Source organism: Amia ocellicauda, chromosome 1, assembly GCF_036373705.1.
Source record: "Amia ocellicauda isolate fAmiCal2 chromosome 1, fAmiCal2.hap1, whole genome shotgun sequence".
NCBI lineage: Eukaryota > Metazoa > Chordata > Actinopteri > Amiiformes > Amiidae > Amia > Amia ocellicauda.
This window is the reverse complement of record NC_089850.1, coordinates 57298697-57366913: the sequence shown is the minus strand read 5'-3', so window position 1 is coordinate 57366913 and position 68217 is coordinate 57298697. Positions and strand designations below refer to the sequence as shown.

Sequence of the window (68217 nt, the reverse complement as noted above, 5' to 3'; positions counted from 1 at the left end):
ACCAGAAACCCAGTCTTATTCATTTGTACTTGGCAAAGTCTCTGAACAAACTTCACAGAAACTCGAACAGAGAACAATAACAGGCCAACATCACCACCTTGTGGCAGAGTCTGGAAGTGCAGTGTCTTCTTAAGCAGAGGCAAATCTGAATGAGATGAACACTGAAAATGCAGGGGGAGCGACAGGCCAGTTTCTGCATCTGGTTTAATAAATAAGCTGCCACAGAAACATCACACAATCACTAAAAATACTTTCCACCCTATGTTCAAGACTCCATATCAGCTCTGGCTCTGAAACGGGTGGTTTGCCACTTGTTCAGACCCACAGAACCAGACTGTTGGACACTAAGCAGCATTGGAACAGAACACAATGGGCGAGTGCATGTGCGGGAAGTGAAGAAGCTGAGGGCGAGGTGTAGACCAGGATGTGAAAGTGTGGGGAAGCCAGAGAGAGCAGACAGGACACCAGGCACTGTACCTGCTGGGAGACGGGCTGCTTGGCATCTAAAGGAAAATAAACACAACACGGATAAATATATGATACATAGATGTAGATTTAGATGTATGAATTAAGAGTTTCTCACAGTTCTATACACAGGATGGGTCTGATCTAAAGAGGTGAAAGACAAACAGGATGATGTTTTTTTTGTTTGTTTGTTTTACTCATCAAACCATTTCAGTTCCTCATATTTTACTAATCCCTGCAGTTTTGGTGCTTTGACCCCAATCCAGATATAATGGATGACGTTAAAGAGGCACAAGAGGTATATTCAGTGTCCAGCTTACGGGGTTTGAAAATGCTCTGAAAGATCGCATTATATCATTTTTTTTCCGTCCCATTCAAAGCTACAGTTTTCTCGCTGTCAATGGCTTATTTTTCAGTTTCATTTCCTTGTGGTTTTCATATCCCGTTTTATGTATCTGGAGTAATTCCTTGGTAGTTTTAAATTAGTTTGTTCTTTCATTTACGATAAAATGTAACTATTCTAGCAAAACCAGCTTCTGGGAAGAGCGGCGACTGGAAGTGTGGTGGGGACCTTGATCTGGGGAGCACAGACTTCAGTGTGCAACATCTTGGCCATGTTTTTTGTATTATTATTATTATTATTATTATCTGTAACTAATAACCCATCTCACCCTTCGAAATACATCTTTTATAATTGAATGTCATCGTCGTATTATTTAATGATGTGATCATTTTGAATGAAGACAGGTCAGTAATTCAGAAACATATTCTATGGCAGGGTGGCCCCTCCTGTCCCCCCCTCCACAGGCACTCACAGGCTAGATGCCATAAATATTATATTTGCATCATTATTGCAGCAAGACTGTGTAACCCCTGTATGAATTTCAGCTTTGTGTATCATTGTGGAGAGGCCAGCTGCAGTAGTTCTGTGTAGCTGAATGTTTTTATACAAATATTTTCATCCAAGGCCACAGAGAGAACAGAAGACAGAGCAGACGTGTGTGATAAAGTTTAGGGTCCCTCACTGACGTCAAGTAGTTGCCCGGCACCCAAAGGGAGTCATCTTTTATACGACAGTATGTTCCTTAGAAAAGTGTTAGACTTGTCTTCACGACTGGCCATCTCCAGAGCTCTTGGTTAGAGCGGAATAAACTATTTTGGTATTATTCTAAATAAATCGGGGGTAAATAAATAGAGGGAGTAAATTTCTCCCTATAAAATACAAAAACAAACAAATACATAAATGTAAATATTCTTACCTTTTTTTGGATTGAATTTCTTTGAAGGCTTCACTGCCTTCCTAAACCAGAACAGAAAGTTTCAATTATTATTATTATTATAATAATAATAATAATAATAATAATAATAATAATAATAATAATTAGTGGTGGTAGTATTTTCATGATTTAAAAGTGTTACACTATTGTAGTTCCTCGATATTCTGGACACTAATTACTGACAATTATTAATGAAAGTAAAAAAAAAAACACACATTCAAAGTGCAACACAGCAGACTCTTGATTCACTTGTACTCCTTCAGTTGTGTTTCAGATGTGTTTGTTTGACAGACAAAAAGAGCAGATTGCTGTTCATCTTCCCTGGCTGTGGAGGAGACAGTGCGGCTGACTTACGTCTCCGCTAAAGGGAGCTTCGTCAGAGTATCTCCTGCTAATTACAGTAATTACAGCAAAGTGGCAGGCAGGTTTTTTTTTTTAATGTTATACCGACTGTAATCAAAACTGAACACCAGAGCTGACTGGACGAGCCACAGCTGCTGTTACCCTCCGAGGGACCCACAGAACTGCAGTCCACATCCATAAACTGGGACTAGCTGTGTGGGGGCAGCTGAGGTCAGCAAAACACACCTCAACTTAAGAAAGAAAAACAGAATTGAATTGGGAATGACTGTGTTTCAGGATTCAGGTTATTCAGCAAAATTGAATCACTACCTTCATCATATTTACTGCGATATGCCCCAGATTAAATACAATGCTCCAATTGGGCAACCAGTAATCCTATTCTTGCTCCAGGCTTTTTGTCTGCCAGATGCTTTTAAAGAGTTTGTAATTTGCTGCTGCAGTGGCAAAATTCAAACTAAACCCACCCTAAAACACACACATAACTTTTATATTTTGTTCTCTTCTTTCTAAAAGTTAAAGCCCAGAACCAGGATCTTGACGTTGAATACAAACAAAAAGTCCCTCACTGCAACTGTGGGCTGAAGTCGATTATAAATCCCAGTGCCATTGATTTAATTGGTTGCATATTAACAGTGCTTATGTTACCATTGCGGGAGGGGAAGGATAAAACAAAACACAAGAGACCTGGAGGGAGATAACAGCTGCCATTCACCCATGCATGCTTTGCAGACTAGCCTATAGAGCTGCTGAAAGGAGTGCCTGGCGAGACCTGAAATCTGAGGCATCCTATAATGAACCTATACTAAAACTGTTGTATGGGTCCCTAGCTATTCCAATGTCACAATATTCCCGATTCCTTGTCAAGAGATCCATAAAGTCGTATTTTTTAGTATTACATGAACAACAACCCTCCTGCGACTTCTTACACACGATGTATGCGTTTGTTAATTGTGTTTGTCTGTTGATCAATCCGTAAAGCGATCTGCGCCAGCCGTGCGAAAGGCGCTATACTAAATAAAAAGTGATAAAAACAGAAGAGCAAGATATTTTGGTATTTGTGCTGTCAGACAGTATCCCGTACCTGTCCACAGCTGTGCTTTGTTTCTTGCGCTTTCCTTGAAGCACTGGTGCTCAGAAATCATTACCATCTGAGCCAGAATACATTTAATTATTAAACACCAACACCAGACATTATTAGGAATCATTTCCAGTTTGAGCTTACTGGTATTTCTACAGCTGATCAAATGGACACTACTGTCACGGCCAAAATACGACTTACTGTGAAGTTAATAGTTCAATAATGGCTGAAATAATCTTATTCTCCTTCTTCTTTAATTCATGCGTACTTGGGTTATGTGCCACATTGTGAGAAACCGCGCAAGTTCACCGTTCAGAAAAGCTATTCAATGGTCAGTTTTGTTACTCCTAATACGTTTGTCCATTTAGTTAGTTAAGCTAAAGTCGGTATAGTGTTGCTGGCGTCTGAAGAGAAATGCCATAAAGCAGTCAAGCACCATCATCTACAAGGAAACAGCGCACATTTCATTTAAACCCTGAGCGCAAAACAGATGCAACTGGCCAGGTAAGCTCAATTTGTAACAATGAAACTACATACGATAAAATGTGCGTAAACGCTCACTTACTTATCGGCGCCCTTGTTTAAGGTGTTTCCCATGGCATTTCATATTTGTCAGCTGTGTTTCTCTGGACGCACCAAACCAAACCTCTCATTTCCTTGTTCCTAGCTTTTTGTTTTTTTGTTTCAATGCTGCCAATGGTGACAAAACTCAACTCCTACAGGTAACGTGCTTCTGGGAAGGGACTTTCTTTTCAGAGAAACAGTGCCTCCCCATACTGCGTTTAGGAGTGGAAATGCATATTGTTTGATACTCCCATATATACTCTCCATGCCAAAATGACAAATACACAGAGAAAATAATAAATCAATCAATCAACCAATAAATGTTGAAATAAATACATATATACATGGACATTTGTCTATATATTTATTTAAACATTTATTTATTTCTCTGTGTATTTATTTTTCATTTTGGCATGGATAGTCCTCCATACTCCATAACAATGTATATCAAATGATGATATATTTAATTTGAAAGACTCTCTTGTACTGTCAATGAGACAGAAGTAGACCTATGGTCACTCATTATCTGAAAATGGTATTTAGCATGATGGGTGTCATAAAATAAGAGATAAGGAACAGAGACTTCTACTCCTGACCAGTGGTAACTAGGCCAATGGGCAGTTAGTATGTGACCCGAAGCGGTAAATGACAGCCGCTGTGTGCTGATAGAGGTCTACTCCGCTTTCTCTCTCAATGATGTTGGGCAGCCATGAGGGAAAGTCCAGTTGGGGAAGTGTGATTTTAAATATAAATGTATGGTTCTCAAGGTCAATTTCAACGGCAAAAAGACAGACCTCTTAGGAAAAGGATAAGTATTACAGCGGTGCTAAGGGATACTGCAGTGACTGAATTTGAATGTAATGGTGTTCCTTCAACACATTTAAGAGACTTACCACCTGAAGAGACTCTGAAAGCGTTTATTGATTCCCTCCGCCATTGCCTTTCAGGGTGTTCTGCACTGCTGCCAGTGGAAGAATAGTTAGAGCCTGGCCTTTTGAGTATCAAATAAAGACCTTGAACTTGCCTGTAGCTACATGGTGGCTCCTGTCCTGGTTCATGATCAGAAATCATTTAGAGTCAGTGGCCAGGAAACATTTACACCCATGTGTGGCAAAGGTGAACTCAAGTCAGTATCATGCAATTGGCCACTGCATTTAGCTCCTACATGGAAGATTTAAACGTGTCAGGAGAAGGTTGGTCTTCATCATAGTTGTGGCCTGAACAGCAGAGAGAACATACAGGGCACTTTGGAGTGTGCTATGTTTGCCCTTTTGATTCACTGTGCTTTGCGGTGGCTTCCCATCATGAGGAACCAGGTTGGTTTACCCTACCTCTTCATGTGTAACCACAATCTCACTGTGGTGTGCACCACTGACTGAAGTGTTGTGTGACCATGGTATACCACAATCAGTTTCCTTAAGGAGGGAAGCCATGTTCCAACATTCCCAGGTCACCATTCCTCTGCCAGGGGTTCGGAGAGGGAGTTACTGAACCTTATGCTGCTGTTTTCATAAGAAAAACACCCAGACTATCTCTCCTGTCTGTTGATCTTTCAGTGCCTCAGTTTTCTCACAACTGAAGAAAGACAGGATCTGTGAATTCAGGTGTTTTGTCCATGGAAATCTAGATTCCCTTTTTAAATGTGAATACATAGCGCTTTTGCCTGCCAAGTACAGTAAGAAAGAAGGAGGTAAGCCTGAGGTATGTGTAGGGCTGAACTAAAGTGAAACATTAAACCCTTTGTGTTCTGTGTGTTAGACTTCACTGCTTCAGACCCAAACATTAAAGATGCAGGACCTGTTGTAAATAAGGCCAGTTTAATTTAATTATTTTAGCTCCGGGCAGAAGTCCTTTGAGTAGAGTTGCGTGTCATGGTTGGGGTAGATCTCCAAAAATACCGCTGTGGGACAGCTGCAGGATGGTTTGAAGGCCTTCTCTGAGTCCTCAAACACACAAAACTGGGGTGGCCTGTCTGGAAAGAGTGTTGGTGAATATTCCAGTAGAAATTACATCGCTGGCCAGAACAGGTTCCTGTGGCTTCTGGATACAGTCCATCATGGCAGAGCAGAGTCCGGGGTCCTGTGATTGGGTCTTTGGAGGTCAAAGCAAACCTTCCTATCTGAATAGCTCTGCTTGGGAAAGTGGTATGGAAACTGTTTTAATCATGACATATTTCACTCACTCAGTGACTGGGTTTCAGGTCCCTTCTCCTGCTTATTTCCCGATTCGCTAACATATTATTTTCAGTTCAGCAGATATGTGTTTTTTTGGGCAGGTGATTCAGACGCTGTTCCTGCCCTAGTCCACACTCTAATGCATATATTTACAGGATATATACAGATGCACACACACATTTTCCTAATTTGTTGGGAGCAAAGGTCTATTAAGGTAAATATGTCAGAGATGCTTCAGAAACGATCTGGAAATGAGCCTGTCAGTCGAAGGGGATCCCAGTCTGCGGGCCAGCACTCCCGTCAGGGCATTCCCCCCCGATCCCTTACCCAAGTCTTGCCAAACTCCTGTCAGCACCTCATGAAACCCAGCCTGCCACACACTCGGCCTTCATCCACTCCTTCAGCTGCTCCACGGTGGCCCATTAACTTCTGACAGATATCTATCATCTTTCATTGCCTTTCTAGACGTTTCCCTTGTTGACAAAATGGCACATCAGGCAAAAAACGAAACAAAACCAACAACTTTTTGGACTCCAGATTAACTATTTCTTTCCCATCGTTCGCACTTGATACCCAATTTTAAGGCTTCATACTGTCAACACTTGATGAAATATCCAGATTTGCACGGTTTGCGATTCCAAAGATGAGAAACTCATCTTGTTCGAGGATTCTGTCAGTCAGACCAGTGAGGGGAAGAGACAGATGGGGGGGATATGCTTTACCTTCTGTTTTAGCTTCTTACAATAAACATAGCTTGAATTACTACATATTTGTAAATGCTTTCCATTTCATATTCACAACATTTTGAAGTACACAATTACAGGATAGGCATGTAACTGTGGTTGGCCTGGCCACACCCAGCACACCTGCTCAGAGGAAAGCAAGTTGATTGAACTGAACTCTGGCAGGGGAAGAAAAAAAGTGTAGGGAAGGGAGGTAGGACAAAAAGAGCAAGCTGAATTGCAAGGGGTGGCTGCCATCTTGCAACAGTAACAGTAGCCATGGGAAAAAACTCAACCGAACTGGTTTCATGGCAAGAGTACAAACAAGTATTTACAAAAAAACACTTACTGGCACTAGATATCATTTAGCACACTGGGTGCATGTGGCATAAGCAAACAGAATTCACTTTGTCCCATATCTGGTAGTGCTGACGGCGGGGTGGGACTGACTGATAAACCTACAAATATGGCTCAGATTGTGCTGGACTTAATTGTTACAGTGTATGCTGCCTTGTGGTACTCAGAACTTTCTGTTCTTCCTGATACAAAATGTAGCTGACACGTTTTGACATCCCTCTGTAACCAATTGGAGGAAAAGTTATTGCACGACTGGTACAGATACTTTATTTAGCTTTTTAGAACCTGTAATGCAGCCATAACATTATGACCACTAACAGGTGAAGTGAATAACACTGATAATCTCGTTATCATGGCACCTGTCAGTGGGTGGGATATATTAGGCAGCAAGTGAACATTTTGTCCTCAAAGTTGATGTGTTAGAAGCAGGAAAAATGGGAAAGCGTAAGGATCTGAGCGACTTTGACAAGGGCCACATTGTGATGGCTAGACGACTGGGTCAGAGCATCTCCAAAACTGCAGCTCTTGTGGGGGGTTCCCGGTCTGCAGTGGTCAGTACCTATCAAAAGTGCTCCAAGGAAGGAAAAGCAGTGAACCGGCGACAGGGTCATGGGCGGCCAAGGCTCATTGATGCACGTGGGGAGCGAAGGCTGGCCCGTGTGGTCCGATCCAACAGACGAGCTACTGTAGCTCAAATTGCTGAAAAAGTGAATGCTGGTTCTGATAGAAAGGTGTCAGAACACACAGTGCATCGCAGTTTGTTGCGTATGGGGCTGCGTGGCCGCAGACCAGTCAGGGTGCCCATGCTGACCCCTGTCCACTGCCGAAAGCACCTACAATGGGCACGTGAGCATCAGAACTGGACCACGGAGCAATGGAGGAAGGTGGCCTGGTCTGATGAATCACGAGTTCAAGGTGTTGACTTGGCCTCCAAATTCCCCAGATCTCAATCCAATCAAACATCTGTGGGATGTGCTGGACAAACAAGTCCGATCCATGGAGGCCCCACCTCGCAACTTACAGGACTTAAAGGATCTGCTGCCAACGTCTTGGTGCCAGATACCACAGCACACCTTCAGAGGACTAGTGGAGTCCATGCCTCGACGGGTCAGGGCTGTTTTGGTGGCAAAGGGGGACCTACACAATATTAGGCAGGTGGTCATAATGTTATGGCTGATCGGTGTATTACTTCAGTCATTACCTGGTTGAAAAAATAAGCAATAGACGCAAATATATATAAACAAACAAACACACACATTTTAATTATAAAAATAAAAATAAAAAGTGAGAAAATACATTGTGAATGACAAAACTCTTACCCTGACTCACCAGCTCTAGATCAGACCAGATCTCTTTCTTTCTCTTTCCTTCTTTCTTTCTATTTCTTATTCTAATTATTTGTATTTATGTAGCTGGCACCTTTAACCAAAGAAAAGATTGTTCTTTGGTGATTCGTTTAGTTCAAGAAAAGATGGAGACCGTGGTCAGTGTAAAGATTTGCCGGCCACTCCATGTAAATCAATTCCAGACTTAATTCAGTTAACTGACTTAACTGGACTATTGATCAGTGTCAGAAATTGTGAGGAAAGAAAAGTTGAGTTTCATGATCAACTAAATTGAACACGGAACAGCTTGACTACAAGTGAAGGGTGTTAATACTTTGGAGTACAAGTGTGACATGTGGAGGTGCATTCCTGTTTTCCATTGCGGCGGATTTTGAAAACCGTGTCCTAACATGAGACGCGATTCTTCAGTTGATATGGGTAATTATTATTTATTGTTTGTTTGTTTCATCCTGTGATTTGCAAACCGGAGGTAATTATAGATGCTATATGTAAATTCTCTCAGGACAACTTTCACTGTGAGAAGGAGAGTAAAGGAAATAGGCCAGTAAAAGCAGGGTTTTACATTAAAGACTTTGATCTTATCATATACTCCATTACAGATCACATTTGCACATAGAAGGTCAAAATGTATGGCTTTCACCCAGGTAATAATATATTCAAATTTTCCTGTAACAGGTTGTGTGCTGTATTTGTCCCTGCGAGAAGGACAACAAACAAATTGAGGATGTTGCCGTATCTAATTATATGTCTGGAAATACACAATTTTATTAGGAATTATAATGCCCTGCTGTGTGGTTTTTTCTGGGTTGATTGAATTAATTGTTAAAAAAGGAAAAGAAAGAGAAATACCCACACACTCACTACAGCTCCAATGCACAAATAAAAAGTATTTATTTAGCCCATGCTTCACAGGTTTTTAGCACAAACAACGTTTTGATCTACACGAGCTCTTCATCAGGATATAATTGAATTAATTACCTACAATGAATTAATGGTAATTAGTTTTGTTGACAATATGACCTTGTAAAGCCTGTTGAGAATGTGCCTAATAAAATAAAAAAATGACACAAATGAGCAAACAAGTCATTGATTGAATGTTGCTGCCACTACTTTTGAATTGTTACTTCTCCCTGGATGAGTAGGACTTAAAGGACAATAACACTGAACTGTCATTTTTACAAGGGTCTGATTGTGGTTTGAATTCAAACAGGGGTCTCTGTCATGTATGTAGCCTCTTTAGATACGTTGTTTATGCCTGATGACAGTGGTATCCACAGTTGTACCCACAGCGACCGCAGGGGATGATGATTTTGTGATATGAAATGCCGCATTTATATTTCGTTGACTTTTCATTCATCTTACAGTTACTGGCCCACTCACCCACTGTCACGACCAAGATAAAATCTACCATTGCTCAATTTCAAGCCACAAAAACTGATCTGTGTGCAATTGTTACGGGGCGAAAGCAGTAACTTGTGTACAAGTTTCCTGACACAAATGAGAAAAGCAACACAAGGGTGAGCTCTTTGTTAGGACTTTTAAAAGCCCCAGTCAAGGGCTTATGAAACAAAACCAAACAAGTGACAAACCAGAATCATTCAATGGCTATTCAGCTGTGTGCGTCGATTCAGACAGAAGGAAACATACTGTACAGGGCCTGACTTGGGGGGGTGGGAATGTCTTGGAGGAGACCCCGTTCACGAGCTCTTCTTCGCCGCCTCTCCCAGCTTCTCCTTCTCTTCCACCCGGATCTTCAGCTCGTTGACGCTGGGCTTGACGTCGGCGCTTTTCCGGGGGGCCTCCACGCAGAGCACGGCATCGTGGGAGAGGGAGACTTGCATCAGCAGTGGATCCACGCCCATGGGCAGGATGTAGGTGCGGGTGAAGTCGCGACTGATGAAGCCGTGCTGGTCCAGCCGCTGGGCGTGGTGGCCGCTGACCTCCAGCAGGTTGTCGACGGTGCGCACCGACAGCTCGTCCGGCGTGAACTGGCACACGTCCAGCAGCACGCGGAACCAGTCGTCGCAGCTGTCCACCTCCGAGAAGCCGCGCTCCAGCTGCTTGTTGATCCGCGGCCGGATGTAGTAGCCGTGGTACAGTGTGGGGGCCAGCATGTCCTGAGGAGACAGGCCTGGGGAAGAGTGGGGGGGGGGATAGACAGCAGTAATGAAGTCATGGTGTCAGAGAGTAGTAAACCCATTGAAGACCCATTGAAACCATTGTAAACCTCAGTAAAACTGTTCCACAATCACAGTAAAACCATGTGGAAAGTGCACCCTGGTAAATTGACCAGGGTGAAATTGCATCATGGACAGCATGAGCAAAAAGTTTTTTTTCGTTGTTGTTGTCATGGAGGTCCTTCTTTATAGGGGCTGGATGGTCCGTGAGCCACATAGCTGCCTGCGCTGCCTGAAATCTGGGACACCAGCAGCTTGCCAAAAGATGTCATCACCCACTGACGAGAGTTCAGAATGGGCTCACGTGACGAGTGCAAAAACACACTCGAAAAATCGTTCAAATATTTGGGAGTTATCACCTCCCCCCTGATCCGTTCCAGTCTGACAGAAGCGCAGGTCCACCATGAGTTACTCCGTTTTCCACGGAGAACATCAATGACCTGCTAAATACAATCCTCTGTCATCTTACAAATAGCATCTCCCAGACTGTAACAGCAGTGTGATGGTCCGAGTGATAAAAGCAACTTGCAGCAACAATAAACACAAGACTTGCTTTCAAATCTGTACCTGTGCATTTTGGTTTTACAGAGATGCAGTAAAATAACCTTAAAAGCCTTTACCATAATACGTTTCCAATGTAACCTCACACTTTTTCCCTTGCATATACTATGTTGTGCCATTTTTTCCCCTATGCCTGAATAAGCCTCCCCACACTGGCACTGTGTCGGGACCATCAGGCACTGGGCCAAAGCACACAGTACCTTCTCCGAAGTTCTGGTCGTAGATGCGGCGGGGCGATGACATCTCGTACTCCACACTCATGGGGTATGCGTGCGGCACTGTGCGCTCGGCCATCCTGAGAAGCAACGGCAGTGAGATGAACGAGGGAGAGAAAATGGAAGGAGGAAAAAGGGCTAGGCTATCAAGAACGGCAGCTTAATGGCTTCTGAGATCGACAGGCGCTGATTGCAGAGTGAGACTCCAAAAAGAGTTGAGGAAAGAGAGAGAGAGAGCGAGAGAGAGAGAGGGAGAGAGAGAAGGGGCTGTGGGGTGATAAAATGAGACCAGAAATAGCCTGTAACAGACACTCCAATGAAGACCTCACGAGTGCAGCTATAGCTAGAGCCAGAAACGCCACAGTGCGCTGGGTCATCCCAGGCCTGGGCTTGCACAGACGAAGAGAGTTGGCATTGGGCCCCTGGGACAGGACAGGTCCGTTCAGGCAGACGCTGGCTGCTGTCTCTGCTTCATGGGCATGCCTTACAACCGCACAGGAGCAGCCCAGACCAAACTGCTTACACCCACGAGAGTCTGACTGCGTTGTGTAAATATAACGTCATACTTGCCTCACACGAAAGCAGGTGAGCGGTGCTACTGGGACGTTGTTTCATGCAGCATCCCAGGGTGGGCAGACCTCGTGGGCACCATAGGCGAGTTCCCCCTGCCGACAAGATAACCAGCTGACACTTCAGACAGGGCTTAGATTTGAAGAGGGGGATAAAGACTGAGGCGGAGGGAGTTACAGGCCGGCTGTGGAATGGAAAAGCAGATTCCATCCCCAGTAGAGTCCGGCTTGTGAAGACAAAATAAAAATAATAGCCTCTAAGGATATCAGCATGCCCTAAGAATAACACCAGCGTTAATGGGCTCTGGCGACAGCCTGATTAAACTGATTCCAGGCTCATTGGAAATGAATACGCTCTCTCTGTCCCCCTGAGAATAAGCAAACACGACATGTGATGGGAGCAGGACTCCAACCCTGTCTGTAAATCGGCCCCCAGCGATGTCTCCAGTCCTCCCTGCCTGGCTCTGTTTACAAGGGCTGGACAGAGATGTGAGTGAAAGGCAGTCTGCTGGGTCGCCCCGGAGGCCCAAGTACTGAACAATGAACAGTGGACACTGCTGGAGTGTACAGGCAGGCCAGAGCCACATTTCTTGGTGACGTGCAGAAACAGACACTTCGTGGAGAACAAATAAGACTCCTGATTATTAGTATTCATGAGTATTCTAACCACGTGCCCTTGCCCAGGATGGCTTCCAGTCGTCGCAAGACAGGCATCTTTCACAAAGCACAAGCACACACGACAACAAGCACACACATAAATATAATGCAAGTCCTGAGGAAAATTATCTAAATCATGGTCAACACCCAGGGCAAGCGAGGGAACAGTTACAGGAGAATTGTGTGCAGGGGGGTCATAGCCGGTATAATGAGGAAAAGTGCAGAAGCAGTTGCAGTAAGGCGCTTTAGGGCAAGGAAAATAACAGAGGACCCCAAGGTGGGGAGTAGATCAGTGCAGGTTCGTTAGAGTTAGAGTTTGGATTTGAACCTCCAGAACCAGCTACGTTGATGATCTGAACGTCTTCAGTGCCAGAGGGGCTGAGGGCTGGCTCTCACTATTTCCCTGTTGTTCATCAGACAGGGCAAAGGGGAAACTACTCAGCAGATAGTGGACCATAGTCCTAAAACTTTATTTTCGCTGTCCTTATTTGCACTGAGATGAAAATCTGGCCTCAGCAAAATTCATACAAAAATTTTGATTCTCTTTTTAACTCTGAAATTGACTTCCTGAAGGATGAGTGTGACACGTCCCCACTTCTTTGTGTTAACATAAAACAACAGGCAGTTTCATGAATATGACCCAGTGTGTTGACTAAGCTTTACACACACCCTCTTCTACACAATACTCAGCTCATTGATCCATATGAGGTTAAAAAGGCTGCAGGTCCCAACAAAAGTCGGCAACAGGTAGCAGATATTTCAGCTGATCATGCCGAACTACAGAACAGTATTTTGCTTTGTTGATAAACTGTAACTATTACTCACTTTTTTTTTCTGTTTTCTTCATTTAATTACATTTTAGTTCACAGGTTTTGCAGAGAGCCTGGTTAATTTTAGAGAGCAGTGTTTCTCAGCTCTGGTCTCTTGAGTTTGTTGAAGGTTAAAATTAGATTAACTAAACAAATTTAAGAACTAAAATGGCTTAACCAGAAGTTATTTTTAAAATTGTTATCTGTTAAACAGCTGTAAACATGTTGTTGATTATTGCTTTTCAGTAACAGATCAGGAACTGAAACCAGAAGACACACAGAGACGCTAGTCCAGGACCCCAGGGAAACAAATGAAAGAGTGAGTGGGTCAAGCTGTGTGCATCAGAGAGCACTTGGTTTTCACCTTCAGAGAAAGAAAGTGTAAAGAAACACAGACCCAGTGCAGTGAGACTGACGAAAGTGCGCCACCTATTGGAAGTATTATAATAATGATTATTTAAAAATACATATACAGATATACACCAATCAGCCATAACATTATGACCACATGCCTAAAATTGTGTAGGTCCCGTTTTGCCGGCAAAACAGCCCTGACCCGTCGAGGCATGGACTCCACTAGACCTCTGAAGGTGTGCTGTGGTATCTGGCACCAAGACGTCAGCAGCACATCCTTTAAGTCCTCTAAGTTGCGAGGTGGGGCCTCCATGGATCGGGCTTGTTTGTCCAGCTCATCCCACAGATGTTCGATTGGATTGAGATCTGGGGAATTTGGAGGCCAAGTCAACACCTTGCACTCGTGATTCATCAGACCAGGCCACCTTCTTTCATTGCTCCGTGGTCCAGTTCTGATGCTCACGTGCCCATTGTAGGCGTTTTCGGGAGTGGACAGGGGTCAGCATGGGCACCCTGACTGGTCTGCGGCTACGCAGCCCCATACGCAACAAACTGCGATGCACTATTTGTACTGACACCTTTCTATCAGAACCAGCATTAACTTTTTCAGCAATTTGAGCTACAATAGCTCGTCTGTTGGATCGGACCACACGGGCCAGCCTTCGTTCCCCACCTGCATCAATGAGCCTTGGCCGCCCATGACCCTGTTGCCGGTTCACCGCTTTTCCTTCCTTGGACCACTTTTGATAGGTACTGACCACTGCAGACCGGGAACACCCCACAAGAGCTGCAGTTTTGGAGATGCTCTGACCTAGTCGTCTAGCCATCACAATTTGGCCCTTGTCAAAGTTGCTCATATCCTTACGCTTTCCCATTTTTCCTGCTTCTAACACATCAACTTTGAGGACAAAATGTTCACTTGCTGCCTAATATATCCCACCCACTGACAGGTGCCATGATAACGAGATTATCAGTGTTATTCACTTCACCTGTCAGTGGTCATAATGTTATGGCATGTTAATGTTTGCCTATTCCTGCAAGAATGCAATCTGTCTCTCTCAGCACAGTACTATAAATTCATAATGAAAATGATATGACATAATATAACTAATTACTAACTCTGTAGGTCATGGTCATATTGAGGAAACACAACATAGCATTGATAACTATGATGGGCGCTCTTGATCTCCTCGAAGCGTGTGACTTCACCTGCTCCCTCACTCAGAGTGCTCCAGAGGTCCTGCAAGAGTTTGACTATTCCCAGGGATGACATATTTGTGTCAGAACCCAGAATTCATTAGGTCTCGAAGGAAAGCATGTACATATGGAGGGTGATCGGTGCCAAAAATTAGATGAACGTGATTATGAACATGAACATGATTATGAACATTGGATTAGCCAATAAACTTGCTGGATACTGACCACTAGCTGTGATTGACAGAGGGGTTTTTGTCACAATGTAAAAGAAATACAAGAGAGGCTTCGAAATTTAAAAGCTCACTGAGAAATGTAAATAGCAAAGATAAAGATAAAATAAATGCAATCAAGTAATATGTAGTACTTCATTTAACATCTCCCTTTATGTATAGGGACCGTGTGAGTGAGCAGATTGTTCTTATTTTCCCAAATAAGAAGGTACAAAATACAATATGGAAACTATTACATTTTAAGTTTCCTTGAAACACATCTGTCCGCCATTGCTCTGAGTGGAACCGCCTGACTTCTGACCAGCTTACATGGCAACATTATAAAAGCGGACGGTCTGCATCTTCATGTTCATAATCATGTTTATAATCATATTCATCTTAATTTGGGCACTGATCACCCCCCATATGTACATAAGACAGGGCTGAGCTGAAAGAGGTCTTCACTGATGATGATGATTCCGTTTCATTCATATGTTATGAATTCAGATTTCCTGGTTTACCATCACAGTGGTTATTTGTTGTAGTGTGAAGCAGGTGAACTAATGCAGATCTGTGACTGGGCAGTGTTGGCTATGGATGACAACTGAGGTTGATTAGGTTCTCCAAAGCACAGGGAAAAGCTCTCCTGTAGATAAAATACAACACAGTAGCAGAGTGTAACACCTTCAGATGCATTTTATTTATTGGTATTTCAACATGTATTCCAGTTCAAGTTCCTTTCATAAAGTGGATACATAGAAAATATATAATAAGATAGAAAGGTGTGTCATAACATAAAAATGATTCTTTACATCCTCCCTGAATAAAGGATGACAGGGCTGTGGTGCTACAGAATCTTTTCACATGGATTGGTTTGGTATGCTGGTATGGGAGTGATGGGGGGGGTGCCATGTTGTGCCCAGCTAGTGACCGCCACAGGACACTTTGCTTTGTTGGCCTGTGATGCCTGCAGCACAAAGAGCGGGCAGGACAGGCCGGTGAAGGGGGTGTTGGAGCGCGACAAAATAATCCCCCTGGCATGCAGGGGCGGCCGTGGTACAGTGCCAAGTCTGGCCGGTCGGGGCCAAAAATCCCGAGGCAGGCCGACAGACCCACTGGGTTCTATAACGGCTCAGACACCCACACACACACACTCACACAAATAAATTGATGAAAAAATCTTTCCAGTGATGTGAGCACGAGGCATCAGCATTATTCAAATCCCTAAATATAATCCCGGGGCCCTCTGCCTGAATGAAAGTGAATACCAGTTTAAATAAATACAGAGGGAGAGCGAGGGAGGGAGGGAGAGGGAAGGAAAGAGAGAGAGACAGACAGAAAGGGTTTACATCACCGTTCGAGAAAGTTCAAGAGGAGGGTGGCTGACTGGCACAGGCTGGCAGGGGCGGCTATATAAAGGAGCCAGGGGCAGGTGCAAGAAGCCTGTTTTGTTATTTCCACGGGACGGCAAGTGCAGCAGCAGCAGCAGCAGGAACACCAGTGTCTGTCATGTCAGCAAACATGGACATCGCCATCCAGCACCCCTGGTTCCGCCGGCCTTTCTTCTCCTCCTTCTTCCCCTGCCGGATCTTTGACCAGAACTTCGGCGAGCACATATCCGAGGGCGACGTGTTCTCACCCTTCCCCCCGCTGTACTGGCCCCGGTCCTCTTTCTTCCGCATGCCCACCTGGGTGGACAGCGGGCTCTCAGAGGTGAGGACCCTGCACCGGCTAACCAACCGCTTCATTCCCCAGCTGGTTTAGTAGTTGTTTTCTTGTTTGTCGGGTGTAGGATGGGCCGTCAAGAACGTAGGAAGTCATTTAAAGGAATCTTGCATGTGAGGTAAAGAAACGGAATGAAAATAACCAGAACTAAACTTCCCTTTTAACCTACTGGCTTTTTAAACATATGTGCTTATATGTTCTTATATACAGAGCCTGTTAGATCACAGCAGGAATGAAGAGAATCCCACAGGCCCAATTGGTAAAGGGTTTATACGGGAGTAGGAGACATGTGTACCTGTAGAACTGTAACAGACTTTTCATTTTCCTCAAAGTGATTGAAAAAAACTCTGGAAATGATCAGAATTTGAGAAAGTGCAAAGGATATTGTACTGACTTTCAAAATACTGGTCTTACTTGTGAGTAAATAACTTACCCACTTTGGAAACTCTGGCCATATGTTGTCATTTTTTCAGACTTCCTGATCTTTCAAGGTAACTGTCCGTGTCGCGTGGAGAATAATTCAGGCACAGCAACATTCACATTGACAAAAGCCAAAGGACATCTGTTTTTATATCTGCTTTTGTAATTCTGTAATTTCTGGAATATTAAAATTGGTTATTGCCCTTTCTGGTTGTGGATAAAGCTCCTACAACATTTTAGTTTATGTTGTTATATTTTGTATGCACTTCCTTAAAACTGATTGACCCCTCAGCCATCAGGTACAGAATGGCACCTAATTCTTATGATAATAAAATCGTACTGCTAGACCAGTTTAAGGAGAAGGGGGTAGTTTGAAAGACCAGCATGAGTAGAGTTAATAACTGGTAATGAATCAGCTTTTGGATTAACGTGTTAATGGGTTAACCCGACTCTTTGTTATCCCCAAGAGAGCCAAGGCAGGTCAAAATTGCTCACGGTGAGACCAATCCTTTCCGACACAGCAGGTCGACAATGTCTTAGAAAGGAGATATGAGTCAGTGTCTTAGTGTTAGAGGCCAATGAGGGAATTACACACTGAGGTGAAAAATAGCAGAATGACAACCTGCAAACTACTTCTGCTCTGCCTTTTCAGGATAAGGGTTGGGGACATGGGCTGGGTTTGGGTTCCAGGTAAGGCTAGGATTGGGTTGGGTTGGGTTTGTCCTGCTGCCTACATTTGCGTGTACAGGATTTGCAGTCATGCCTTGATGTGTTCGGAATCGAGAACATGCGTCTGCAGCTACTAATCTAAGTCAAAATGATGAGAATGAAAAACCCCACCCAAGGGAAATTCAAACGTAAGACTTGAAATAACTGTTCAATAGATACAAGGCAAGCGGCTTCTTTAAGGGTGACAGTGTGTGTGTATGTGTGTGTGTGTGTGTGTGTGTACTAGCTGACTTCTGCATGTGTTGGTTTGACTGTCAGACCTGGCCCGCCGCCACAGCCCACCGCAGCATCAGTTTTCAGCGGGAAGTGTCACAATGTAACCCAGGGCAGGAATTCTGGGAGCAGAATGCAATCCGCCCACTCCCTGGCTCAGCCGAAGCATGGCCAGAGTGGCTTGAGTTCCTATAAAGAAAACATTAGTTTAGCAGGCCCCAGATGTCTCATCCATCACTTCAACCAACATTCCTCAAGAAGAAGTCATATGAGGAAACGATATCCGAGTCAATTCAACAGTTAATTTTGTTTAAGTGAAAGCATACTGCTTATATGGGAAAAAATAAATACTAAATACAATAAAAAATGTAAGTGACACCACCTTGCTACCGGAAAGGTTTTATGTGACATCTTTTTAATTCAACAGCAACAAAATATGTCTGTATCACGACAGAGATGTTTTTTTCTCAGCGCACCCTCCTGTCTCCACAGATGCGCCTGGACAAGGACCGGTTCATGATCAACCTGGATGTGAAGCACTTCTCCCCAGAGGAGCTGTGCGTCAAGGTGACCGGCGACTTCATCGAGATCCATGGGAAACACGAGGATCGCCAGGTAACCTCCCCGCACCTGCTCCCCCACTCTCCCGCCTCCTCTGTCCAACATCTGCATCTCTGTCCTCTCCACATCCCGCCTTTCTCGTCTTCTGTCTCATGGGGCCTCTGAGCTCTCTCCCTTCCTCCCTTCCTCTGTTCCCTTTGTCTGCGTTATTTCTTCTGTGCAGAACACACCTCACGGGGCTACAAGTGGGGATTAAGTGCTCTTAATGTTGTGAGCCTCAGGCTGCTTTTCCAGGCCGGTCTTCAGCCTGCGTGTTGTTGTTGCCCTGGCAGGACGAGCACGGCTACGTGTCCCGGGAGTTCCACAGGAAGTACAAGATCCCAGCGGGCGTAGAGCCCACCGCCGTCACCTCTTCCCTGTCTTCAGATGGCGTACTGACGATCAGCGCCCCCCGCAAGCTGGCCGACGTGCCCGAGCGCACCATCTCCATCACCCGCGACGACAAGCCTGCTATGCCAGCCCCGCAGAAGAAGTAGAGCCACCCACCCCGACCTGCCCCCTCACCCCATCTCCCTGCTGCAGCCCCCGCCATTCTCCCCTGACCGAGACACCTCGCCCCACTGCTCTCCCCCCCCCATGGTCCCACCACCAACTGACCGCTCATGAGCAAATACAAGCTCGCCCCCCTGCACCTTGAGTGCGCAATGCTGCCTTATGAATGTGCCCCCGCCCCACCGGCTCGGCCTAGGATTCAGACAGAGTGACAGCAGTCTCCGCTTCTCATTCGGCGTCTGTCTACTTCTGCGCCTGAGAAAAATACCACCCAGCTGACTGATTGAGAGGTTGGGCCCGTTTGTTATTATCAGCTGAATTGTGGCCAGTTTTGCTGTATAATTTGCTGCTTCACAAGATATTACAATCCTCCATGTATTGTCTTCACTTTGCAGCCTCAAAGCAACGACTACGTAGCGTAGGTCTGAAGGGGGTTTCGTTAATGCATCTCCAGTGTACATTTGTTAACTAAAAGGGCTGAGAAGAGTTTAGAGTAAAAGTAAGACTCTGCACAAAGCTATAGTTGATTCTGTGCAGTTTCTGATACCTCATACATCAGTACTATAGCCCTGGCCATATTTGCTGCAGGAAGAAAAGCTGTTTGAAGACATATCAGTTGACTGTAGAGGGTAATGGAAATTAAAAAAAAACAGGCCCTTTCGGTTTACACCCAATTAGCTTTGAAGCATGGCTCAGTGCTTCTGAAAGCATCTTTGTGACAGAAAGTGCGTGCATTGCTCTCGATCATGCCTGCAAGACTCAATCAAAGTTCAACAGAGACAAATCTCAAAACTACAGCTACACATCACAACACAGTAACCTCCGACATTATTGTAGCTCAACAATACACCATTGGTCAAAGTGATGACTTGAGGAAAACAATCCGATACTGTCACACGCCCACTTCACGTGAACAAGCACATCTCCAGCCCTATAGAGCACAGATCTATTCAGAATTGCTTGCATCCAAGATATAGACCCTGTACATCTCGCCACTGTTAACGCTTGCCTTTAGAGGACACAGCAGGAAAACAGGCCGCTTCCAATGTTTCTCCTCCTGCCTTCATTCAGGGAAACACCTTGAAGAAGACTGGAGCCAACACCTTTTGCAAAAGAAGCTGCGTGTTTTTCTGTCTGTCTGTCCGTGTGGAGATTTCGTGTTTAACAGATCCGGTGACCGAGTGTGTTCCTTTGCCGTGGAAGGACGGCTCATGGCTGGTCTGCTTCTCTACCGCGCTGCGTCCTATCCTTGCTTCAGGTCCCAGGACTGGCAAAAACTAAGACACAGAGAGAGGCACAGAGAGAATCTACCTCTTAGGATAACCTGGGTGTTAAACAAGGGGGAATGGCCAGCGATACTTTATTTTGACAGCATTATTAAGAGTCATACTGGCACCCCCCTCACCCTCACTGAACACAGCTGAGGGAAAGTGCAGTTAATGTCCACATCGCTCTCCAAAAACAGAAACACTCCTTTGATAGCTTGTCTCACATCTGATCTGTGGGATCTGGTGCCGGCCCGTTGCTATCCTTAGTTTCTCTCAGGATGGGGATGTCTGGGGGGTAAGAAGCAGGGCAGCAACCTCAGCAATCTCCACCATGCCATGTGTGTAATGGGGCAGCAGAGGGAGGCTGGGTGTCTGTAGACTATTAGCTTCCCACTGGCAGGTGATTGCCAGGGGACTGACACCCTCTTGTGCTGGGACGAATTTGCCCTTGTGTCCCATAGACCAGCTTCTCCTCTATATAAGGAAGGAGAGAAGGTGGATAAGGTATAGGAGAGCTTGATTATTTTCCCCTGGTGGAACATCGGGAGGAGATTATTCTTTGAACTGAGTCTTTCAGTTATCTTGTGAAAGATCCTGAACAAAGTAGCAGTAGCAGTAGACTCCGGCCGAGATCTGAGGGGAGCTCTGGGAAGGTTTCTCGCTCCAGGTCAGCAATTGCTCTACCTTTTTTTTTTCTCAAAAGGTAAAAAATGTGTAACTTGGCGGGAGACTGGAAAAAAAAAAGGAGAGCAAATCTTGCACTGGCACCAGAGGCTTTGAGTTCAAATTAGTGTGCAGAGTGAGGAGACGGGGACAGCGAGACTTAGTGCTCTGGGATACGGGCAAGGCAGGAGGGGGACTGGGCCGCAGTGTGGGGGTGATAGGCCCACATGGTGATGGAGACCGGTACACAAGCACTGTTAAGGAGCCTGAATAATGTCGGACACTGTCCATGAGTAGCTGAGAGAAAAACATCTGGGGCTTATTCTTTACAAACGCCATGTTATTCAAAGGATAAAGACCCACAGATAACATGTCATGAGTGAATTTCCCAGGACAGGTGTGCGTCTCACTGCCCTTGTGAGTTTGGTTGGTGTCTGACTGTCCGTCCCTGGGGTTGAGACTCGTGAGTCGTTTGGCCATTTTGAACACGAGGATTGACGGGCGGCATTCACACAAACACACAGGCCACAGAGTTTAAGAAACATCCTTTTCCTGGACTGTAAGTGTTTAAAAAGAAGTGCACAGTTAAGCACACTGTAGGCATACTTTGATACACTATAAGTACTCTGGGTGCACTGCAGTGTAAGTAACTGTACTTCTTCTTCATATGTAGAGGGACTGGGCACAGCTATGTATGCCTTCAATGCCTCTCTCTGAGGTCAGGATAGGTCTCAGATTTTGGATGCACGCAGTCATTGAGGCCACCAGGGCTGTAACTATGATGCTAAATAGAAGTCATATGTGTTTTTGATGCAGTGGGATCCTGGGGTGCATTCTCTACCTGAACAGGCTTGGAGGCATTGCATTATTGAAGTCAACAGAAGCCAAAATTGAATACAGAAACACAGTTGCAAGGAAAAATACTAACTCAACAGTATCTACTGTTGGATCAAACTCAAATGAAAATGCAATCGAAACCTGACATAATTTTAGGAGTACTTTATCATAGGTAGATTAACTGGATCCCCAGTGTGCGGGGGAGTGAATTTCAAGTTTAATAACCAGTCATTCCAGTTCTCCATGTTTGGGGAAAGGGGGGGGTGCAGTGGAAAGCCATTCTGAGTCCCTGCTTCCTCTATTTCTGTCTTTGTTATCAGCGCTGCATAACTATACATTCCTGACATTGCAAAGCTATCAGCTCTATATTAACAAACTAGTTTCTTCAATGTATAATAATAAGAACAATAGTCTTAATGCCTAGGAGAAGAAAAATAAAATAATAATAATAATAATCCTAATCAAACCAATCATAATAATAAAGTGATTCAATGATAAAAGCAGACTGTGTGGTTCTTTCATGACTTTTCCTTTTTGGTTTGTGTTTTTCTGTGTGTCTGTTATCGTTCAACGACAATTGAAGTTAACGACAATGGCTGTGTCTGTACTTCCTGATTGTTTGTAAGCTACTTTTAAAAACTGCAGGACCAGGATTGCAGGCTCTCTTGCAAAATAAAAAATGAATCACCTCACCCTTACTGGCTGCTTAATGCAAACTGTCCTCCTGACTCAAGGACCAAAACCAGGCCGTTCTCCCGACACCCAGGTTTTCCAAAACAAACACAATGCAGATGAGATTGGTCTTTAGTGTCTGCTGAGCTGAAACCTGGCAAAGGAGAGCTGAGAACCCAGGCCACTCCAGCCGAGAGCCACTGTGGCCTAAAAAAGCTCTCTGGTGCCATTTCTAATTGTTATGCTTTGCACCTTGGATGTGTACAGCTTATCTTGTTACCTGTTACATGAAGGTGGTGAGAGTGTTTGAATCATTCGCAACAGCTCTTATCTGTCTGTCTTGTTCGCCACATACAGATCGACATTTAGACCGTTGTGTTTTTATTTGTAAAACCATGGCTTTCATCTGATCTGATAAAAGACTCAACAACAACAACACAATCTCTGCAATGCTGAAGGCTGTGCTGTGGAAAGGTAAAGCTCTGCTCTGGTTGATTTCAGTCCCCTATTCCTATGCAACGGGAACCACATAAAAACCCTTCCCAGCAATGTCCCGTAAACTGCAACTGGAGACCAGGCATGCAGGGATAAGTGGATGACAAACGAGTATTGTGTGCAACTAAGTCCTGCCCTCATCTTCTGCTCATCAGGCATGGAGCTGTCCAACTGAAAGGCCAGACCAGTGAGGGTGGGTTGGGAAGGGGTGGTTGGCAGGCTTGGAGTCTGGCACGACCAGCCTGTGTTGTTTTTGCTCGTCAGTTGTGGAAGCAGAAAACCCTCCGAGGCAAGAACAGAAAGATATGAGGCGCATCAAAGAGAAACAAAATCAGAAGAAGAAGAAGAAAAATAAGTCCTTCTGGACCCTTTGAAGATGCCACTCAGCAAAATTGTTTTCCTTGCCCTGCTTTGTTCACAGCAACACTGCTTCTTCTCCATCTAACTTGTTTTGGGGATTAACGCAATCACAACAGGATATACAACAGCACACTTTACTCATATTGGGCAAACAGGCAGTTAATGGTGCTGTGCAGGGCTTCGGCCTCCTCTGCCTGCTTCTGTGTGGGAGTGCATCTCTCTGCCACCGCCTGGACCATGCTGGGTCTCTCCCTGCCCAGGATCTCTGAAGTCTACCCGGTAACAGGAGCCCGGGACTAGCTTCGTGTGAGGGGGATCAAGTTCCGGCTGGTGACCTGGGAAGACATGGGCTTCTCTCTTCAACCCTGAAGACAGACAGAAAAAAGAAAAGAAAAAACTAAACACGAAAAAACACAAAGGTAGGGGTTCAACTTGGAGGAAACACAGACGCCTCCTCCATCACTCGAGTCCAGCGCTCTTGCACTTCTGAATAAAGGAATACCAGAACTAAATTCCGAAAGGAAATCTGAAAGCTCGCCTGATCCTTTGGCACGCCTGCACTGTCCAGCCCAAACAATGGCTGTAGTCTTAGCCTGGGCTTACTCTGTGTAGGGGATTGCGTTCGGTCAATGAGACCCAATCCTCCCCTAAAGCCACTGTTCAGACAGGGGTCCTGGAGTGTGAGTAAAAGGATTTTGTCCTACGGGGAGTCGTCATTAACCAAGTTGGACAAACAGGCTTCAAAGAGAGAGAGGGGGGTGGTCTGAGGTTGGGGGACTCACCTGGGGGACACGTTGGGGATTGCCAACTTGTGTTGAACGTGGATGCGTAGGTTGTGTCGAAGTAGTGAGCAAACTACGAACAGAGAGAAGAGAGGATTCAGTCTGTGTGTTACAAGCCAGCACAAAAACCAAGACTTTTATCTAAAACCTGAGGTCCTGGACAGCTGCTGTAATCTAGAGGGCTTTTCAACTGGCTGAACGCGTCAGATGGCAGTCTGCACCTCAATCCCAGCAGCTCTCATTGGTCACAAATGGAATCAAGAATAAATAAACAGATAGAATGAATGTAAGCATGGGATCAGTGCAGCACCTGAATAGACTTCTGCCCCTAATATCTTCAAGGTCCCCTGGACTGAATATCTGGGATCTTCACAGCCAGGTTCACTCTCTCAAGCTAACCTTTCTCTAGGCTGGGGACCGGGACTGGATGGGCTGAGTCACTCCTCCACGGTGGAGTTTGACAAGTGACTTCTTTTACTGGTTGATAACCGAAGATGTCTCCAGTCCTGAGACATGGCTGATTTAGGATGGGAAATTGTGTTGACAGGCTCCAGGAACAGGCCTGTAGACCACTGTCTTGAGTGATGGGAAAGGTGAGCTGGCACACTGGCCCAGTAAGTCAAAAGCATAGGGATGAGTGGGATAATGAGAAATCTGACCCCAGTCTATGTAAAGCATCGATCTCATTGTGAGAGGCTGAAAGGCAAAGTCCCCACCTGTGACGGCAGGGGGCGCCGTTGAGCCAGGGCCCCGAGGTCATGGCGCTCCTCAGCCCAGTTGCCCAGCAGCGTGGCCCTGGAGTAGGCATCCTCGCTGGTGGTGCAGCGCCAGCCGTACTGCCGGAGCTTGGCGTCCTCTTCATAGTCACACCACACCTCGCCATGCCCCGAGGCACGCAGAGTGGAGAAGGGCGCATGAGCCATGCTGGGGGGGAGGTGAGGAACTGTGAGTGTCACTACCAAGCCGTCCAAGGAGAGCGCTTTTCACATCACAATCAAAAACATTCAAAAACAGCAATACTTCTGTAGCTGAACCTGACAGAGGCTTTAAATAATTTCTCTAATACAGAACAAAATAGCGAAAATGGACAAAGACATCCACAATGGCATCTGGATATCAGTGACATTTAGCTTCTAAACCCAGGGCAGGCACAACCATTAACTGAACTAGGTGGTCGCCTAGGATGCCACAATTTGCTTTTTGAATTGATAGACACATTTAGAGCAAACCAAGACGTTGAACTGCCGGAAAATACAAACATGCATCCTATTACGTTTAAATGCATTGTCAGAAGCCACGCTCTTTTTAAACCTATAGGAATTGCACATCGTCACACCGTGCAAACCCCGGTGCCTCTGCAATACACACTTACATTACATTACACTATACTGCACTCTATATGTAAATTTAGTTGCTACATGAATAAGATCCAAAATATTGCACAGTTGCATAATATCACTCTCCATTCTCCATGTTGTTGTTTTTAGTATTTAACACCAAAAGCCACATAACCCGTTTAAGGTTTTGAACAGTAGAGTTAAAGTGAGCGCAGCTGCAGCTGTACCTGTGTGTCGTCCCGGGACCTGTGACACTGTTGCACTCCGTCTCCATGGCACGGTGTCGGTGACGCAGGTCAATATGGCGTCGAGTCTCATTAAATCGCCTGACTGTATCGTGTTTCTTTGTCCATGGCTATAGCAAGCTGCAGGTGCATCTTTTTGAGCAATTAATACATAGGCTAATCTGTTTCCCACTCTTTTATAGCTCTGGAAACAATTTCACTTGAGCTGCAGAATCTAAAGTTTGAATTGAGTTACTGCTGCATGGTTATAATTGCAGTTGGTACATTGTTTTACTTTATTTTGTCATAATTAAAACACGTGAGAAAATGGTTTATAGCACCTTCTCAAGTCTGCAAGTTTAAAGTTTAAAAATCTATCTTTATGACTCAATGCCAAATAGATTAGGGTATAATATCCTTAAATATCATAACCTGTATGTATGTATATATTATTATTTATTTATTTATTAGCAGATGCCCTTATCCAGGGTGACTTACTAAATATCAAAATATAAGCACAATACAAAGTGCAAAAATACAGTGCAGTTCAAGGCATACAACATTACAAATACCAATTTACATATTACAGTGCAATTCAAACCATAATACATTTTCAAATTCCAATTTCAAATTTCAAGTGTATACAATATATGAGGTCTTACATCCTGGATTGTAAAAGCCGAGTGGAGACAAAGCCAAGGGCCTAAGGGAGAGGGAGCGTAGGGGAAATCAAAATAACAATAGGAGTAAATGACTAAATTACAAGTAGAGTCTGAAAAGATGTGTCTTGAGTAATCGCCGATACATAATGTGTGTATGCATGTATGCTACAGGAGTTTTGTGTGAGGACTCTTTATCAGAATAGAGACACATAGGAGATGACAGAACAGGAAATAAACTAGAAAAAACAATATGAAACGTCTTGGTTGCTCTTTAATCATGATTACACAGCATACCTGAAAGGTGTAGCAAGAAAAAAAAAAGGAAATACATCAGCTAAGGAATTACAAGCAGGCATTCTTTTCAATCCCGTGGTGCAAACAGAAACCTTAATGATGAATCCCATAGCGATCGCCAGGGGCTTCCTGCTCACAGACCAGAACAACCTGTCTGACACACAGACACAGCACTGCAGCCAGCCGGAGGCCCACCCCGCCTGTGTTGCTATTGCTATAACACACTACAACTTATTAAGACTCATGTAGTTGAATGCTTTTGACTATAAAAGGGCCTAGTGTAGCTGGATTATTCTGTGGTTTGTTCGCTATTGTCTTAGTTTTAATCCTGGCCCTTCATTTCGCTGCCTTTGCTTGAGATTACACTAGGTGGGAATGTGTGTGAAGGAAAACTGTCTTCCTAACTGGAGTAGCCTCTCTCTAAATCTGTCTATCTCGGGTCCCAGCTGCTGATCAGACCCTTGTAGCCAGAGCAGTTAGTCAGACGCTGTGCATCTTGTTTGCTAAGTGTTTTGGATGCTCAGAGCCCTAGTATCCAGTGACAGTCCGGCCAGGCGGAGACGGGGACAGGAGACTGCGGCCGGAATGGACCGTCTCAGTGGCAGTAGAAGTCCCATCTCTGCGGAACAAAATCAGGATTGAAATAAGTGAATAGGAATAATAATAATTCCAGTACACAACACGTTCACTGCTCGGCTACAGTTCACCTGTTCCTGGACAGAAGAGTATTTGGTGGGAAAGGAAATGCTCATCTGCTTAAGTCTCTAGTTTAAGCGACAGTAAGTCAGGGATGCTCACGTCTGTCTTGACTTCCACGGAGGCCGGCATCAGAGGGTGCATCTCCTCCACCGAGCTGCTGGGGAAGTGGCCCAGCCGCGCCTCTTGGTCGCCATTCTCCGCCTGAAATTGCCAACACAACACAGTCGACAATGACACCTTGTGGACAGAAGCGATATGGGAGGCATAACGTGAATTTTCAACTGGCTTGAATTACAATGCGTTTTTTTGTTTGTTTGTTTGTTTGTTTGTTTTTAATAATAATAATGATAACAAAATATTTTTTTCCTATTATGCAGGACTACGTCTAGTATAAATTATTCAAGACTACATTTTCAACGGCAAGACTGTGTAACAGTCAGTAAAGTGGACGCGTCCTTCCCATCCCCCCCAAACCTACGCCTATGATTATTATTTATTATTATTTGGTGATTAGCGGATGCCCTTGGTTGAAATGTCTGAAAACAAACAACTAAAATGGGTCAAAGGTTAATCTCTGTTAAGGTTAATGTTCTGTCTTATCAGCTTGAGTGATTTCAATTTTCTACCCAAACAGAAGTCAGCTGACTGACCTTTGCCCTAACTGCGCTCATCTACATGGCCTCTGTCAGGGAGAGACGGGCAGGGGGGTAGGGGTGATAGAGGAACTCACGCTGCCCATCCAGAAGAGGTTGCCGTGGTCCTTCAGCATGGCGTATACGTAGATGCGCTGGCCCTGGCGCAGGGGGATGAAGCGGCAGTCCTGTGGATAGTAGTCCACCAGTGCCCGGGCGATCAGGATGGGGTCTAGACACAAATATCAACAACACTGACGCCAGGGCTCTCACGTTGACCCACTCAGACACGGGCACACAGACACCAGGCTGGCACAGTCACACAGACACAGGGATCCTAAACAGATAGGCTAGTCCTGGGTCAAACCCCACAGGCCAATGAACACTGAGGTGAGAACGCAGGACTCACATACACACCAACACAGAGGTTCAGGGCTCATGCACAGACAGACTCTGTGCACCGCGCACTCGAAGCACACAGCCGCACACACTGGACAGCATGAGAACAAACACAGCTGGACACACACAGCAAAGCTCAGACCACGGCAAATTGAGAGGCCAACAACAAGAGCACAGAGTTCTGAAAATGTATTAGCATTTCAGCACTGCTTTCTCGCAGCATAGAAACCCCCTTAAATTGCGCTGCAGAACCTTCTGAACTAAAAAACTATATTTTTTGCAATGGTTGTTTTCCTACAATTATAATGCCCTGTACTTCTCATTTGAAGTCTGCTTGGATGAACACATCAGCCAAATGATTAATACAAAAGTAATTTATTCTAATTTATTCATGCCACTTAAATGCACAAATATCACACCTGCCAGTATCATGCAGTGGACGTGAACTGACTCATACTGCCCTGCCATTATTGCCCATGTCGGCGTTCCTCGGCTGGGGTAGGTACTTACTGCTGCACTCCTCGTCAGCGCACAGCTTCTTGTTGGACAATTTGGGCATCTGCCTGCCCGCCTGGGCCCGCGGGGGGTGCAGGGAGCACAGCACCAGCAGCAGCAGCAGCCGAGACAACGATCCGGACATCTTCAACTGGGTCTGCAGCAGTGAGAGAGGAGAGGAGTGGAGAGGAGAGGAGAGCAGAGGAGGGGGAGGAGAGGTAGGAGGGACTCAGCCCCCCGTCCTGACAGGTCAGCCCTTCAGACACACTACATCCCCCCAAACCCCCTCCATTCACTCATAGCTCCTGGTTTGAGTCGCCTCCTGTGTTAGTTTTCATCATCTCCTTATTAGTGAATGGATTTGGGGAAAGATTCTTTAGTATGCATGTATGTATTTGTTTATTTGCTTGCTTTTCTCCTCTTGCTACAGGCAGTGAAAGGAAGAGAAGGGACGTCTAATATAGACCTATAAGCAAAACCACGGTTACTCTGTGAATGTATGGGAAGCAGGTAAAAGTAATTGTGTCTGACTGTGTCTGTGCTGAATGTCTCTGCCTCAATAATAATTTACCATAGAAATACAGAGAAATGTGGGGACAGAGTTAAGGTATCAGTCCCTTAGTAGTCCTTTAGCATGCCATTTCATATAAATATACCAATCCCATTCATAGGGTGTATTCCCCCTCTTTTATAAATATATACCTGGCCAGTGCTGCTTCCCCCGACCTACCCAGGTCTTTCCTCTGAGTCTAAGTGCTGGGGAAACCAGAGACTAATCCAGGGGTGCTGGAGGCTCTGGGAATAAATTAATCCATTCAGCAGCAAATAGAGGAAAATTTCCCCTGTGATAAACAGGAAGAGGGGCTCTGAAGGCCCCGTGTGTTCTCTGGGCCAGAGAGCGCTCCTGTGTTGATCGAGGCGCCTCACTTGACCCCTCCAGCACACTCGGGCCTCTGTGCGCATTGTGGGAGGAACGTCGAGGTCTGGAATTCGCAATAACAGCAGGAAGAGGGGGTGGCTGTGGCATTTACTCAGGTTTAGAAGAAATCCACAAGGCGAGGATGAATCAATAGGATTTTTGGTAATAAAATAGTGTAGAGAAACAGGTGACCCCCCGAGAAAAATGGTGTGGTCATTGATAGGTCTAGATATGGGATAAATGTGAGGAATATATGAATATTCATTAAATGCTAATTCATATTTTATTATATTAATTATACAGATTATATTGGTTACTGACTAATCAACAATACAGGCCTATTTGCTTGAACTCCACCTCACCACTTCCTTGAGTGTGTGGATGACTTGTAGAAACAACGGGGAGGCTTGTTATCAATTTACTAGAGATCAGCAGAAGAGAAAAACAGTCCTGGGGTGATTCCTGCCCCCAGCCACTGCCATTGCACCTCACAGGCCACAGCCCCACACTGGAGAAGCGATCCTTTGTTACAGATCTGATGTGTACTACTACAAATAAATTAGCTTTCCGGACATATTTAAAAAATAAATGTGGTACAAACAAATCTGACTAATCCTAACATTATTCCCATTATTATTATTGTAGCAGATATTACTGCTCTGGTAAACACACAAGCATGCTACAGAACATTGCCACAACCGCAAACTTTTTCAGGAGCTTAGGGCTCTTGTGGGTTTGCAGACTGACAGTGCTGTATTTGTGTGATGCTGGCAGTCCAGATTACTGTACTGCTGGCTTCCCTCAAGCACATGATTGCCATTTCTCCCAATCAATCACGCAGTTAAATGACATTGGCATTGGACGCCAAGGCCTGCGCGGATCAATCGGGCATCGAGTAATCCCATTAAAAGCCCCGCCCCGTTCGCGCTCTCTCTCACCCCATTGGCCAGAGCGTGTGTCCGTCTTCGTGCCCCGCCCCCGCCGTGCTCCCCTGCAGCTTTCCGGAGTGGAGCCGTGCGTGGGCCGTGAGTGGCAGCAGCTGCGCCTGTGCCCGCCTGTGCCCGCCTGTGCCCGCCTGTGCCCGCCTGTGCCCGCAGCTCCTCCAGAGGCGACTACAGTCCCCGACTCAAGGCGAGTGTGGGATCAAATCGTGGCCGCGTCGTGTCCGCTGCTCCGGTAGGATTTTCCCTTTCTGTTTCCTGCAGTGACTTTGTAACTGCGGCTCTGGATGCGTTGCAAAGTGTCCATTCTCCCTCTGAGGATCTGATGATGGACCTTTAGCACTTGCGTGTCTTTACGGGCCGCAGAGGACGTGTGTGCGGGGGTCTCTTCACGCACAGCGCTGGGGGGTCCTGCCCGGGACTGTGCGGGGCAACAATGTGTCAGATATGCAGATATTGTAACCATCTTGAACGCCGGGCGACTCAACAGGTCCGCCCCCAGCAGCTTAATCGCACCGGTGTATGAAGAGTGATTTAATGAATGCTTAATTGCACCATTGTCTGGAGAGGGATTTGATTATGATTGACAAGGGTATTTGTTTCATTGCAACCATCAGTATGTGAATATGGGTGCATGTGTTACAGTAATTAGCAGATGTCTTATAATCCTTCTCTTCATTGTCCAGATGGTATGCTGAACTTTTAACTCCGATGAACGCATACATTTGGTACATCGGTCTGTCTTATATCTATACATTTTGCATTCAATATATCTATATTTTTATACTATACGTGGTTGGTATTTGATGCTTCCGATTTGTTTTAACGCAACCTGTACTTTGTGTGACAGTGAAAACACGTGTTTTTTTTTTTTTTTATTGAAATAATCTTTTCGTGCAGAGATTTGATTTGTCTTGTTTTCTGCTGCAGGGCTGAAGAGCATCAGCCAGACGAATTCCACTACTTCAATGTTAAGAAGATGGACCCCAGTAAGTGTTGCTGTATTATTAGTTCACAATGCAAAACTGCATGATGTAATGTGTTCAGTCATGGGAACAGTTCTCAGTGCCCTTAGGAAACATAAATAAATATATACACAATACTAAGTATATATTTGTGTGTGTGCTGGTATGTAAATATACATTCTATATGCTGTGTGGGATGAGAATAAAAGGTGACCCATTGCTTCCCCATGACTGCCTCCCTCCCTCAATTAAACGGGAAGAGACCTGCTTGGAGTACAAAAAAGGAAATGGAAACTCTGTCACAAACTCTGATTGATGAACTTGGACTTTGATTATGGATTGTGGATTGGACTGTGTGATGCTATTAGTTTATATGTTTGGAGAGGTGCCTGTTTACAAGAGTTTTTGTTTATGATATCAGCACCCTTAGTGGCCCCTCTCAACCCTCAGGCACACTCAGACATGTTGTCCCTGTTGAAGTGTGCAGTGACGTCAGGGCTGTCTTCTGGTCGCAGGCGGTGCAGCGGTGAGGGCCCCTCGAGAGTTGCTGCTGCTCGGGGAGGGCAACTTCTCCTTCTCCACAGCTCTGTGCCTGGCAGCTGGGGATGGTGCCCGGATCACTGCCACCTCCTACCACCCTGAGGACGCCACCCTGCAGCAGGACGGCGCAGCCGAGAACATCCAGCAGCTTCGAGACAGCGGTGAGGGACACACAGCAGCTAGACGCCAAGGGGTTTCAGTTTAAAAACTCCATTCTGAATCTAACAATTGAGCACAGAGTGAAAAGATTTGAAGATTTCTGTGGATTGATGGAAGATGTTGGGTTATTTCGTGTGGTTTTTTGTTTGTTTTGCATGCTTTGCTAATGGTACAATTCATTAGTGTATTGCTGTGCTGTATCTTGCTTTATCATGTAGCTCCTTTTCTTGTGGTTTGTTGGTTTATTGAGTATTGAGATAGCAAGGCATTTATAGTGGCTGAGGTTGGGTAAGAGGGGAAGACTCAGAACTCCCACCCATCCTTAAAAATATGCAGATGGTTTAAAGTGGTAGAACAATCTAGTAAAGCACAGTCATTGCCTGGTGAATCTACAGGGAGGAGCACTTCCATTAAGGTGACTTCCTGTAAAATGTGCAGTCTATGGTAAAGGTATGAAACTACTATGAAAATGGAGGTCAATCTTCGTGTCAGTTGAGGGGGCCACATAAATGGCACCTGCTGGGATCTTAACCCCTGCATGGGAAGCATAGGTGGGCAGGAAGGGTGAGGTGAGAGGAGAGCGTGGTGTGAGCAGTGTGGTGTTTGGCACACAGGGGTGGAGGTTTTTTTCGAGGTGGATTGCACCCGGCTGACAGATTACGAGGCTCTGGCCCAGCGGCAGTTCGACTGCATCATCTTCAACTTCCCTCACTGTGGGAGGAAGGCCGGCGTCAAGAAGAACCGCAGCCTGCTGGCCAAGTTCTTCCTCAGGTGAGCTCCTCTCTGGCTTCATCTTTGGATTAAACTGCTATATATCTGTCCGTTGCCCAGTGTAGTGTGTAGGAAGCCTGGTGAAGTATAATTGGTGCTCTCTTAATCCCTTGCTGTTCCTGCTGCAGTATCTCTGCTTAAAACGCTGTGCATCTGTGCCTCCAGCTGTGCCCAGGTGCTGAGAGAGACTGGGGAGGTCCACGTGGCGCTGTGCAATGGGCAGGGGGGCACCCCCGCAGACCAGCCGATTAGAGAGTGGCACAACAGCTGGCAGGCCGTTGCAATGGCGGCCGAGGCGGGCTTCATCCTCAGCGAGATCTGCCCCTTTGATAACGCCAGCTTCCGTGGCTACAGGAGCACAGGGTACAGGTGAGGGGAGCGCCGGTTGTGCCGCAAACGTTAAAGCCCGACTGCGGTGAGTGATGCCACACTGGCTCTCCGTCATGAAGACCATTCCCGTGATCTTGCTTCCCTTTTCATCTCAGGAGCCAGGACAAATCCTTCCACGTTGAAGGGGCTCTGACCCACATCTTCACTCGCAGTCTTCCCTGCACTTCCTCCCAGAGCGTCCACATGGAAGCCCAGCTGGGCAGAGAGAGCATTTGCTTTGAGGTGCCGGAGGAGCTGAACGACTGCATCAACAGGTACCCCTCAGCCAGGACGGCCAGCTCTGCATGTGTTTAACACAATACTGCTGTCCCCCAGTCTCACGCACAATCTCGACTGGACTCTCTTGGTTGTTTGGCGTGGCAGTGTAGGGTTTGTACACCCCCTGTCTCATTTCAGTCAATGGGCATCTTGGCAGTTTCTCTCTAGGCTGAATCAGTGTTCAACAAACTGTAAGTGTAGCTATAACTAAATCTGAAATCTGTCACTAAATTGTTTCACATTAAGGGCGTGAATTCCTTCAGCTGTGTATAAATGTATTACGTCTGGAGGGCTGTGTCTCTCCTGGATCAGGGCTGTAGACACCTGACCTATAATAATAACTGTGTTTAACAACAGCCTGCCACTCACTGTCTCTGAGCTAAGCCTGTTAATCATAAGCCTGCACAGTCCAAAAGTCAGTGGCACTTCCTGATCTGTCCTGATCTGATACAAATACAGATCTACATCAAGGACGGGGCAGACTTGATCAAAACACACGTCCAACAGGCAGTGGACGGCTCCCGATAGACTGAAACCATATAAATCTCCTATCCCACACTATTTCAACACTCCTGATGCAATCCAGTGCTGCTATCGGCCACTGACCACAATTGAAGTCATTCATCATGTTGCTAATTTAGATCCAGGCAAAACCCGGTTCATACAAAACAACACAGCAGACAGGCTTTCATCAGCCGACGTCCCTACTTCACTCCCAGACTGCAGTGTGTTATGATTCACTGTAATTATACCATTTACGGCAATAATAGGCCTGCTCCACCAGCCAGGAGGGAGTGTGTTGCTGTATTGTCATTGTGCACAGTTCCTATTATTATCATTCTTGTACCTTACTTGTGTCAGCAAATCCAAATTGCAGCTTTTTAAATGTTATTTTAATTGTTAAACCGCCTTCTGTGAGCGACACTGAAAGGCTAAACGCAATGAATGTTGTTTCCTTCCTGCTAGGAATTTCCTGGGCAAGCATTCTCGGCACCCCGTTCACATCCTGCAGGAGCTGCTGCTGAGGGACCTGCGCTCACCCTGGCCCATGCAGCGGTCCGAGAGCCCCCTGCCCGAGCTGTTCAGGAACTCCCCCGGGCTGCTCCAGGACTGCGGGCCTGATGGGTCTCCTTCCAAAGTGTTCTGGATCAGACCGACTGAGACGAGGACTGAGGGGGAGGAGGGGAGAGACTCGCAGGCTGCTGACATCTCTGCCAATGACGGCCCCCAGGACGGGACCACCAAAGGCTACGGCCTCCGTCCTTCCCTGCTCCTCCACGCACGGGAGATCTCCCAGTGCCTGGACTTCTCCCCTGGGATTCTCCACGTCCTGAGCGGCACGGTCTTCCAGAGGGTTCTCGTGTCCAAGACCACCTCCCCCGCCTTCCACCAGCTGCTCCTCGTGGGGGCCTTCCGGTCAGACGCCCAGCCATGCCAGCTGCTCCAGCGCTGCCTGGAAGCAGCCCTGGCAGCGGCCGAGAGAGTGGCCCCGAATGGTGCCGCAGTGGGGCAGCCGGTCTCCTTCAAGAGGGAGTTGGGGGGCTCAGAGCCGCAGCTGTTGGTGAGTTTCAGGGGCCTCCCTAAAGTGGGGCAGATTGGAGTCCTCCCTGCCCAAGGAGGCCCGTCTCCAGACCTGCGGGTCTACACGGCCACCCTCAACCTGGACCTGCTGGCCTGCCAGGTGTTCTCCATTCCCGACTGGAGGCTGCTGTGGAGCCGGGACCCCCGCTTCCAGGCGCACTTCCTCCACGAGGAGCTACGGCCCTTTTGCAGCTTCTCCCTCTACCCCCCCGCCTACTCGCACGACGTCAGCTTCTGGGTGGAGCCGGAGAGCTTCGATGAGCTGGACTTTCACGCTCTGGTGCGGCAGGTGTCTGGGGGTACAGTGAGGGAGGTGGCCCTGGTGGACCGGTTCCGGCACCCGCACATGGGCCACGCCAGCCTCTGCTACCGGCTGACCTACCAGGCCTGCGACCGCGCCCTCTCCTACAGCCAAGCACTCGGGATGCAGCTGCAGCTGCGCAAACTGCTGCCCCAGCGCCTGCAGGTCACTCTGAGGTAGAGAGGAGCCGCAGGCAGCAAGCGGGGAGGGTTCACGAGGGGCCGCAGTGCTGCAGGACGTGGGAGATCTCTGCTTTTACCACATATTAGGACCTGTGTGAATACTAGGGCTCTTTCTGACACACTCGCTGCATAATTAGACCAATGAAGTACCTGACAGGTGCGTTGGGTTGCGATGCAGAATTTGCTGCAGCCCGCATAGGATTACTATCTGATCACCTGTGGGCACAGAGAGGTTGCTGTGGCCCATAATGTTTCAGAACATCCTCATTATTCCGGTGCATGTCTTTGATACACCCAGCTCCTTAGTTAGATCATTGAATTAATCAAATAACCAGCAAGCTGTTTGTGCCAAAATATTGCACAGCAATGGATTGGAAGGGCTTGACAGTTACTTGACAATAACTGACTGTTTCCTAATGAAGTCATGAGGACTGGCCAACTAAAGTTTTACTACAGTATGAGTTTTTCCTGTCTCTTTTTCTCATCGCTGGCTGGCTGTGTGTAACATACACATTGCAGTGTTACAATGTGGATTAATAATGCTGCACCATTTTAAACTTTGTGCCAGAATGTGATTCCCCCATTGCACGTCCTTCCAGTACAGATTTGACTTTTTAATATCGTTGGTATGTTTTGTTGTTGTAGTTACAATGGCCTGTGAAATAATACAAAAAATAAAATCAAAGCAACGACAGAATTCTGGGGCACACGTGCTGCTGAAAATGTATCCAGTAAAAGACCACGAAAAGGTTAACGGCCACTCGAACCTCCTGCCCAGCAGCACTGTACCCACAGAGCATAAAAGAACATGGATAATTTCACAGCTTGGCATCTATGCAGATGTTACAATCCTTCTTCTGCAACCTTTGTTTTTCATCTAATTGTTGAGATCTTATTTACAGAGACTCTCAGTACTCTGTGCACTTGATACATTGCACTTATGTGGTAAGTTGCCCTGGATAAGGGCGTCTGCCAAGAAATAAAAATAATAATAATACAGTAATCCATTCTGGAATAGCTGTATGTGACCAGTTTGTGATTTTCACTCTCCAGAGAGTTTTACATTTGGAGTGAAAAACAAAACCCAACAAAAACAACGTGTGCATTTTTAAAAAGAAAAAAAGTGCTGCTGTAATTGGGATGGTGTAATTGCTCTAGTGATTTGTTTTAATACATGTCTATATTTGTTTACTTTAATAGTGGTATTGAATTAACTGCATTAAGCATCTGCTACACTGCTTATGAACAGCAACTGCCTTGTACAATTACAGTGTCAAAAGGAACCTTACACAAAAGGCAGCAGATCGACTGTAAAGCAGCTCTTAACTGTGGTAATTACAGTCCCATGAGAAAACCAAGCTGATTTGTTTGTCTTTAAAATCGAGCAAGGTTCCCAGCAACTTTGAGCCCCTAGGCTGTGACAGGCTGTTTTATGTTGAGTTTTGAATCTGGTGAATGTCTGCGGCTAAGAAAGCAGCCACTGACCAAATCCACGAGTATAGGACTCTCCACGCTGTTTACACTGTATTATAGACCCCTACGCCACACTGCTATCTGCTGGGATGTCAAATAGCCATAATGTTGTGTACTTTATTGCAAACGTTCTCCGTTTAATCTCAGCTGTTGTAAGCGTTTACAAAGTGACTGTACAGACAATGTAAGTTACAATCAAAACAGTCGGGCAGAGACCCCACTCCCCATTGCCGCACAATGTCCGGGGTTAGTGTGCAGCTTCCCGTGCCAACTAGGGTCTGCTCTACATTAATTTTGCCAACTTTGTCTCCCATTCTGTTTGAAATATATTATTGTGCAGTTTTTATATATATCTATATGTGACAATTTATATAATATATATATATATATATATACACACACACACACATAATCAATTTTCATGGTGTCCTAATAATTGTCAGAAACTATATATTACAGGCTTTGATCAGAACTGGTGTCAGAAGTGCAGAGTTGACGTGGGGTCGGCTGTGGGTTGTTTTTTCACACAGGATCGGTTTCCAACACCAGCAGTGCTTGTGAATGTGTTCTGCAGAGAGCCCCTGAGAGCGTGTGGGCTAATGGAAAGAGGTGATTGAAGTGCTGTGCGTCTCTGTGTAAAACAAGACCGGTGAAATCCAGGGCACGTTGAATCAAAAGCTCTCTGAATGTACTGAAGCTCTTTCTACTGCTAGACGTTTTTATAAATTGATGTGTTTTCATTTGTGTCAGTGATTGGGGAACTATAGATTCAGAATATTTCTGTATGGATATTGATATGTGACTGGATTTAGGTCTCTATGTCCACAACTTCTAGAAAGGCAATGCAAATTAAAGGTAGGTTGCTCTATTTTCTGTTCGGGCCTGTCTGCTTGCCAGTGCCGGTCGGCAGGGATGTGACCCTTTCTGTAACTATGGCTAAATGAGGTTTGGTGTGTCTTTCGTACCTGGCTGAATTTAACCTTTTTAATCCTTTTATGCCACTTTGGTTGTGTGGCGTCTGTTTTAAAATGAGTTTTCATAGTTGTATCTTTTGCGTTGCTGCAGTGAAGACCCGTTTGGTCTTTTGCCGAAGGGAACTGGGAGTGCTTCGCGTGGTCGTGCGCTTTTCTTTCGTGTCCGTTTGTTGGATTAACGAACAGAGCAGTGCTTGTTTCTAAAGCTACACATTTCGCACGAACACCAGTTTCAAAGGACATGCAGATGGATTTCCCAGTTGGCATAAAGCACCTTTTGTATTCTGAGCTTGCACACGCAAATATCTTCCTGCCTATAGTCACCACATATGATTTATGGCGATATGAATGTCAGTTATATATGCTGCTGGGCAGGGGGAACAGGGCAGCCTTCATGGCTGGAACACGACTGCAATGCGGCCATCCTGAAATGATAATGTAAAACATCGCATTATAGGTTACACTACATTACAGAAATTAAGTCAAACATGGTTGTGTTGCACTTGTGATCGCTAACTAGTGACGATTGTTTTCTTTGCATATTACTCTGATGGTGTGATTGTACTGCAGCCACAGTAATTCTCAGGTTTACCTGCATATTTGCATTAGATATGCCTTGCTCGCTGTCTCGCTCGCTCGCTCAAAGCAACTGTACTGTAATCTTTGTGAAGGAAAATAAGGCAGATACAGTGTTGGGAAACCTGTATATTAAAATGCCAATGTTCACACAGAAGTCGAGGAAATTAAACCAGTATGTTCGATAACAGAGAAAGCTCATTCCTTGAGAAGATGTATGTTTTTGTCTGTAATTCAGGTCCAAAATCCATGCTGTGGCACACAGTGAAAGATACGACTGTGGGTTTGAATAATTGGAAAATAAACTTGTGTGCACTGTGTTTGCACTTAAAAAACCTTGTTTACAGTGGGCTAAGACACTTACTTGTAGACAATGAATGAATGATTAAACCCAATTGAAGTGTCTGTGACTCAAAAGATTATATGCTGTATAAAATACAGAGCAAAAGCATTCTAAGATGGTATAAGTGTGTTTACTTACATTTGCCTAAAATATTTTGGGGCATTTTATGTATGTATGTATGTATGTATGTATGTATGTATGTATGTATGTGTGTATTTATTTATTTATTTTACTAACAAGACCTAACAGTACTGACAGTAGTTTTCCCACAAACTTTTTAACAAGTGAGCTGATGTACAACAAAACTTGACATTGAGCATCACTTAAAAAAAAAAGAAACCAACGAATAAAAAATGGCTTTGCTTGACTGTATCAACTCAGTGCAGAAGTTTCAAGTCGTCTATTTTGCTTTGTACTTTTAAAACGTGTATTTTTTCCCAATGCTCTGTGTAAATCTTTGAGAATTATTTATAAAATAATAAAAGTTCAACAGTTTTGTGCTTCTCTTTTTTTTTATTTTGTATTCTGTGAATGACAGTAATGCGTGTGTGTACAGGTGTGTAGCTGAGGAATGCTCGAGTCCAGATGATTTAACTAATCATTCCTTTAATTGGATTATTCTAATTGAGAAAGATCTGGAATAAGAATGTCAAGGATAATCCAATTAACTAAAAGGTCAGATCTGCCCTGAGAGCTGAGAGCTTCAGATGGAAAATAAACCTAATTTACAGACTAGGATTTAGAAACTCTGTGTTGCCAAGTTAGTGGCCATGAATTATCTATACTGATTAATAATACTACCTGATATAATAATTGAATGCATATGTTCACACCAGGAAAATATGTTGTGCAAACCATGATATTATACAATAATATATATAATCTCTCTAGAAATAGATTTATTTTTTCTGTAGAGTAGGGGGAAGAAATCTTCCCTGTAGGCTGTAGTGCAGTTTGTCCATCGCAGCTCGCTGTACTGTACTACCGTTGCCCTTACTCAATATGGCCACTTGACAGTCGTGCATGTCCTACGGCAGCTGGGCGCTGGTGAAGCCGTGTTTTGCCAGTGGTAGAGATGGCGGCCAGGGGGTTCCGGCAGAGAAACAGACGAGGAAGCAAGCAAGATGCAAACAACGTGAACCCCAACACGGGCAGCGACCCCCGCATCAGAGAAGAGAGCAAAGCGTCGGAGGACAATAAAACCTCCGAGGTTAAGAATGAGTAAGTGCGGCGGTCCGGCAGTGATGCTGCATACGTACATAAACCTGACCTGTGATTCAAAACACAGCGCTGATCACCAGTACCGGTGTTTCACAAAGATAGATCCGTCTACGATAGAGAGGGCATTTGTTAAGATCTCTGGCAGCAAGCATCAGCGACTTCAGTTTCTGTCGCTCTTCATTCATTCACCGACACCCTCCTGGACACGCCACCGCTTGTTGCACGATTTCCTCCGAAAGCTGCTACTCGAGCTGTTGCATTGACACACCTGTGTCGCAAAAGTGCTGTTTTGGGGGGGCGGGGGGATCTCGCTTATTTACTTATTCTCTACTGCTGAGCTATTTCAGTCATGTTTGCATGCATGCATGTTTGGTAAAATGATAGACAATCGCATTCTTCTGACAAGATCTGCTTACGGTGTCTAATGATTGGTAGCGTCCCTCTATATCAAAGTAATCCAGGAGATGCATCCCCTGCAGCATCTGTCACAGCCCTCAGTCGGTGCCAACGCCATTGTCATCGATCGCGTGTGCGGGCAGCGTGTCCATAATACTAAGCGATGAGCTGTCACAGAAACAGCCACTTCTGCGCATGCGCACGTCCATGGCCCAGGTCTTCCGATTTAACACGCGAAGTACCACTGCTTTTCTCCCAGCTTTACTTGCAGGGTTTCCTTTGAGCTGCGGCCGATAGTACAGTTAGATACTTGATTCAGTTTGTTACTGTCTGCACCGTGTGTGGTGTGTGGAGTGTCCATAATACACTGTTTTTTGGTTTTTATTTGCTTTATGAGTATAAGTTAACCTGTACCTCTTAAAACCTGAAAAGAAAATGAGATGCTTCTCTATGTTGGCTTATAAAATAAACTAAATAGTGAAGTATAATAATACAATACAATATATAATCTAATATATAATATTGAGAAACAGTATAAGTATTGAGGAGACCTAATCTCTGCACTTAAGGATTACAAAATATTGGCATGGCTGTTTGTAAACCCCTTTATGTGGTACTATTGTTCAAACTCCCTCTACCATACCCTAACTTCAACTCCAACCCATCCCCAAAGCAGCAGCCTGCAGGTCACTACAGGTCAGAACCAACAGCTACTGCAAAACGGTCATACAAACCAAGACGCCCCTGATATCAAAGCAAGAGATGTCACTCCTAACTTCGCATGCAGGCATCAGTGGAAATGAAATAAAAACATGTAAAGGAATGAAGACGATGATAATCATGTTTTTAATAGTTGGCCCAGCCAATGCTCTAAGTCTCTGTGCCCTCCCTGCCCTTGCCCTTCCTGCCTGGGTAGCTGCCCCCCCGAGCCGCACTCGTCCCCCTTCACCCAGCCTGTCTCCTGCTGCAGGGGCTCCAGCCGGGCCGGGCAGGTGTGGGCGCCCGAGGGCTCCACGGCCTTCAAGTGTCTGGTGTCGGCCCGCTTCTGCGCCGCGCTGCTCAGCAACATCTCCGACTGTGACGAGACCTTCAACTACTGGGAGCCCGTGAGTACGGTCCGCATCCTTCACGTGACATGGACGACTGTGGTCCTGTAGATGCTGTAACCGTTTCTACAGCCTCTTGTCTCTCTGAGAGCCAGAGTGTCTGATCTGAGACGTGCCCATACCACAGTGACACCACCCTCATAAAAAATGCAGCTGAACTCGCCTGCTTTGCATTCAGCAACCCTGGTGATTTCGTGCCCCTAATGAACACAGACTCAGGTAGCGACGGTATTATTTTCAGAAGTAAACGGCATACCCAACCCATCAATGAGAGACTGTCAGACAAGCGTTGACAAGCGATTTACTGTCACATTCTGTTTTAAAATGCTTGCTGAGCTGTGTCCATGTCTTCCCTGTAGACCCACTATCTGCTGTACGGGAAGGGCATGCAGACCTGGGAGTACTCCCCTACCTACGCCATCCGCTCCTATGCCTACCTGTGGCTCCACGCGTTGCCAGCCTGCTTCCACGCTAGAATACTGCAGACCAACAAGGTGAGCTGCTGCCCCCGACCAGAGAGCAGCACAGACACACTGGGCATTGTGTTGCACAGTGTCCCCTTCTACTTTTCTTATAATTTATTAATTTGGGAGACTCTGGTATTCAAGGCAACCTAGCCTGGTTTACAAGAGCACCAAATACATTGTTCAACAGTCAGACGTTTTAGTCGATATAAACCGTTTTAGTTTGGTGGCCTGAAATGTTCCTCAAAATGTTTTTTCTTTCACGTCATTGTTTTGGCTGCGTTGATCCCATGGGAGATTGACAGAGACTGCAGCTGAATTGATTGATAGACACTGTGACTAAAATAAAACAAATGCAGACAAATTAAGTCTTTTTTGGGTCCGAGTCTATGACTGCGCTCTGGTAGTCTTTTAAGTAGATTGGCCCTGTAGGCTTCCACTGTGCAGCAGTTCCTTTGTGTTCCTTATTAAAATAACTCTTTGCCCTGGGGATTCATTTGAAATTGTGTCTCTTTTGTTTTGTCTTACTTTTAAGTTCCACATTTACACACACAAAAAAAACACACATCCAAAAAAATATATATAACAAAGATATAATGACATGTTTTGTAGACTGGTGGTGCACAAAGAGTTTATCCCACAGTCAGGGTTTTAATGAAAATGTAAAATAATAAAGCAGAGGCTGATAGAATCCAAATCCTGGATTGTTAATGGGTCCTGATCTGCCGACCATATCTGACACCCTCTCTCTCTCTCTCTCTCTCTCTCTCTCTCTCTCTCTCTCTCTCTCTCTCTCTCTCTCTCTCTCTCTCTCTCTGGGCAGGTCCTGGTATTCTACTTCCTGCGCTGCCTGCTGGCCTTCACATGCTGCGTCTGTGAGCTCTACTTCTACAAGTAGGGAAAGCTTCCAGGGTCAAGTCACAAACTTCGCCCCATCATTTACATCCCCCAGCCTTTCAGGAGATACCAAATAATACATTTGCATGTGTGTCTGTGTGTGGTTTTGCAGGGCCGTTTGTAAGAAGTTCGGGCTCCACGTTGGCCGTCTCATGCTTGCGTTCCTGGTGCTGAGCGCAGGGATGTTCACGTCGTCGGCAGGTAGGTGCAGCACAGCAGCCAACCCACAGAAGATTGTGCAAACTGTGCTTAACAACTCCCAAGAGCCGAACGGAGCATCTGAAAATGGAGCAGGCACAGACACGTCCGTACAGAAGATTTAGGGTTGTTGTTTTTTGACTCCTCAAGCTTTGAATACAAAAATCTAAATTCTAAACTAGTTTTATCGGTGTGACAACGTGAAAACCCTGTTGCCGGTGTCTGTGCTAGCCAAGTCGGAGAGCGAAATGGACTTTAAAACTAAAGTTTGGGAGGAAGACGACCTCCAATCGCGCCTCACTCAGCTCCAAGCTCAGCCGAGTTTCACTGTCCATTAATATTGTCCGTTACTTTGAGAAGCTCATAACGAGGGATACTATGTATATGAGCACCAGGCCCCGCTGTCTGACGTACTGTGTTTCTCCCCACAGCCTACCTGCCCAGCAGTTTCTGTATGTACTGCACTGTGGTGGCGATGACCGGCTGGTTCCAGGACAGGCCGGCGGTGGCCGTGCTGGGGGTGGCGGCCGGCGCCATCGTGGGCTGGCCATTCAGCGTCCTGCTGGGGTGAGTCTATCTGACAGCACAGATAGACCTGCATAAACTCACAGTGCAGGGGTGGGGGGGCAAATGCAGAACTGGTATTTCTTATTGGGAGTCCCATCTAATTGCACCAGGGGGCAAGGGGGGCAACAGCAACCTAACGTTTCAAACTGGGGGGTCCACAATATCAATTGGCCCCCACACATTTAGGTGGCCAAACAGTACTAAGACCTTCCCTATACAGAGGAATCTACCTCCCTGTCTCCCGCTGAAAAATGAGTGACTCCTTCTACAAATGAACAGTGCACTGAATTACGTTTTTAACATTTAGGCTATCCATTTATTATCGATATTGAAAATGCATTACTTCCCTGTTGTTCCCCTCCCGTGAACAGCACACTGCAAACACCCCCTCCCTGGAAAAAACTCACCAACTACAGAAATCCAATGAACAGTGCATTCATTAACATATTTTAAATAGTGGTTATTGATGTATTGGTATTATTTCAACTTTAAAGTACATTAATTACATATTCGAGCCTTAGGCCATTTTTCTTCCCATATTGAAACTGCATTACTAAAGTGGCGCAGCCCTTCCCTGGGTTATTTCCGGTCAGTGCTCTGAAATACCCCTCCTGTGGAAAAAAGAGTGACCCTCCAGCTACTCAACTTTAATGTTCAAACGTATTAAAGCTTCACCCAATGAAAGAATTTTCGATATTGAAACTGCATTACTTAATCCCCCCCCTCGTCTCCCTCGGGACACCTCGCCCGAAATGAACCCTCCTGCGGAGAGAGAGACAGAACTTTAATGTACAATTCAATTCCTTATTCGAACTTTAGGCTATTTATTTGGCTGTTTTACACAAGTTGCCTGAAGTGAACTTGGCAACTTGGAAAGCTGTCTGTCTTTACACTTCTATTGTAAACAAGAGATAAAACACAAGTTAGTAGTTTCTCCCTGCATCTCTCTAACCAGCTCTCCTTCCACACTGTACGATCACTATTCCATCAGCACCTTCAATCGTCTCTCCTTCCCCACAGGCTGCCCATCGCCTTTGACCTGCTGCTGATGAAGAGGAAGTGGAAGAGCTTCATTACCTGGGCCCTGGTGGCACTGGTGCTGTTTCTGGTAAGATCACTGTCTACCCGTTCTCAAATCTCTCAGCGTTAAGGTTTGGAGCCGTTTGTCTGTTCTGTACAGGGCATGCTCACCTCTCTCTGTGTGGTCCTCCCAGGCTCCCGTAGTGGCAGTGGACAGTTACTACTATGGCAAGCTGGTGGTCGCCCCTCTGAACATCGTCCTGTACAACGTCTTCACTCCCCACGGGCCCGATCTGTATGGTAAGCTTTTCTCTCGCTTAGTTTAAGAAAAACACACAAGCGGTGCCCATTTGATGCCTTAGGTTCAGTTATTGAGCATGTGCCGAGTCTGGACTGCATCCGCACTGGTGTGTGCCATAATGTTTTAATTACAGATTGATTGCTTTGGCGTTAAGTGTTGAGGACAGGTGAGGAATGGCAGTGCGCGTCTGTTAAAAAGATCATCCGGCAATGCCCTAGAGATTGTCCAGACCTTCAGGACTGTTCTCATTCATGCCCTATGAACCGTCTGGTTGTGTTCCCACATGAGCGCAGATCCCCCTGTCATTCTGTTACCCGTTCTAGAGTTCTCCCAAGGTTCTGTGTGTGACGGTGTTCCGATGGTGTTTGTGTGTGTTGTGGCATTGCTCAGCAAAACTCGGTCTCAACCTCGTGGGGGTCCTCTAAAGCCCGGGACACACCAGCGCGTCGCGCCCCTTTAAACTTGACGCACTTGCGGACAGTGCCACACCAACGCGTCTCCCAAGCGTCAAAAGGCAGAGATTCCATTTTGCGCAAAACAACAATACAATTACAGAACTATATTTTACAGTTAAAAGTAAAAATAAAGGTCAGTATTTGGGAAAACCCCACTGAATCATCAACAGATGAGGAGGAGGCGGAGGTACAGGGTTGGGAAATTGACTTTTTAAATTAACACATCCACAATGGATGGTGGATGTGCAATTTTACCAGCCATTTTTTCCCCCAATTCAAATATATAAAAGAAAATAGCACTACCATATACTGAATTGTTTCAGTACATTCGTTTTATTATTAATACATATTTTATTAACAACGTAGGCTACTAACAATATGTGCTAGGCGGCTTTGTACTAGGCAAATTATTGATTGTGAAAGATTTATAATCGTGTTGATTGCGAGTGGCTGGTGTTTCGTTTTGTTAATGAAGTCAGGGAATCCCTTGCATAGATAATGCAAGCGCACAGCATTTGCACTTTGTGAAGGATAGAAGACCTGTTTCAACACAGATCTGTGCCATGGCAGATTAGCACAGTGAGATGAGGTATTGTTTAATTAAATACTGAATATACTGGTGTAGCGCTGCTCAGTCCACTTTTTTCTTTGTACTGAATAAATGCTCTTCACTGTGTACTGTTTGAAAAAGCAAGTAAGCGCCTTACTTGGATTTGTAAAATAAAAAAAGTAGTAATTTTACTGTTCTAAAAATAAAGATCATTTACCTTAGTTTAATATCATTCGTACTGTCTGTATTTAAACATTGATAAGTAAATGTTTTGTTTGTGTGCTTATTAACTACTTAATACATCTGTGCCATAAAATACAACATTCTGAGTGATGTCACCACTATAATTGGACTGCCATTGGTCGAGAGCCACGCGTCTCTCAAGTGTCGCGTCAGAAATTGCTCTGGGAGAAATCTTGACCCGACACCTGAAGACGTGACGCGACGCAACACACTGGTGTGTCTGGGTCCATAGATATCCGTTATATTAAAAATTGTTGCGAGGTGAAGCAACGTGACACGCCGCACTGGTGCATCCCGGGTCTAAGGCCACAGGGTCTTCTGATTTTTGGGTACAGTGGTATATCACAGTATCTGTTTTTAGGAGTCTGAGAAGCCCCCGGTCACCCAGAAGACTGCAATCACAAAGGGCCGCCACAGGAGGGCAGTGCTGGTCTGTCATTAAGCAGGGTGCCAGCGATCCACTCTTACCAATGTGGGGTCTTTGTGCTTCGTTTCCCTCACACTGCCTTAGCCGGGCTAACGCAAACATGTAATTTATGAGCAGTAGCAGCGGAAAAACCCACTGAGCTGCAGTCTCTCCCTGACGCTTTTATTCACGCTTTTAACCTCAGCACTGTGGTAACATCCAGTGCAGTCAACTTCTGTGTGGAGTCGTTCATGTATTGTGTCACTGCTGTAAGATTGCCGTCATAATCCCCGTCTTTTATCAATAGAAAGAAAGGTCAAGTGTTTAGCTAGATTTCCCTTTATGGAGCACGACTGGAGGTGAACCCCAAGCACTCAGCCAGATCGTGCAATCAGTGAAATCTGAGAAATCTGTTCGTTTTGGGATTTTTCAATTCAGCAGCGATTCAAGTGTGTTTCAGAGTGGAGGGGACAAAAACCCCAAATAAAACGCACACCTGCACACACACATAAAGAATGACAACGCATAATGAGTCCCTACAGTCCTGTCACATCAGATAGGCTACATGGCAGAACTCTCTCTTGCTTGGGGAGGGATGGAGGAGTTTGGGGGGGGGGTTGAGGTCAGTTCACCCTCATGCCGTCCCCCCCGCACATCCCCTCAGACCCATAGCTCCGCAGCGAGAGGCACGGACCCAGGGGCAGAGGGAGCCATGTTCTGGGAGAGAGTGCGTCAGCCAGGAGATATTGGGTCTCGCTCTACTCTCTCTTGTACGTCACAAAAGCGCTCATCTGTCCAATGACGCACGATGCTCTTTTTTTTTTTTTTTTCTTCCTTTTTTTTTTTTTTTTTTTCTTCTTTCTTTGTGCGTTTGTTTAGTTTTCTTTTCTTGCTTTTGATATGTAAAGAAAAAATGAAAAACTCAAAGTTTGTGCGGTTGCGTGCTGCTTGCGAGGGCTGCACAATCCGATCTAGAGCCGGGATACATTGCAAATTGGGGGGGCGGGGGGATGTAGCAGCCTTTGATGTCTGCATCCCTGAGGTTTAAGGTTTGGAAATATCCCAGGAAAAAGTGGGAGCAACGGAAAACAAGGAGGGAAACCTGATACCATGGCTGTTGCAGTATGTCATCACACAGACATACAGCCCCGACACACACACACACACACACACACACACACACACACACACACACACACAAAGGCACACACACATGCTCACGCACACACACACACTGCACAACACAGGCTGCCTGTCAGTCTGATTTTCTGCTCTTTTAGTAGCATTTAATTATGTTCAATGCATTATTTATGTTTGTTTGGGCCTCAGTATCTGTCATCACAGATGGAATAATAACTGGTTGACCAAGTTAGATATTACAACAGGATAGGTGCGATGCAATGCACAATGTCATGGGTACAGTAATCAATCAAATCTATAACATGCCGCATAAGACATAAGAACTCAGGGTGAGAATCCAGCTGTAGACATGAGCTAACAGACCCTTAATATGATGTTAGGAAACCCCAGAGTAAACAAGCATTTGCATGTTATTAATGTGCAAAAGAGCAGGGGATCGAAGGAGCCTAAGAACGGTGGCGGATTGCTTCGTTATCTACGCAGGGTGGGGGGGTATGAAACGAATTTCTTCAAACCAATGAAGATTTTTCTGGACGATATGAAAGCGGGAGGTGTGGCCGTGACTCCTCCTCACAGACTCTGTGCCCTCCGCACCGCACTGTCCGCGCCGCACACTGGGTGCCAGGTCTGTCCTTTTATGTGTTTAATTGGAGCCCCCACAGAGAAATCTGCGATCGTTCCCAGTGCCGGCAGAGGTGCGGCTTGTACCTGCACACAATAGCCAGGCCGTCAGTGTTTCTGTCTGATAATCCAGCAGCGCCGGGGGCTCCAAACCCCCTCTGTGCTCTGCAGCGCAGCCCGGTCCCTCCGTAGGCCGGGCGGGGGAGGGAGAGGAGCTGATTAAACATGTCGCAAGGACACGCTCGGTATCTGAATAGCAATTACACCAATGAGCGCCGTTCACTGAACCTGCAGTCAGGGACAAAAACCCGACCCGGAGAGAGAGATTTTTATGTTCTACAGAATGGCGCACGGCTGACGGTCCAGAACCAGGCTGTGTTCCGCCGAGAGAAGACTTTGTGTGTTTGTGGATTGTCAGCAGTGCCCTATTTTGTATTGTGTAAACGGAATAAATAAAAAACAGCAACACAAAAACACTCCAAAAGACTTAGCTGAACGGTAAATAACAAAATAACAACAGTGCCCGGAACCTGACACACAAACACATTTTCAGATTGGATCGGTGATTGTGTGTTTGTGGCTGTGGTGCAGTTCGTGGTGTGAGAGCTGGGAGAGACGAGGAGGAGATCCACAGTTGTTCTCATACACGGTTCAGGCCATCGTACCAATCGTTCAAGGTGACCTCCCCCAACACAGAACAGTTCTTGCTATAGAACACAAGCAGAGTTTTATTTCTGTGGAGATCAATGTCTGTCTGGAAGACTAGATTAATAGAGTTGTGGCTGCACCGGCATTCCTAGAACTTTCAACATTAGAACTGCGGAAACTAATTATGCCGACACCATAACAGATGTCGGGAACTGAGGTTACAGATGAGAGGAGGCAGTTCCTGCTCACTTGCTCGGTTGCTTGGTGGCTCGTTAATGCCGGAACCTCATTGGCCCGTTTCCCTGAAGGGCCCTGGCGAATCATCTTGCACGGTTCACGGTTAGGTAGCTTGTTCCGAAAGCAGCTTGGATATAAACCTCGGTGCATCTTTTTTGTGTGTGTCCGTGTCTGTGTGTGTGTTGTGTGTCTGCAGGCACCGAGCCCTGGCATTACTACTTTGTAAATGGATTCCTCAACTTCAACCTGGTGTTTGTGCTGGCCCTGCTGTCGCTGCCCCTCACCGCGCTGATGGAGGCTCTGCTGCAGCGCTTCAATGGTAAGTGCCTCTACCCCGCAGTACCGCACCGCAGCGCACCGGGTGATTATTTTCCCATTTGGATGCAGTTTATCAGCAGGAGTTCACCATCCTGGAGAGTGCCAGGATCTCGAGGCCCATCTACGCCATCGTCTGCTTTTGGTGGGAGTGCCCAAGGGGGGGAACATAATTATCCGAGCTTTGCCATGGCTGAGTGGGTGAAAAGTCGTCTGGGTTCACGGTACACTACCGCTTCCTGTGACATCCATGGACACCTTCAGGTTCCTGCTGTTAGTGGTTCCAGCTTAATTAAATTCCCCTCACAGACGTAATAGACGGGCTGCTTGGACGCTTCTTGAATGCCTTTGAATAAATTAAGATGCAGGGAGCTGTTAGCCATGGGCTGAATTCACAAACTGTTGCATTCAGTTCACTCCCATGATATATGGAGTTATAAAAAACATGGGTGGCGGGGAGATTTTCAGCTTCTGATTAAGTGCAAATGGCAAACTTTCACACTTGATAATGAGGGCCGCAATGGAAGCTGAAAATGGCGGGTGTGCGAGTAGAATTCCTCTCCCATCTCTCGTGAGGTGAATCGTTTTTCCGTCTTCTCTTGCTTCTCCCAAACTGCTGATTGAACAAGGCAGGTTTGTGCAGCTGCTCTTGAGGGTCTTTTCACCTGAGTGTCACTCGAACGCCCACCCCCTCCCCCACACCTAGGAAACACATCCCAGTGGGCCGATTCATCATATCTTGCAGCTGTGTAACTCCATCTGTTACCCGAACACAGTCCCTCTTTTCCAGTGTCAGATCTCAGGTATTGGATTTAGTGGAGCCTGGGGGGTGGGGGGGAGTGCTGATGATGCTCTTCTGTCCGCCCCCCGGCACTTCCCCTCTCCTCATCCCGTACAACGACCAGCAGACGTGTATGTTGCGCGTTGTTTGCTCTCCCTGCCAATTATTCCAATAGCTTCTGCAAAATGATCCCCAAGGGCCTGTTCATGGCAGACATCTAGTGTTTAAATAGATTGATAGTCGAAGAGAGGAAGAGAGAGAGAGAGATGGCTATAGAGAAAGATAGAAAGATAGAAGCACAGTTGGATATAGTTGTAGATTATTCACACCCCTGATTTGAAAAATTCCGAGTTTTAATTTGGTTTGTTTTAAGTACTGCCACTCTGTTGCATTCTGTAGAGTGTAGATTCATATCTGGTATGAATGTGTCCGTTCAGGTGCTCTGAAGCTGGCTCAGTTAGGAGGTGAGCAGTGAGGCCGGTGCTTTGGCGATCAGACCAGGCAGTGCCGGGGTCAGACATGGCCTCGCTGCCCCCTGCTCTGTCAGGTCTGCACCATGGAGACGGATGGAGGCCCGAGCGCTGTCCTGTCTGACCCCGGAGTGTGGTGGCTGCTCATTAGCCTGACCGCGGGGCCTAATTTCCTGCAGTAAACAGGCAACGCTGTGCTGCCCATGACTACACTGCTGCCGTGTGCCGTGGAGAGCAGGCTGAGGAATGCCTGGCCGTTAACGAGCCCTGAAAATCTGGTATATTTTAAATGTTTTGTGTACTCAGCGTTTTAAGTAATTTGATTGTTTAAAAAAAACGAGACAAAGGAGCAAGAGAGAGAGTGTGTACACTGACAACATAACACAATACAATATGACCCAACAGTAAAATATTATAGAAAATTGAAGGATTCACAGTAATGCAGATGAATGCAGTACAATGCAATATGATAACACATTGATAGCTGTGCAACAACACAGTACAATGCAATAAAATACTACTCGGGACGGGACTGTAAAGCACGGTATAGTTAAACAGAATAAATCTCTGTACAACACGATGCATTTTCCTGGTAGACAGCCTGTTTGTACCAGACAGCTCACAGCCAAGACAATAAAACTGGGACCTCCTGTTCAGTCAATCGGCTGAAACAAGACCATTCTGAAGATCGGCTTTAAACACTCGGCCGTCCCAGCGTTCCTAATGCGATTTACAACAGGGATCCGAACACACCCCCTGTGGGCCAGGCAGGCCGAGGATGCAGGCTGCAGGTTTTGATATTAAGCTCCATCAGTGCTGTCCTAAACCCTTTAATGTGAGACCTGCTGTATTTATACGCTGCGATCCAGTTTGCGCTCACCCCGTGTGGAGCATCCTAACACAGTGCGTCCCGGCTTGACTGCACAGTAGGCACGTCAATGCGGCTTTCTCCGGCAGAGCCTGTCCTATCTACGCAGATTCACAGAGGCATGTTTGCAAATGAGATTAGGGAGGCAGGGCTGAGCCGCAGAGCCTGATGACTTTAAATGGGATTCCGATCCGAGGCGGCACAAAGCAAAGCTCCACCACCCATAGTGATTTTAGAGGTGTTTTAGAGGTGATTCGTCACTTGTATTCACCTCAAGTTTGAGCCACAGTGTCTTCGGCCCCTTTGCCGATGCCTTTGTACCCATACACCAACAGTGAACGAGTGTTCTGGGTCCGCTGTGGTTGTTCTGACGGCCGGCTCTGTGCATGTGCTTGTAGTGCAGAACCTCGGCCGCCCATACTGGCTCACCCTGTCGCCCATGTACATCTGGATGCTGGTGTTCTTCACTCGGCCCCACAAGGAGGAGCGCTTCCTGTTTCCCATCTACCCCCTCATCTGCCTGTGCGGAGCTGTGGCCCTGTCTTCACTACAGGTCGGTGGGAGAGGGACAGTGGGGATGTTGGGTAGTTGGAGAGTGGGTGAAGTTGGGGAATAGTAAGAGAGTCTTCAGTAGGATTAGAGGAGAATTGTACTGGAGAGAAAGGGTTAACAGCTTTTCTGTTTCTTAGCCCTCATGCCTCAGTCGGTGCTCTTTCTCTATGTCTACCCTTTCAGAAGTGCTACCACTTCCTGTTCCAGAGGTACCGCCTGGAGCACTACACCATCTCCTCTCACTGGCTGGCCCTGGGCTCGGTGCTGGTGTTTGCTGTGCTGTCCCTGTCTCGCTCCATTGCTCTCTTCAGAGGTCAGTGCACGCACCCCGCGGGTCCGGTTAAACATTAACAGAGTCGAGAGTGTCATTTTTTCCAGTCATGGGCGATGGAGACGAACAATGTCCTGGGAAGATTTATTTTTTCCTGAAAGATTGTTGTTCGCAATGTGGCCAGAGAGAATGCACTGCTGGCGGGGGTCGGAGGGATAAATGACGTCTTACTTCATGCATGCGTGCAATGCCAACAAACAAAAGCCCCGACGGCATAAATAGTTGCCAAGTGTTCAGTGCAAGGTCCCGTGAGAGCGGAATAAGTCAGAAATAACTGCCCTCCTCCTGTCTGTGCAGGTTACCACGCTCCTCTGGATTTGTACCCAGAGTTCCACCGCATTGCCAAGGACCCCACCATCCACACCGTGCCGGAGGGGCGGCCCGTCAATGTGTGTGTGGGCAAGGAGTGGCACCGTTTCCCCAGCAGCTTCCTCCTGCCTGACAAGTCAGTTCCCCTGCCTCGATCATCTTCCTTTTTTAATCTTAATTAGAACTTGTCATTGCTCAGTGATTATTTTCACCTCTTTATGCTGACATGTTGCCCTGACATGGTATGGTGACATCTTCCAACCATGTGCTGTTTGTGCAAGCCTGCCACTTCCTGTTGTAGATTATCACAACAACAACAACAACAAACTAAATGTGCAGGAATGAAGATGACACTTCTGGAAAAATAAACCAAGTACAGAGATGCCTACATCAACATTTGTACATAAACATGCCTCAGTCATGCCCACTGTCTGTGTCTACCTCCCAGCTGGCAGATGCAGTTCATCCAGTCGGAGTTCCGTGGCCAGCTGCCCCAACCCTACGACAAGGGTCCCCAGGCCACGCGGATCGAGCCCCCGCACATGAATGACCAGAACCTGGAGGAGCCCTCTCGATACGTAAGTACCCCTGCCACCCTTGCCGGCACTGACGACAATCTCGCCGCCCGGAAGACCTCGGACACAGAGCAGATAAACACTGCAGCCCAGGATCAGGGGTGTGAATACTCATTTAGTCCTCTTAATGAAGCTGCCCTGACTAAGGTTAATCTAAGGTTATTAAGGATCCATTGACCCCGAAAGAACTGCTTTAAATATTTCATCTGCCATGGTAGTGTTACAGCAGACGGTGGATATTTCTGTATGGGCTGACGTGAGTTGCAATTAGTAGTTCCCATTTTTATTCTTTCCGTGAGGTGATTTTGCTATTGGCTAGGTTGGCAGCACAGTATAGCACAGCACTATACAGCACAGCACTGCTCTCAGGGTTAATCTCAGCTCGGCACGCCCCAGCCCCCCCCACATTTCTCACTGAATAGATTAAAGCCTCTCTCAGCGGGCTGCCGTCTCTCCGCATGGATCTGGGGAGCTAAATGATATCTCCCATGCACTGGCTCTGTTTTGCATCTGAATAACTCCGTTTGCGTCATTTCATTTTGTCAAGCTCTACATCTCATTAGCTCTTTCTTCACTTTTCTTTTTTTTCTTCTTTTGAATGTTGTCTTTATTTTTTGTATGCCTAACGTATCTAGCAGATAGCCGGGATGATGAGAGATGAAATACTCCCAGTATTCCTTTGATTCCTCGAATAGGCCGGGAAAGTGATCGTGCTTGGAAATCACCTGGCCGGTACCAAACGTGTATTAGCCCGTAGCCGGTCGGATCGCAGAATTTCTTGCACGGCTCTTCTGACGAGACATCTATGCCATTCCTTGATCCGTTGTGTTTGATTCTGACTCGTCCAGTGCCCGAATCCAGGCTGAAGTTCATGTGCTGCCCCCTGAGCTTCAGCTTGTGATTGTTGGCTCGGTGGGGGCTGTGTGGGGAGGCACCCGGGGATCCTAGATAGGATGAAAGGCCTTATTTAAGTACGTTTTTAACAGCCTTGATCAGAATCAAGCTGCGTGCACGGTTTCCAAATGGCCACTTCAAATAGCCCTTTGGACGGCCAAAACGGAAAGGCTTCAGAAGGAAAAGATAGGCATTGAGGGGGTGGTGGGGATCTGTTCTCCCCAGGGTGAGCTCTTCTGAAGTCAGGGGGGGGCTACAGCTGGAAAAGAAACTGTGACGCCTAAGCCGGTCCCCCCTGGAACTGCTGTGGAACACCTATCAGTCGGCACCTATCTTTCCCTCGCATCGTTGCGGCACAGCATGCCAAGTGTGAATCACGCAGATTTGTCACCAAAACCGCTTTTTCTTCTTTCTCCCCTGTAGCTTCTTTCATGCACAAATAAAAATAAAATAAGAATAGACATCAAATGCTGATGTTGTTCACCCAGAACCTCTACACCCCCCCCTCTGTCGCCAGTATCCAGTGAGTCATTGCTCTCCTTCCGTGGCTGTGTTTATTTTTGCTGTTCTTAGTGTTTAGCATTCATGAAACCTCTTATTATTATTATCATTATTAGTACTACTGTTATGAAGATTAGCACAATGCATTTCCTCCCTGGGCATTGGGACCGCACGGCAGATAATCGCTCTCTGCTGACGTCGACTGGCGTCATGATTCAGGCCACCGGCCTCACCACTCCTGCTGCTGATAGCCAGTGACAGCCAATTACAGGAGCACGCCCACTTGGAAATCTGTGCTGCTCTGCTATCGCTATTCTGCTTCCTGCTCTGTGCATTTTCCCGTCGGTGTCCTGTTAGGACTGCTCCCAGATCATCATGGGAAAGTTGTAGATTGGTTTCGAAAAACAGGAGTTGAGGAAAATGCTGGAAAAATACCCCACCCTGACCCTGTCGTTGAAATGGTGCCAATGTAGTGTTCTCTGGTTGCTGCACAGTAACGTTCTATTCACATTCCATAGGTTCTGCCTCTTGGAATTTAATGTTCTTGCGGAGTCTTTTCACTGAATACAACAGTGTACTGTATTACCGCATGTATTGGTATAAACCACATGCACGGAAAAGACAGCTGTTTGCCAATGCACTGAATAGGTTGTTTTGATAGATGGCCAGCAGAATTGGCGTGCCGTTCCTCCCTCCATGCAGTTTCTGGGGCCGTTGTAAGAGACGTCGCTCGTTGCAGTCCCGTCTCGATTCCCCGTTCCAGTTCGTGCCGTGTTCAGGTTCTTTGAGGTCAGGACTCGGAGCAGGCAGTGAGATGTTCACGATGCTGTCCTCCTTGTGCCACTGCGTCACATGCCCAGCTTTGTTCAAGATGTTATAGTGTTGGCGCATGGACAGATCCTCTCCATCGAAGGCCATCAGTGCTGGCGGGGCAGTGTTGTCCAACAGATCACAGTATTTGCAGGTGATCCATAGCCTCATCGGTGGCTAGCTTTAAACCTTCATTATTTTCTATGCATGCAGCCAGAATAAGGTCAAATATAAAGTGGTAACTCGGGAGTAGATAACTTCAGTGTGTGGACTGGTTCCCCTAGGGCGGCCAATGAGGACCGAATGTCTGCAGCAGCTCCTCAGTGATAACGGTGTGTTGTTAAGGAACCAGTTTCAGCCACCGAGCCCCCTCCTCTGCCAAGTCGCTCGCAGGGTCCCTCGGAAGCGGGCATCGCCATGGAAACTGGGCATTGTGAGGCGGCGGGGTTATCTCTGCACAGCATTTCCCTCTCAAGGCACTGCGCCGGCTCCCGTGTCCCCTTCCTGGGAGGTGAGGAGCGATAACTCATGAAACCCCTGAGCGTTTCTGGAGGGGAAACTGTAAATCCCGAGATCAGGGGAGAATGTTGAGGGAGGAAAGGGAAAAGAAAAGAAACACAGAAAAAAAGCAACCGAGATAAGCAATGCACATGACAGTTGTTTAGTTACAATGCGAACACGTCGAGCTCCACTATAGAACTCTGGGAAGCAGCTTTAATGTTCTCGGATTTCCACACAAAAAGAAACCAACAGGGTAGAAGTAGGAACAGAGAGCTGAGATATGAACAGAAATAAAAATAAATAAGATAAGTGGGAGATTCGTTTTCTCTTTCAACTAATTTTAGGCATTTTGGACTGATAACATTGCTAAGCCGGACTGCTATTCGGTGTCCTTTTGGTCTCCGTTAGGGGCTGCCGCGCCGCTTCCCCCTGGACGTGTAGCCGCTGAGTCAGTCGGTGTTAGCAGACAGCTATGCATCTGCTTAATGGGCTGATTGTTGAGGCCCTGCCGAAACTTCACATGGCTGATTGTGATGAAAAAAGAACAAGAGCCAAGAGTCCCTGGCTGTAGCTGAGTGATGCCGGCAGGAACGGGACGAGTGGTGATAATAAGGGTTTTCATGTTCGCGGTGTTCGGCTTTCCGCTGTGTATTTTTCCACCGCGTCTGCCATTACCTCTTTCATCGCGGCGTGGACTTGGCGGGTGATGTGTGCTTTGTGTGCCTTTCGAAACGCCCAGGCACGGTGAATTCCTAGAAGGCAACAAGCACTGCTGTTTTATAATAATACAACAATGACAGCTTTGCAAATGTGCGTGGCTTTAAAGAGAAAATAGCGGGGCTGCGGATAATAGTCTGCGGTGTTAACTTTTTTTTCTATTTTTGTTTACCTCCTGTCCTGGGGAGATTTTAAATGTGTGCAGCTCGAGGGCGATCCCTTTTTAAGGTGTTTGCTTGAATTAGTGTGTTGGGGGGCGGGGGGGGTGCGTGTCCCTGGCCACCGGCTGACCGTCAGATGTCTCTTGGAGATGCTGACGAAATGCCAGCTGTAAGAGCTTCTCTTTGTAGAAGAAAGTTTCTCCTTTGTGAGTGTTGCCTCTGGAGACGGCATCCTCCCAAACACACTGCTCTGCACGCCTGGAAAATGTTTCACAGCCCTTGCCAAAAATGAGGAAAGAGAGGAGAAAGGACAGGCAGACTACAGACTTCTGCATCAGCTGAGCCAACGGGGTGATGCGTGGCGGTATGTTTCTCAGGTTTACCGCAGCGGCTTCAGTGGACGATTGTGAGGATTACACTGGGCTTACATGTCCCCGTATGTGACGGTACGCAGCTGCAGTTAAAGAGCGCGCCATGACCTTTTTGCTGAGCCCGTATCCCCGGCGCCCCGGTGAGGGGGGGCTTTGCGTACGAAGCTCCCGGGATCAGGAGCCGCACAGCTGAGAGAGGATCCCTGGAGGAGGATGGCAGTCACGGCTCGCAGCCTTCCCTCCGACTCCCCTTCAACATGGCTCCTTTCATATCTCCGTCTCTGAGGATTTCACACTTTCAGAAACTGGTCTCTCGAATGCTCGCCCTCGGTGGGGGAGGGGGAGGAGTTTATCTTTATCACAGTTGTGCAGATGTGCAAAACTCTGTGTAAGCTCAGAAAAGAAATGCCAGAAAATATATTAATTTCAATAATCCCTTACTTTATTTGAAAGGGAGTCCAAAATGGGGTGAACTGAAGTATCGTACGGACTTCTACCCTCACTGTGGTAAATGTGTCAAGCGTCCCTTTTTTAAAAGTGCTTTTTGATTAAGGAGTACTGCCTCGTGGTTAAGCTATACCACTGTCTGCTACTTTCTCTACTCCTGTCTTGGGAATTGTGAAGCCTGGAGAGAGAGGGAGATGATTCAGTAGCTCATTAATAACGCACACATACTCACACGCACACATACTCACACACACACACACACACACACATTCTCCCAAACAGACACCACTCTAAAGTGTGTGACTGTCTGCCTAGTCTCGGTGGGCAGCACTGTTATTCGGAGCAGAGCCGTGTGGAAGGAGAGTTAATGATTCCCCATTAGGAGGAACGAAAGGTGAAGAACGGAATCTCCATTGCCACATCGTTCGAGACACTGAATTGATTGTCTACACAAATGGAGCTGTTATTAAATACAGACAAATCACCAATAAATTCAAACAAGGTAGAGTCACGGCTGGCTAAAAAACTGTGATCAAAAAGCAGACCTATAATATAAAAGCTTACAAAATTATCAGTTTTTATACCTGTCAGGGCAGGTAAGTTCTGGTGGTATTGGATCTTGTGACATATTAACAGTTCCCTTTTAAAAAAATATATATATATCTTAACCAAGTGGCACACAAGATTAAAATGAGTAAAAAGGTCCAAGTGGAGCATCTATGCAGCAATGCAGTGTGAGAACATTGAAGCATCCCTTTTAAAAGGATCAGGGATGTAGGCAAGAGTTAATAACTTTGGCACTGAATGCAGCAAGCCTTCGGGATGCCAATCTAGGGGACCGTGTGAAGTTGCTTTTGAAAGCGAAGCAACCCACCATTGTGCACAGAGCTCTGGTTGCTTGTAGGGGAGCAGGTTTGGAAGGAAACGTCATGCCTGACAGACTGTCATTGCCGAGCGTGAGTCACGGATTGACACTGGAGGGGTCTATAAAAAGATACAAGCTGGATTTTTGAGGGAGAACAGGGCTTTTTTCTTCTTCTTCTTTCCTTTCCGCACTCTGTACCCCGTGGTAATTGTCTCGGTGTTTGAACAAGCTGCGCTGCTGGTAGAGTCGGGCGCATCTTAACAATAAAGACATCGTCCCTTTGGAATCTGACGTGCAGGATGTGTGCACAGCTTCTTCTTCTTTTTCCCCTTTATTAATCTTCCTTTTAAAATCAATATTTGTGTTATTTTTATTGCTACTCATGAAAGATTCATAGGGCTGCAAGCGGGATCTGTCTTCCCAGCCATTCCTCCGCAGAGCGGGTACACCATTGCCCAGACTGACAGTTTGTGGCCTTCCCGGTCACTGTCACTGTGACTGTGTCTGCTGCTGCCCCCCACCCCGTACTTCCATCCTCTTAAATCAACATGAAAATGAAAGAGCATAAATATTTAACAATGAAAGTAATTAAAGGCTTAATGACAGGACCTTTGTTGGAATGTGGCTTCCTGTGGCAAATAGATTGCATGGAATTTAATTATTCGTTGATTTAAAGAAGACAAAAAAAGGCAACAAACAGAAGTCAAGTACTTCATGAGAGACAGGAACGTTTGGAATGAACTGAGAAATTGACTTGGGCGATGAGTGACAGGAGGAGGGAGGTTGTAGCGCAACATTTCTATGCGAGAGAGAGAGAGAGAGAGAAAAGAGTGCAAGGAGCTGATTAGTACCGAGTCACCTTGTTAAAAAGGGCCTAAAATAGACAGCGCTTCTCGTGGGTTTGTAAACCTGTTAGGGAGCAGACCGTTGGAAAGCCGCAGCAGCAGCGTGTGGAGAAGGTGAATGAATCGGCTGCGTTGACGAGCCCATAAGGAATGCCAGCACCGCCCTCCTATCTGCTGACACCTCGGCTTTGCAGATGACAAAAGATGATTCCTCTGCGTCTCAAGTCCAGAGGTCTGGGCCCGTTTCGTCATTGCACCCCCCCACCTCCAGGCTGGTTTCACTCGGTGGGGGTGGACTTTTAATTGCGGCTTACTTTACAGCTTAAAACCTTTAGTCATTTAAAACAATCTGTCCAACTGAACATATAGTTTAATAAACACGTTCTGAATGCATATGGCTTCGGCTCTCCAAGTCCTAATCAGTGCCAGACCGCTCAACGATTGACGAAAGCAAACGCAATTTCGCCCCTCTAAACAAGACCACAGCTGAGAAACAAATGGATAAAATCTAGGTTGTTGTTTTTAAGAATAAACTGTCAATTTAAAACTGGTTGAAAATCGTGGTCCACAGAGTCAAACCGGCAGATGATGTAAACGCTCTTACAGAAATGAAAGCTTCTGAAATTAAAGAATACAAAAACCATGGGTAGCAATGCAATAATGATTACGATGTGCTATCCAAGCAGGTCGTCATTCGAATCAGTTGACCAATTGGAGCACTCTCCTGCTCGCTGGCCTCGGAGACGATCAATCAGACGCTCGCTTTCTTATTGTTGAGTTCGAACACCTCTTTAATATTTATGATCTATAATGTTTTGTAAATCAAGTTCTAATTTCAACTGAATTCAAGTTCAGCTCTCCATGGAGGAGAAAATAACCTATTATTATTATTATTATTATTATTATTATTATTATTATTATTATTATTATTATTATTATCTGATAGTGGAGTGGCTTATAATATAAAAACAATATGTAATGTCACTGTGCATGACATAAGGAACATTACATCTCTATCCCACTTATCTTAAGAGGCTGTTGCTTTCAATGACAACTGCATGTGAAAAAAATACAAATTACATTATATAGAATATTAGATGTGTGTGTGTGTGCGTATGAATGTATTTGTACACACACATAGTTTCAGCTCCACATGACTGTGTTACCCTCCTCAAAATTAGGTTATATGCAAGAAGCTTCCAGCACCTGCTGTTTGTTTACAGGTGCATCTGGCTCATTAAGGCTGAAATGGGTCTGAATGCCTGTCAGTCTGAGGCTACTAAAGCTGTGAAAGACGGTCACAATGCCCCCTGTGCACTGACCGCCTCTCCTCTCTGGTCTTCAGGTGGATATCAAACAATGTCACTACGTGGTGGACCTGGACAGTCCCACAGAGGCCCCTCGGGAGCCACGGTACGCAGCCAACAAAGAGGACTGGACTATCGTCGCCTACAAACCATTCCTGGATGCCACACGGTAAGTCATTGCCATGAAACCAACATAACCTCATCTGCAGCATAGTGCAGTACTGTACAGTGCCTCACAGTGCAGTCTGGTACAGTTCAATGTGGTAATCATGCCTGAACTCATGAGGAACTCACGGCTGTTGCAGTTTGGTGTGACGCACGATAACTGGAATTTGTCAATGACTAAAGTGACAAGGATGTAGTCACCATTGACCATAAGAGTATCAAAACCCAGAGACATCAACTCCTTTTCCCTTCAGCAGTCACCATTGTGACCATCAGTACTGAATGTCAATCAATACACAAATGGTAGTCGAGAGTCATCCCCCTAATTAGGCCCCTTCAGAATCAGAACGGTCTGACCCACAGAGCCTCAAGCTGCTGGATTACTCCAATGAATCAGGTCTAATGGAAAAGCCAGCCTTCTCATCAACCACAGCACTTAACCTGTGTGACACAGAATTGTGGGTACGATGGCCGCTATCTGCCTTCATCGTTATTATCGGATAATATTTACAAACGGATTAGCCAGTAAATGAGGTGTTGACGACTTAATTATCCCAGAGATTGGACTAACCATTTTGAATTCCCTGGTGGGTGTGGTCTAGGTCTGGCTCTGGGTTTGTTTGAGTCGACTCCAGCCCTTTAAGAAGGAACTTCACGGAAGGTGTCTGAAGGTGCCTTTATTTTGTGGACTCATTCTCTATCCCACCTGTGCAGAAATAACACCCCCCCCCACCCCCTCCACTCGCCAGCTCCGCAGTGCATCTGTCTCTGTCAGGCTGGCAGCCACAGGGACTTGCCCACCACTCACTGAGCCGTCAGTCCCAGAGTCGTGTGCGTCATCAGAGCCAATGCAGTCCCACTGCTGAGAGAGAGAGAGAGAGAGATTTCCAGTAAAAGATGGAGAGAGAAGGTCACACATTGCTTTCTCTCTCTCTCTCTCTCTCTCTCTCTCTCTCTCATAACCATCTGTTATGGGTAAACCCAAACACCTTGTCTCAGATGGTGAGGTGTCCGTTTCTGTCCTTCAAGCGCTGCAAGAATGTCCTCTTCTGGGATGTGGTTCCCTCCTGAGCCCTCCATTAACTAATCGCTTTTGATCGTGTACAGACATAAACAGTGAAAAGAGTTAAGTTAGGAGAGGTAAAGGGGTAGATTATTGCACAAGGGTAGTGTTTTATAGGTCTCTCTTGATCCTCACATGCGCTAGACCTTAGACAAGCATTGAAATGGTTCAGTAAAGTGAATTACTTTGGTTCAGGCATGAAAACCAACAGCTCACTGGTTCTCAAAGTCCAGGTTTGAAGAACAGGGGTCCAGAGTCCGACTCTGAATCAACTCCTTCTTCCCACAGACTCTGGAGAACTGAGCAGAAGTGCTTGTGAGACTCTGCTGCGGGTTAACCTCCAGCCTTTGGGGAAACCCTTTGTGTGTGTGTGTGTGTGTGTGTATTTGCAGGTCACTTTGGGTGTACAGCAATGAGGTGGGCTGCGTATCCATTAGGGCTTCCCAGTGGGCTACAAACCTGGGGGGAGAATAATTGCTGAATCCGAATGTATTTGAGAGAGAAAATACCTTGTAAGAGACGAGGGCGAGCTGCTTCATTACTGCGGATGCGCGGGACCACATACCGCGATCTAAATGAGCCGGGTTTCGTACTGTGCAGACGCCCGACTGGTGTTAATTGGAAACGAAAGGCAAAGAATTTAAAAAGTCTTCCTCTTCTCGTCAATGACACTCTATCCCCTCACCCCCCCTCCTCACTAGAAATTTGAGCAAAGGAGGTGGGGGGGGGCGGTGTTGGGGAGGGAGGTTAGGTCTGCCGCATGCTTTGGGAAGTAGTGGGGAGGGGGGTGCGGGTAACCATGGCGATCGTTTCCATGCCTACAGAGCACCTTGACAACTGCAGTTGTTATTGATGCACAGAGTGTCTGTGTCTGTCTGTCTGTGTGTGTGCGTGTCTGTCTGTGTGTGTGTCTGTGTGTGTGCGTGTCTGTGTGTGTGTGTCTGTGTGTGTGTGTGTCTGTGTGTGTGCGTGTCTGTGTGTGTGCGTGTCTGTGTGTGTGCGTGTCTGTCTGTGTGTGTGTGTCTGTATGTGTCTGTGTGCGTGTCTGTGTGTGTCTGTCTGTGTGCGTGTCTGTCTGTGTGCGTGTCTGTCTGTGTGTGTGTGTCTGTGTGTGTGCGTGTCTGTCTGTGTGTGTGTCTGTGTGTGTGCGTGTCTGTGTGTGTGCGTGTCTGTCTGTGTGTGTGTGTCTGTATGTGTCTGTGTGCGTGTCTGTGTGTGTCTGTCTGTGTGCGTGTCTGTGTGTGTGCGTGTCTGTGTGTGTGTGTGTCTGTGTGTGTGTCTGTGTGTGTGCGTGTCTGTGTGTGTGTGTGTCTGTGTGTGTGTGCGTGTCTGTGTGTGTGCGTGTCTGTGTGTGTGCGTGTCTGTCTGTGTGTGTGTGTCTGTCTGTGTGTGTGTGTCTGTATGTGTCTGTGTGTGTCTGTGTGTGTGCGTGTCTGTGTGTGTGCGTGTCTGTGTGTGTGCGTGTCTGTCTGTGTGCGTGTCTGTGTGTGTGCGTGTCTGTGTGTGTGTGTGTGTGTGTCTGTGTGTGTGTGTGTCTGTGTGTGTGCGTGTCTGTGTGTGTGCGTGTCTGTGTGTGTGCGTGTCTGTATGTGTCTGTGTGTGTGCGTGTCTGTGTGTGTCTGTGTGTGCGTGTCTGTGTATGTGCGTGTCTGTGTATGTGCGTGTCTGTGTGCGTGTCTGTGTGTGTGGTGCACATGCTATAGATAGGTGTGTGTTTGTTTTTGAGGATAGGGAAGGGGCAAAGTGGTTTGCTTTTAAGGAGTAGGTTCAAATTGATTTAGAAAAGAAACGGAAGCATAAGCAAAGACGACACTATTTTTTGGGGGTAAAACCAGTGAAAAAAATAATAGATGTCAGAAGGCATTACAATCTCGATGGCGGACGAAAGCCAATGCCCTTGAAATGTTACCCCAGATAATTTCACAGCTCTGTGACCACAGAGCAACACACACACACACACACACACACACACACACACAAAACACGCTTCTGGTTGCAATCTGCATCTCAAATTGAAAGATTGCAGTGCTTTGAAAAAGAGATTGTACAGTGAAACCCCCCCCCTTCCTTCTCATATCTCAGAGGACCGTTTTCACGCCTCCCGCAGCACTGCCTTGTGGGAATGCTGGCGTCTCCCTGTTTGACGTCAGTGAGTGCCAGCTCAGCTCCCCACTGCCCCCCTCCCCCCACAGCTACCCATGCTGATAAATGGTGCCAGTAATTGAATTAGATTAGTGCCCTGAGCCCAAGCACTGATTATGCCACTCAACCAAGCCTGCCCCCATCTCCAGCAACCCCCTCTCAGATGTGCGTTGATCAACCCCTGTCTCTCCTAGAGGCGTACAGTTGACATTGCACTGTCCAGCATTCTCACCTGCACAGGGTTATTTCACACGGCCGCACTACAGAGATCACAATCCCAGCATCCTTTTCTTCCCTTGAACATTTCTAGTCCTACATCCTTGCTATTTAAGCACACCGGAGTTCTGCAACTTCCTTTGCCAGATTGCTGTAGCCTTCACTGCTTTTTGTTGTACTCCTCTTGACAGTTTTTACTGTTGCCTCCTAAACACCATTTTGCTACAATACAGGATGTCGGTGCTGTGTAGACTTGCACAGCTCCTTGTGAAAAGGGAGTTGCCTTGGTCCAAAAGCATCTGCAAATTCCCGATCTTGATATCATAATAAAACAATTTGGCACCGGCCTGTCATAGTCCCCCCAATGTCACCTCAAACCAGGGAGCAGGGCGAATTGGCCAGGAATATAAAAACAGTACAAAGACGTCGATGACCTGGATGTGGTGCTAGAAAGCTAATGGTCCTGTTGGGAGGTGTGGTAACTGGGTTTTGGGGGAGTACAACTAAAAACATTTGCTGGTCCTCGCTTTGGCCCCTTTTGGCATTCCAGACGAGACACACACACAGCACAAAGATACAAGAATAAACAGGATAAAAATGCATGAAGCGGATTAATTAAAAAGGGAAGGGGGGAGCACGAATTGTGGTGGAGACTGGAGAGAGCGAGCGAGCGAGAGAGAGAGAGAATTGGCCACATCCTACAGGGTTGGGGGGCGGGGAGTACATGGGGATAAGGGTGTAGAACAGAAGAAGCATTTTCGACTTGGGGGCGTTGAGAGCACTTTTGACATTCAGGGCAGGATGATGGGGGAGTTGGTGAGGTGGGGGGGGCTCGTTTTATTTCACTGCAAAAAGCTTAACTTTTACTATATACTATCATTTTACTTAATTTTACATCATTTTACTTCCTTTGTCTTGTGAGGAGTATGTAAGGGCACTCTGACCTGCATCTGTTCAGCAGGAAGGACTGACATGAGACTTATTCGAGGGTTTCTGTCTGTCTGTAAGTTTCCGAAAATGTTCCCCAAATTATTTCCACCATATATTTTAAGTGTCTTACAATTCCCAGAATGCATGATATGATTGACTAAGACCAGTCTATGGAAAGACCAATGGTTTTAACTGAGTGTCTGTCATTAGTATGACTTATAATCATACTAACACAAAGACTTAGTCTATGTTTATACAATTGTCCATAGGATCTGCTTGTCCTCAGCAGGGCCGGTCAGCTGTCTGGCTGCTGAACCCCCCGGGAGCCACAAGGGGGCACTCTTTGCCCTTGGTTGCAGCCAGTGTCATGTTTCTCTGGGCTCTCTTTGGCGGTCTTCTCCAACAGTCCTCACACACCGGCGCTGTGGACTCCTCTGCGTGTGGACGGCTGTCACAGTCCCTAACTGAAATGTGATTGTAATAACACTAACGGAAGCCTCTGTCTCTCCTCTCTCTGTGTGTCTGTCTCCCTGTCTCTGTTTGTCTCTCTCTCTCGCTCTCAGGTCTTCACAGCCGTTCCGCGCCTTCTTTGTGCCGTACCTGTCTGAGCAGCACACTACCTACGCCAAATACGTCATCCTCAAGCCCAAGAAGCCCAAACCGGCCCGGAAACGGACACAGCCATGAACCCCGGAGCTCCCAATGTCCCTCACTGCAGCCTCCTTTTCTCTCTCTCTCTCTCTCTCTCTCTCTCTCTCTCTCCATCTGGCTCACCATTCCTTCACTGTGGGCCACCAGTCTGCAGCTTTTTCCTTCCGCTTCTTCATTGAACTCATGCGATGCTTGAGAACTGGACTTTTTTTGTTGTTGTAGCTGTTGTTGTTGTTGTTGTTGTTGTGCTTTTCTTTTTTTTGACTGAAATCCTCCGTCAGTCCCTGCCCCCCTGTGCTAGCCATGTTTGGGTCAACGGGGATGTGTTTTGTGAGACGAAGAAACAGCTGGACTGTAAGAGCCCTCTGTCTGAGATTTCATAAACACTAACATTGTACGTGACTATTTCTTTGTAGCCATCTCCTTTGTATAAAAAACAAAACAAAAAAAGAACACTGGGGGGGGAGAATTTGGCACCAGCTATAGCTATATAGTGGAGGGGGACAATCTCTCCCTGATCTGTGAATCTCTTTTAAAAGCGTGTGCAGTTTTAGCCACCTTTCCCGCCTCAAGGCCTCCAAATTGCACATGAAATCTACACCCTACTCCTACTGTACATAACATGATTATTATTATTATTATTATTATTATTATTATTATTATTATTTATCTCTTAGCAGATGCCCTTGTCCAGGGCGACTTACAAAACATGCAGGGTTGCCTGTTTTTCAGGGCTTCACTGCTAACTCTTGGGTTTGCCTTCATGTTGCCGTTGTCCTTCGTGTCTTTACTATTGTCCATGTATCCGTTTCTTTGTCTTTGTTTAAGTTATTGTTTTGCTTTTGGCTTGGGGGGGCAGTGCCCATCTCATGAGTATATATACTCACCATCTCGCAAGGCAAGTGAATGTGGAAAAACAAGTGAACAGGAAGAGGAAAGTGGGCTGAAAACAGACTGAAGCATGGGTGGCCCAGTTTACAGTCAGATCGGGGATGAAGAAATATCTTTGGCGCCAAAATGGCTGGGGAAAGGCTCGGGCAGCAGCTGGGAATGAAGGTGTTGGCCTCAGCAGAGGACCCATCATCCTCTGTGCTCACTGCTTTAGCACAGTGTTTGCCTGTGCTGCGTGAGATCCCAAGGTGCGCGTTCTGCCTCTGATGACAGTCTACGTAGGATGCGCATAAAAGAGAATCGGATTTTCAAACCAGCATCAGTGTGCATCACGTCAGGAATGAGATACAAACAAAGGGAAATCCATTAATGTATCATTAGGATATTTCAGAGCAACCTATTCTTTGAACACCTCAAAACACTTTAGGAAGAGCGCAGACTGTGAATATTAACGCTTAGGCCTAGAGCCAATCCAAACTCTGACAGCTCCACAAAATTGCAAATGATAAAATGGAGATATAAGTCTGAATGTGTCAGAGGCTTGCTGGCACATGAAACAAGCTGAAGCTTGAACTCGCACCAA

The 68217-nt window shown here is 46.2% G+C and overlaps 6 protein-coding genes across 7 annotated transcripts; 3 read left to right on the top strand and 3 right to left on the bottom strand.

The window, feature by feature from the left end:
- Nucleotides 1-9213: 9213 nt before the first annotated feature.
- hspb2 (heat shock protein, alpha-crystallin-related, b2) lies at nt 9214-12122 on the bottom strand. The gene is made up of 3 exons (XM_066710505.1): nt 11870-12122; nt 11285-11379; nt 9214-10477 (listed from the first exon to the last, which is right to left on the bottom strand). The coding sequence occupies exons 2-3, from the start codon at nt 11376-11378 to the stop codon at nt 10044-10046; spliced, it is 528 nt and encodes a 175-aa protein (XP_066566602.1). The 5' UTR covers nt 11379; nt 11870-12122; the 3' UTR covers nt 9214-10043.
- Nucleotides 12123-16480: 4358 nt separating this feature from the next.
- Nucleotides 16481-22562, top strand: cryabb (crystallin, alpha B, b). The gene is made up of 3 exons (XM_066710504.1): nt 16481-16807; nt 18674-18796; nt 19075-22562. Exons 1-3 carry the CDS (start codon nt 16604-16606, stop codon nt 19276-19278), a joined length of 531 nt encoding a protein of 176 aa, XP_066566601.1. The 5' UTR covers nt 16481-16603; the 3' UTR covers nt 19279-22562.
- Nucleotides 22563-23143: 581 nt separating this feature from the next.
- Nucleotides 23144-26235, bottom strand: cfap68 (cilia and flagella associated protein 68). Its single transcript, XM_066710502.1, has 4 exons — nt 25936-26235; nt 25088-25295; nt 24372-24444; nt 23144-23954 (listed from the first exon to the last, which is right to left on the bottom strand). Exons 1-4 carry the CDS (start codon nt 25980-25982, stop codon nt 23749-23751), a joined length of 534 nt encoding a protein of 177 aa, XP_066566599.1. The 5' UTR covers nt 25983-26235; the 3' UTR covers nt 23144-23748.
- Nucleotides 26236-26847: 612 nt separating this feature from the next.
- Nucleotides 26848-31055, bottom strand: mia (MIA SH3 domain containing). The gene is made up of 5 exons (XM_066710503.1): nt 30971-31055; nt 29129-29270; nt 28318-28451; nt 27687-27788; nt 26848-27507 (listed from the first exon to the last, which is right to left on the bottom strand). Exons 2-5 carry the CDS (start codon nt 29256-29258, stop codon nt 27484-27486), a joined length of 390 nt encoding a protein of 129 aa, XP_066566600.1. The 5' UTR covers nt 29259-29270; nt 30971-31055; the 3' UTR covers nt 26848-27483.
- A 26-nt stretch (nt 31056-31081) lies between these two features.
- fdxacb1 (ferredoxin-fold anticodon binding domain containing 1) lies at nt 31082-39989 on the top strand. Its single transcript, XM_066710501.1, has 7 exons — nt 31082-31208; nt 31904-31962; nt 32454-32639; nt 33252-33408; nt 33574-33777; nt 33894-34052; nt 35023-39989. The coding sequence occupies exons 2-7, from the start codon at nt 31953-31955 to the stop codon at nt 36116-36118; spliced, it is 1812 nt and encodes a 603-aa protein (XP_066566598.1). The 5' UTR covers nt 31082-31208; nt 31904-31952; the 3' UTR covers nt 36119-39989.
- Nucleotides 39990-40492: 503 nt separating this feature from the next.
- alg9 (ALG9 alpha-1,2-mannosyltransferase) lies at nt 40493-67145 on the top strand. Of its 2 annotated transcripts, none has more exons than XM_066710498.1 (15): nt 40493-40707; nt 42020-42209; nt 42569-42703; nt 43497-43567; nt 43683-43771; nt 44200-44335; nt 45356-45443; nt 45550-45655; nt 50153-50275; nt 52789-52943; nt 53126-53255; nt 53571-53718; nt 54031-54160; nt 61615-61745; nt 66656-67145. In XM_066710498.1, the coding sequence occupies exons 1-15, from the start codon at nt 40562-40564 to the stop codon at nt 66777-66779; spliced, it is 1902 nt and encodes a 633-aa protein (XP_066566595.1). In that variant the 5' UTR covers nt 40493-40561; the 3' UTR covers nt 66780-67145. The 2 variants fall into 2 exon arrangements, with proteins under 2 accessions (XP_066566595.1, XP_066566596.1); XM_066710499.1 differs by having other exon boundaries at nt 40494-40707; nt 42074-42209.
- The last annotated feature ends 1072 nt before the right edge of the window (nt 67146-68217 follow it).

Excerpts from the sequence above, each read along its gene's own strand:
- hspb2 (XM_066710505.1), bottom strand. The coding sequence starts at position 11,378 with ATGGCCGAGCGCACAGTGCCGCACGCATACCCCATGAGTGTGGAGTAC. Across the intron at positions 10,478-11,284 it reads CGACCAGAACTTCGGAGAAG|GCCTGTCTCCTCAGGACATG; the intron begins GTACTGTGTGCT and ends ACTCTTCCCCAG.
- cryabb (XM_066710504.1), top strand. The coding sequence starts at position 16,604 with ATGTCAGCAAACATGGACATCGCCATCCAGCACCCCTGGTTCCGCCGG. Across the intron at positions 16,808-18,673 it reads TGGACAGCGGGCTCTCAGAG|ATGCGCCTGGACAAGGACCG; the intron begins GTGAGGACCCTG and ends CTGTCTCCACAG. Across the intron at positions 18,797-19,074 it reads GGAAACACGAGGATCGCCAG|GACGAGCACGGCTACGTGTC; the intron begins GTAACCTCCCCG and ends TTGCCCTGGCAG.
- cfap68 (XM_066710502.1), bottom strand. The coding sequence starts at position 25,982 with ATGGAGACGGAGTGCAACAGTGTCACAGGTCCCGGGACGACACACAG. Across the intron at positions 25,296-25,935 it reads GGTCCCGGGACGACACACAG|CATGGCTCATGCGCCCTTCT; the intron begins GTACAGCTGCAG and ends CCTCCCCCCCAG. Across the intron at positions 24,445-25,087 it reads GGCGCCCCCTGCCGTCACAG|TTTGCTCACTACTTCGACAC; the intron begins GTGGGGACTTTG and ends CTCTGTTCGTAG.
- mia (XM_066710503.1), bottom strand. The coding sequence starts at position 29,258 with ATGTCCGGATCGTTGTCTCGGCTGCTGCTGCTGCTGGTGCTGTGCTCC. Across the intron at positions 28,452-29,128 it reads CGCTGACGAGGAGTGCAGCA|ACCCCATCCTGATCGCCCGG; the intron begins GTAAGTACCTAC and ends ATTTGTGTCTAG. Across the intron at positions 27,789-28,317 it reads ACCTCTTCTGGATGGGCAGC|GCGGAGAATGGCGACCAAGA; the intron begins GTGAGTTCCTCT and ends TGGCAATTTCAG.
- fdxacb1 (XM_066710501.1), top strand. Across the intron at positions 32,640-33,251 it reads CCAGCAGCTTCGAGACAGCG|GGGTGGAGGTTTTTTTCGAG; the intron begins GTGAGGGACACA and ends TTTGGCACACAG. Across the intron at positions 33,409-33,573 it reads CTGGCCAAGTTCTTCCTCAG|CTGTGCCCAGGTGCTGAGAG; the intron begins GTGAGCTCCTCT and ends CTGTGCCTCCAG.
- alg9 (XM_066710498.1), top strand. The coding sequence starts at position 40,562 with ATGGCGGCCAGGGGGTTCCGGCAGAGAAACAGACGAGGAAGCAAGCAA. Across the intron at positions 42,704-43,496 it reads GAATACTGCAGACCAACAAG|GTCCTGGTATTCTACTTCCT; the intron begins GTGAGCTGCTGC and ends CTCTCTGGGCAG. Across the intron at positions 45,656-50,152 it reads CCACGGGCCCGATCTGTATG|GCACCGAGCCCTGGCATTAC; the intron begins GTAAGCTTTTCT and ends GTGTGTCTGCAG.